Source organism: Aphelocoma coerulescens, chromosome 3 (genome assembly GCF_041296385.1).
Source record: "Aphelocoma coerulescens isolate FSJ_1873_10779 chromosome 3, UR_Acoe_1.0, whole genome shotgun sequence".
NCBI classification, from domain to species: Eukaryota; Metazoa; Chordata; class Aves; order Passeriformes; family Corvidae; genus Aphelocoma; species Aphelocoma coerulescens.
The window spans coordinates 121466040-121537473 of NC_091016.1; the positions used below are offsets into that span (position 1 = coordinate 121466040).

Sequence of the window (71434 nt, forward strand, 5' to 3'; positions counted from 1 at the left end):
GGAGAGCTGAGGGTGTGGATTCTGTCTTGGCTTCTCTGAAGTCAGCAGCCCTGTGTCAGTCTGCACTTGCTGAGGGTCTGTCCCATGGTGTTTCAGAACTGAGGCTCCACCAAAAACAACCCTTGAAGCTGTATTCAGTCTGCTCTTTGGGTCTATTCCTTTCCTTTCTGTTTCTCCCACAGGTAATAAATAGTTTAGGGAGCAAATCTTGAATTTCACTATAGCAAAATGAGTGTAACTGTAAACTCCTCAGTGTTTGTGAGCGCACTGATATTTATGTCTGTGTGTGTATTTCTTTCCCTTCTTTTTTTTTTTTTTTCTCTCTCCTTCCCATTTGTAGTTTGATCACTCATGGTTTTGGAACTCCTGCAATATGTGCTGCCCTAAGCACTTTCCAAACTGTTCTCAGTGAAATGCTGAACTACTTGGAAAAGCACACATCGCACAAAAACGGAGGAGCGGCGGAATCCGGCCAAGGACACGCCAACTCGGAGAAAGCCCCCCTGCGGAAAACTTCAGAGGCTGCTGTGAAAGAGGGCAAAACAGAAAAGACAGACTAGCTACATCAAACAGAATCTATTTCGAGAGAGTCTTGCTGCTGATATTTTTTTTAAATATATATATCATTGAGGGCAATTTATCTCCAGTGGACCAAATCCAAAAAAGAAAAAGGGGGGAAAAAAAGAGAAAAAAAGTAAAAAGAAAAAAAAAAAAGAAAGATTAAAACAGAGAGGAAGAGAGAGCGTGAGAGAGGAAAGTATTCAACCCTAAGAACAGCAGTGTACAGTAATTGTGTGATGAAATTGTCACTTTTTTAAAATTTATGTTGCTCTAAACTGCTTTTTTGTGCACGTAGTATTTGATTGTTCTGAATGATACACTAACACTGTTTTTTATAAGCACTTCTGGACTTGGCTGAGGTGGCACATGAAATTTGAAGCACTTTCTTCTCCGGCAGCAGAGTTAGGGTCAGTGCATCGGTTGTGGGACACGCGGTTCCAGCATCCTGACTTTGCTTGCATGCTGGATAGATTGAAAGAAGGGCTTCCTCTGGTCCATCGGAAATGCCTGATCTACTCACCTTTGGGAAAACAATATGGAAATCTGGCAAAAGAGGAATTCTTGGGTCATGGGACAAATGACCTGTTGTACATGGGAATGTACAATAAAGCTGCACTGGAATGAGGCCAGAACCTGTTGGGAATCTGTCCTGACCATTCAAGCAGCAGCCATGGTGTCTCTTGTGAAAGGAGCATGGCAGACTAAAACGAAAACAAACCTTGATAGTCTCAGTAAGAGCCCTGATCCCTCTGTGAACTTCAGTTTAAATGACAGCATGGGCTTCTGTCCTCTATTTTCTCAGCCCCTGGTCCCACAGCACCCTGCCATACCTGGGTCTCTGTTCAACATGATCAATGCAGGCAATTGGAGTCACCTTTTGTGTTGCCTTGATTTTATGATGCTTTCTTTCCTTCAACAGCTTGTTTCCACAGCTTTATTGTCTTTATAAATCCAGCTGAAGTGCAGAGGTCTAACAGAATCCACTCACCGGAAATAAAATAAAAACAAAATGACAAATAAGACAGATTGGCTTAGTCCACAGCAGCTGACTAGTAATAACCTTGCTAATGTACTTTTGAAATATTACTTTACCACCTACCACACATCCTCACACAGAGAACATGGGAGGCATAGTTTGAGCTCAAGCCTCTTTGAGTCAAGGGATTTTTCCAATCACATTCTAACTCTTTCTTCAACAAGACCTTTATTTAATTCCTTTTCTTGTTTCTCTGACATCACTTTATTGAGGAAGTTAAGAAGGAATGGTGTTACTGGGAGGGCTTGATGTTGTCCATCTAAACTCTCTTTAAGATCAGCAGAACCAGACCTTTTCTTCCAAGGGACAATTCAACTCTTTCTGTGGTAGGAACTAATATAGTTGTCCATGTGTAAATGTTTAGAGCCATTTGAGATGTTTTAGGTAAGACAGCCACAGAGTTTGAAACTTATGACATGAAACCTTTAGGAGAACTGGGCTCACCTGGAGGAGGAGCTGAAGGATCCCAGAGACAGCATTAGGTAACTGTGGGTGACAAAAGCTCTCACACAAATTTTAGCTTTCTGGAAGTTGTTAACACGTATTACACCTTGGATGACCAGTTTAGACTAAACCTAGGGACTGTAACAAATAGCTGAGGGTGTTTAGAGACAGATGCAAGGAATCAAACTGAATTAACAAGATCACCCTCACCTTTCAAATTACAGAAGGCAGTAGAGTGATGATGGTATGATGCTGTTCCTCTCAAGGTCAGTAAGGACATTGCCACCACCATGAGAAAGCACCCTAGAAAGTAAGGAGTCCCTGATTGTTTATTTAAAGAAACCTGGAAAAAAATCCTATGCTTTTGCCTAGATTTGTCCTTGCTCAGGGTAGGTGTATAACTCAGACACCTGCTTTAGTGCTGTCCAGGCACCATCCTGCACTGAGGGAAACAGGTGTATCTCCATGGGACTCCATCTCCTTAACACACCAAGATCAGATAAGTGCCTCAAAAAATTAAACTTTATTAAATGGATTTAATGAATTTATACAGGTACTTCTGGAGAAATGAAATGCTAAAATCAAATGAACAGTCCTCAGAGATGTCTTCAGCAGAAACATTGTGGAACTGTCCTAGAACATGAAATACTTGAGTGTGAAAGTAGGTAACCATGAAAGGAAACTCATTCTGATTTTTCTATTGCCCAAACTGAGGGAGAGGAAAGGGAAAAATCAGAAGTTTGACTGTGTCAGATGTGCAGATTTGCCACATCTGTAAAACATGTGCTTTAAAACAATTTAATTTGAACCCCAATTTCAAGATGTGGATAAATTTAAATTACATTTTGATGGGGTAAAAATATAAGAAAAAGGTTTTTAAAATCCTTTTCAGTTTTCTCCACTAAAATATCAACTTGGAAAAGGAGGAATTGTTGGGCAGATAAAACTGTGAAACTCATGTGAAACCAGCATTTTATTACCATCAAATTAAAATGTTTAATATTGGAAATAATATGTATATAGCCTTAAATGAAATATTTGCCTATTCAGGATATTGTCCAAAGTCCCAACAATAATTTATTTCAAGACCTGCGTCTTTTGCCGTTACACAATCACCAAGAGTGTCTGCTCTGCAGGCAACAAATTATTTTTGGCCTGGATTACCCTTTGATCTATTAATATTAATAAATCTGAGCAGACTTCAAGCTCCAGAACTTCCAGTTTTTGACTTAATGGCCCCTGTATATTTTTGTTAATGTTCAATACAGATCTGATTCAACCTGATTGAACTGCTGTATGTTCTTACCATTAAGAAGTTTTTTCTATTTCCACGCCAAACTTTCTGGTTTTTCCCTTAGCATATTAGCACATTTTAAAAGCAAAACTCTTTTTTAAATGTGGCTGCAAGTTTGTTGACGTTGACAGGCTCTGTTTTTTATTTTAAATTGCACTTAATAATTTTATTGAGTTAACAATAATCATCACTGCTCTTTCTGCTGAACTAGCTATCAAAGCAGTTTGCTGGCAAAATGCCTTTAGTTTTTGAAATTGGAACTTTCTGTGAGGTTTTGAGCAATGAATTCACGGACGTTCCTGTTAAAATCTCAGCCAAGGTTCTCATCCACTTACATTCCTGTGCTGTCCATGGGAACATGCCCATGTTCTCATGTTGTGCTTTTGGGTTTTTTATTATTTTCTTAGTTCTAGTCTCTGTGGAAACACTGTCATCTCAAAACACTTTCATGACCTAGATTAGCCTGAAGGAAGTTCATGATTTGAAGTTAGTGGGTGCTCAGTGGTGTCATATTCAAGTATATTTTTACCTCTTTGACTTGGAAATTTATGTGCTCAGAAAAAGAAAAAAAAAATCTTTCTTTAAGAGATTTTGAAGTGTTTATTCAATGTCAAAATCATCAAAAGAATAGAGAAAAGTCTCCAAAGTTTCATGGACAGAACAACGAGTCATTATGACTGTTGGACCCCAAAAATTGATTCATAACCCAAGTGCTGTCTGGGTAGCTGGACCCTGTTGTGCTTCAGCTCATTGCTCAGCTCTGTATGAGTTACACCTTTCCTACCACCAATCTCAAAACATTTTAAATAGGTCCCTGAACTTACTCCTTATCCTAAACTCTGGCACATTTGACTCACAAAGACCAGCTTCTGACTCTTGGATTTATTAGCAAGTCACTCATGGAACAAACACACTGACTAACTACAAATTTGTTTTTCTGGAGCAAGGTGTTACTCACTGTGAGTACAAACTTGTGCTGACTAAGCTCAGAAGGTGACTCTGGCAGAGTAGGAGCAACACTCTCACCTCTGCCCCGAGATTTGGTTCTCTGTTCACAGAGCCCTCCTTTAGCACCATTACATGACAGACATGTAGAAAAGGGGGAGTTTTATCACATGTTGAGAACTGGAACAGAGTTCATGTGGCCTGTTCAGGGGAGGGAATGACAGACAAGCAGTGATGACCCTGCCACCTACAACTGAAGACTGTCAAGAACTTTGTCCTTCATGCTGCCATCTTTAACCCTAACTCCTTCTAGGTGCCATTCTGTTGCCTTGGAGAACCTGCAGAAAGGGTGAATTTAGACCTTTCATTTGCTTCCTTTATAAAGATAAACTCCAACATTTGTTGGGAAAATACTTCAGCTCTCCAAATCAACATGGAATCTGCTCTTTGAAGCTTCTCTTTAACTTTTCCTAAATCCAGAAAAATCTGCTACAAAGCAGGCACAATGTATAGTCCTTCCAAATCCTGGACCTCTGTGTAAATATTTCCCCAGTTCATCTCTTCCTTTGGACGTGACTCAGTGGCATAGGCGCAGCTCACAATTTTGCAGCCAGGCTCAAGAAGGGCTGTTTATTGTCCTAAGAGCCAGTTTTAACTTTACAATCTCTAACCACTATTTTTTGTTTGTTTGTTTGTTTCCTAATACCAACAAGCAATTTTGGTCTTAGATGTCTTAGGTATCCAAAAGGGCTGCTGGTGAATTCCAAGGTCATTTGACTTTCATTTATCCTTTGGATAAATAGTTCTTTGTTTCTAAGGACAAGAAGAAACAGCATTTATAGAAGACACAAGCCTGCAACACGAGGAAGAATCAATAAATTATACAGGAACTGTATTTATAAAAGTATCCTTTGCCTCTGCCCTCATTACAGGTTGAACAAGAATTCACATACAGCTGAGTGGGGAATGAGGGAGGAAGATAAAGTTATTTTCCTTTACCAGGTGAAGGTCATTTGGAGAGGTCTGATCTTTTTTATTGCTATTCTTTACTTTTCTTTATTTTGTACAATTAATTCTGTTCTGTACAGCAGCTGTTGTGATTGTATTTAAATGTGAGTGCGCACTTGGTCACCAACAAACAATGTCCTATTTATTGCTTTGGAGTTTTGTTTTGGTTATTTTCCTTCCACTTAATTTAATTTTTAATTCAGTGGTGAAAAACATAATCTTTTATATTTCTATTTCCTATACAAGCTACCTGTTTTACATGAGTCTATGAAGATAATGACCACATTTGATCAAACATTTCACGGCAATAAAATCTATGTTGATTTAACCCTGATCTGTGTGGTGCTTCAAAATAATTTCCATTTCTGAATAAAGATTGTCAAACTTGACCAGGAACAAGGTCTATGACATTACAGGAACTGGAATTTTCATCCAACAGGTAAGACATGCAAAGCAGAGAAATGACAATAATATCATTCCCATATTACAGCAAGAAAATCAGTTTTTACAGAGATTAAATTTGGGATTTATCCCACTTAAATGTGGCTATGTTAAATAGTTATCTCATCTAGAATCTGGTAACCAGATTTAATGGTTGTGTGTAAAGAGAAAGATTTAATGGAAGGCAATTTGTATTGTCCTAAAACAGGAAATCAGACTGGTTGGGATGACTTATATTACATTAGTGGTAGATTAGATTAGGAAAAGTAACAGGAGTCCTCATGTCTACTGACTCATAATGGATACACCCTAGAAAACTTGCAAACCCTTGACATTAAATATTTAGGGGTCCTCAGAGGTGCCTTTCCCATAATTGCATGGAAAGATTGTGACAATGCTGGCAATCAAATCCTCATCTCCACAGTCTCAAACTAATTATTTAATCTTCTCCCTGAAAGTTTACAGCAGTTCTTTGCCAAATCCTGCTTCAGCCAAGGGCCTGGGCTAACCGCCACTGCTCCCACTGCAGATTTTGATTCCAATGTTGTGCCACAAATTTTGACTCTTCCTGGGCAGAAACAGTGAGAGTAAAAAAAAAAAAGTCTTTAGATGTAAGTGGTATTCTCTTTAAGGTATGACTTGAAGAAACTCTAACTCAGAGTTTTAGCTAAACTTTCCAAAACAAATGGATCCAAAAGCTTTCACTAAAAAAAAAAAAAAAAAAAAAAAAAAAAAAAAAAAGGAAAAAAAAGGTTTTTTAAAAGCAGTTTTCCAGACATACAGTTTCAAAACTGTTTGGGAACCTGATGACAACCCTTCATTCTGTGTTGTTTCAGTGCCTCTTGCAGAATTGACTTTCTGAGCAAGTCTAGACAACACACCAAGGGCAAAGCTGCAGTGGCAGAAACTTCAAGACTTCCAGGTAGAAAAGGAAATGGGTTGGGAGGAAGTTCCCACATATTTAAACTTATTTTATCCAACTATCACCTCTGTTACCTAACAAATGAACTCTCAGTAATTAATATTACCCCTGTAATCTTCTAGGAAATACAATTCCCCAGGTGTTACAGTGAATTCCTCTAATCAATTCTGTATGTGCTCTTCTCCAAGAGAGAAAAGCAGTTGGTATCCAAAATCAGAGGAAATGCAGCTGTAAAAAATTCACCTGTATTTTAAACACAGTCACATGAGAGGCTGCCTTTCCTATCTCTCTTCACTTTGGTGTGTTAATTTTTCCACTCACTCCATTAAAACCAAAAGAAAACAATTCCACCGAGATTTGCAGAGGTCCAGTGCCAAAATACAAGTCAATGTGCACAAGTAGCCTCTAAGTTGTAGGCAGCGCAGCATACAGTAAGATGAAAAGAGAAAAATAGTGATAGGAAAAAACAAATCCCGGCCAGATTTTATATGCAAACTGCATGCAAAGAGCTTGGGCAAATTTGCATTCAAAGTAAGTGACCAGGCAAAAAAATAGATCAAATCTGTAAAATACTGAGTGTCCTGAACTCCAGGAATTAGCAGAGTTGTTCAAGTATGTATGGTAATATTATTCTTTGTGCTCAACAGCAGAGCTCCCACTTGTTATAAAGGCTGGAAAGTACAGTTTAGTTTCTAGGCAGGCACCAAAAGCCTAATCTAACAAAATGTAACCCCTTAACTCCTATTCAGGTTCACCTTCCCATAAAAAGACACGAATAAGAAATTAATGGGAACTTCAAGCCTTAATGGAAAGGGCATTTTGCTCTGGGCAGAGTTTATGTTGTGGTATTTTTTAATGGAAAGATATTTGAATTAGTGATATATAAATGCAGCTCCTGAAGCAACTCAAAATGTCAAGATTTGGAGGCTGGCCCTGTCTACCCTGGCTTCCCACTGCTTCCCTAGAAGGATCAGGGTCTTACAGCTTCACTGCATCTGTCAATGCCTTGTGTATACTTTGGATTCTTAAGGAAACCTGAAATGGTGCTGAGCATCATCTCTCAGCAAGAATAAATGAATATTGCAGCATATTCATGTGCCGTCTACATGCACAGTAGTAACATTTTGGTTCAGAGGCCCCCAGGTAGGAACTGGGGTTGCTTAATCTGGAGAAAAGGAAGCTGAGGAAGACCTTTTTGGTCTCGACACTATCTGAAAGAAGGTTATGGTCAGGTGGGAGTCAGCGTCTTCTCGCAGGTAATAAGTGACAGGAAGAGAGGAAATGGCTTCCACTTGCACCAGGGGAGATTTAGATTAGATATTTAGAAAACTTTCATCACGGAAAGTGTTGTAAAGCATTGGAACAGGCTGCCCAGGGAAGTGGGGAAATAACATGTGGAAGTGGCACTTGAGGACATGGCTCAGAGTCGAACATGGCTGTGATGGTTGAACTTGATGATCTTAAAGCTCTTTTCCAACCTTAACGATTCAGTGACTCTGTGATCCAAAGCCTTAGACTCGGCATGTGATGGCAGGAGGATGGTCCCATTATTGCTATCACCCAGAGCTATCTAGTTTTCACATGTGGGCTTTTTTTTTTACTAATTAATGCATTTAACACAAATATTAATGAACCACTCTGGGCCATCATTATGGTCAGATAGATTAAGGTGTTATCAAAGCAAAAAGCCTTTGCCAATTAACACTCAATGTGAAGCCAGTAATAAAATTACACAGAAAATTAGGAATGGTCAGCAGTGAGAATGTTAGTGGAACTGGTTGCTCTGTGAATAAACTGCTGGAAGTATGCCAAGATATCATCTCCTTATTTGTCAGATTTGGATCTGGGAAATGAGTGGGAAAACTTTCCCTTGAAAATTGCCTATGATGTGAAAATAAAAATGAAAGATGAGATAACAGATAAAAATCTTGCACAATGAGCTAGGGACTGGTGTATGAGGAAAACAGGTTAAAAATTATGGGGTTTGAGTCACATTAAAAGTTTATGTTTCTCCCCCTTTATTCCTATCAATTAAAACAGAAACTATAAATGCTGTGTGACAAAACCACTTTTGAAGACTGCATCGGGGGAATGTGCTTGTGGTGGCACCAATTGTTTTGAGTAAATAAAAAATATTTCATGCCTGATTTACAGCCAAGTACACTGTGTCAGCAGAAGTTGTATTGTGGATCCACTCTTTCCATTTTGTAATGAAATTAAGAGAGGCACCACTGGCCTTTGCCTACTTTTCATTGCTACCATACAAATAATTTTGAGCTCCATTTATCTGCCTTTCACTGAACCCTTAACAAAAGCACAGTTTTGCACAGGTCTCCTATTTTAGACACAGAAGTCAGGTATCAATTTAGACTGGTTGGTTAGAGCAACTCCAGAAGCTAGAAGCAGCTTAGTTTGACTAAATACTTAATTTTTAAATAGAAAGGGGAAAAAAACAACCCACTAAACTCACCTTCAGTTAAAATTAAATGAGAGAAACTTCTAATAGCACTAGGTCAGCTCAGCACTGAATTGGTGTCATTAAAGAAAGAGTTGCAGCAACCTTACCTGTTGTCCATCCTGTCCTCCAGTTTTTCAGGTTCAATTCATCCACCAGATTGGACAGTGTTTCCAATTGCTGTCAGTTTGCTGGTGTTACAGCCTCTGCTCCAGATCCTACACTGTTATTTACCTGCTGAGCTGATTCAAGGTTGTTGTCTTGTGAAAAAAAAAAGGAATCAGAGCACCTCAAAAATGGTCGCTAATTAGACAAGCAAGGATGAGCATATGAAGAATATTCCTCATGGCAACTAACAGGCTCATAGAAAGACTGCACCAGTGGGAAACCAAGCAGTCACAGATGAAGTTGTGAATAATTTGGTTTATTAGTTGGTTGGTTTTTCTGTGGTTTTGGGCTTTTTCATTAGTGCTGCTAAACAGACTGATCTCTGGTCCTGAGACCAGCTCTCACAGCATGGCCACACCTGTATAATTAAACTTCAGCTGGAAACCAGACAGGGAATGGTCCCTAGACTGTGCTGTAAAGGTGTTTCCATCAGATAACCAAGGATGTAGTGAGTTCCCTGACGTGTGGTGTCTTCTACAAGACACAGAGGTAGCAAGACCAGATGATCTGCGTGCTCTTTTAGCTATTTCAATCAGCAAAACCAATATTTGGGGCAGTGAATATATTTCAGTCTTTATTTATTAGTACATTTCAGCTCTGTGCACATTTTTTTGTTAATTGCCTGCCAAAACTTAAGCTGCATCCTATTCATTACTCATTCAATTATGATAGAAAATGGATTTTGATTTTTCAGTCTCAGCTGCTGTTAGTAACTTCTGGGTAGCCTTTCTCAGGAGTCTGTAACCTCAGCTTTCATAAGCAGCTCCTTGGCACTCACCTGCTTCTTTTGAGTAGTTGATTATGTTTCACTACATAAAATATTCCTATCAGTCACTTCTGACACACAGATCATCTTGAACTTTGTGCAAAGTGCAGTAAAGACAGCCTGCCCTCAGGAAGGTCATTAAAAACATTCCATAAAATATCTGCACATAATTCAGATCAGACAAATGTGTCACGGCAACTATCAACAAGGACCATGTGGGGAGAGCACCAAAGATGAAGCCAAAGCCAGAAGAAGTAAAACACTCATTAGCTTTTAGAATAAGGTACATTTTTCATTTCATAATGTTGAAATAAGTGTGACAGAATTGTGATGTAGATCTCCTGCAACTCCTGTGTCACATCTGTCAGCACCACATTTCCTGGAGTCTTGTCAGGATCAGAGGAAACCTCAGTGAAGTGAGCACTCCCAGCCTCCAATGTGAAAGGCTGCATCAACTGTAGCTGCTGAATGACCCTAGGATCAAAGTAAAAGTCCCACCTTGTAGGCAAAATAAACAACTATATTATTCAAATGATAATGTGTGTCAATCAAGATGGTCTGCTTAAAATAATAATAATAATAATAATAATAATAATAATAATAATAATAATAATAATAATGGCAATCTGTTTATATTCAAAAATGCTAAAGCTTTTTTCTAATGCTAGCAGCACTCTAATAATTCTTGGGAAGACAAACAAAAGTCTGATTCACTGAATAATATTTAAAGATGATTATATAAAGTGTGTCTATTATTTACCATGGAGAACAATGGGCTTTCTTTTATCTCCTCTAAATACCAGTTCAAAGAGAACCTCCTAGTTTCCTTCTTTCACCTAGTTACAGAATACCCCAAAAGAGTGATAATTCCTTTTATTTTCCAATATCACACTACATCCTTGATTTCTGGTACTCAAGTACCTTGGGGCTATCTTAATGACCCTGTTCAGCCTTTACTTGAGTCAATAACAGAATCCCCATGGACTTCAATAGGGCCAGGATTAATTCCAGACAGCTCTGTTTATTAGCAATATTTTTCCCCTTATTCTATAGGGTTTCTTGTATTCCTCAAAAATATGAAGCCTGAAAAGCAATACAACACGGCTTTTCCCCTTCGAAGGAGGTGGTTGAATCCAGACTGCACAATAGGAAAGATCTCTGATGTGTCCTACCCCTTTTTCCCTATGCTTGGGAGACTGTGAGTTAATCCAAGAGAAAACTTTTCTGGGAGCTGTTCTAGCATTAGAAGAGTATGGGAGATTCCTAGAGATGGCAGAGAAATGCTAAAGCTGTTTAATATTTTACAATTCCTTCTCAACTCCCCAGAATTCCCATTCTCAAAAATGACAATGACAACACAACTGGATTCTCTTTAGCCCCTGAAACCCAGCTGGCTGTTCCCAAACATCTCCAGGCCTACTAAAAACCTGTCCTACAACCACAATGTGTCCACTACACAGCTGAACAGCACTCAGACTGCTTCTGGGAGGAATACACACAAGTCCATATATAATTACTGATCTGAAATCACTGTGTATTATCTGTATATTTTAGAAGTGTGCGTTATCCACACTGAGTTTTCACAAGGTTTTTTTTTCGCTGCATTTCAGTTTCTGCTCTGCAGAGAATGTCAGATCATTGGAAGCAGTTGTTCTGATTTCATACCCATCTTGAGGGAACAGCGTGGCACAAGGAGTGGAGATGTTTCAGGGTGTTTCAGGTGATTTTTGTTTTTTTTACATCTAACACAGGGTTTTTTTCTAGATTCCATCTGAAATAGGTTTGTGAAATTTCAAGAATGAGAATAAAGGGAGAGAAAGGATTTCAATAGCAAGGATCAGCCTGTGGTGGGTGGTTAGTCTGCGGTACAAGGGACAAAACAAATCCCCCGGTAAGACAGTCCCTAGTACCAGAGACTGCTGCCCCAGATTATGGCGATAAAAGAGGCTTCCCCCAGAATTCTTTGTGTTGCTCTGTTAATGTACCGCAGTCCTGCGTTCCTGGTTGGCCATTTGCCTCCCCGCCCCCTCGCTGCCTTATTGATCCATGCCCTAGAAAGTCCTGCACTCCAGGTTCCTCCCGTTGGCCCTTGCACCTCGCCGCTCCCCCAGAGCATCCCCATTGGCTCCCATTCCCTGGTCCTACCTTTGTACCACCCTCATGCCCTCAGATCATTGGTCTCTGGTGCTTGCCCCGCTCCCCTACTTAAACCTGGAGCCTGCATTGTCTTTGGTTGTCATCCCTGGACTCTTTCAGGGTGCGGTTGCAATAAACCTTCATCCTTGGAACTCAATATGGGGACCCGTCCTGCCCCTTTGCCGTCGGCCCATATTGCTGAAGCTATCCGTGTGTTTGTGGGTGCACCTGTGTGTGAGTGTGTGGTTGATCCTGCCGAACAGCTTTGCTAAGGAGACGCTTTTGGAAGGTGGCAGCACCCCACGCTACGGCACAGAAGCCACAGCAATATCAGGCCAGTGCAATAATGGTTTCAAACCAGAGCAGACGGTCCAGTAACTTCTCACAGCAATTACTAACTAGTGCCTTGAAAGAAAAAAACAAATGCTATGGATAAAGGCAAAGGAGTAACTTCATTTGTGGTTGCACAATACCTTAAAATATGACAGCTTGGGGAGCTTTTAAAGAAGTGATCAGCTGTTGGGAAGATAAATATTTTTTTCTTTTATATCTTGGTGAAGCATAGAAGCTAATTTGTTGCTAAAATTTTCAAAATATGAACAGAAAAATCCACTTAATTAGATACTTAACAGTCTGGCATCAGTTCTGTTCTCACTAATGAATTTTCTGAGAACTCAATTAATAAAAAAATTAAAGGAGGATAATGTAATTAACGCTAATCAATATGGGTTTATAGAAAATAAATGCTGTCAAATGAACTTGTTTTTCTTGCTTTTAATGACATGACAAATTTAATCAAGTTCTAGAGCACATTTAACTTGCAACCATAAGGGTGTTGAGTACAAGTATAACAATCCATCAAAATGCTAAATGCCATAAATGGATAGAAATCTATTTGATCCAGAAATGGATGAAGAAGAGAGAATAATGATCAAACATGTAAATTCCTAATAGAGTTTCAGGTTTCAGTTCCTGCCCTGCCTATAGTTTATATTCTCATTGATGAGAATAAATAATATCATTGATGATAATGTTTGTAATTTGACTGAGAGATTGCAGAAAAACTGGTTAAGGGGAAAAAGGTACCATTGGTTGATTGTTCAACAAGCTGGATGTCAGTAAACAACTTGCTAACAGATGAAAAATTAATTTGTGTATATAAGAAGAAAATAATTTTTTTTTTTCTGTGAGATGGTAGAGTCTGCTCTGGAAGGCAGCAGCTCTGAAAGGGAATTTTTGATTGTAGGGGATGGTCCACCAAGCATGAGCTTGAACTTGAGGGCAGAAGGCCAAGAGTGACTTGTGTCTGACTAAAAAAAGGATATAATCTACTTATTCGTAAAGGTCATGTTGCATCTGTCACAGGTATGAAGCAACAGCGCGTGGAATATGAAGCTTATTTCTGACACATCCCTTTCATAAAGCTGTTGGCAAACTGAATAAAGTGATGTGGCATCCCTGGTGTCACCAAAACATTGTCTGAGTCTTTACAGAAAATACCTGGGCTCCTGGTGGACACCCAGTTGGATGTGAGCCAGCAATGAGTCCTTCACAAAGGTGGTAAAATGGTGTCCTGGGCTGCACTGGGCGTGTTGGAAGCAGCTGGGAGAGGATCACTCCTCTCTACTCAACCCTGGTGAGCTCACACCCCTGTCCAGTTCAAGACTTCTCAGTGCCAGAGGGACGTGGACAGACTGCAGAGAGACCAACAAAGAACCCCTGAGATGAGTAAGATTCTGCAGCATCTCTCATGGGGGAAGGCTGAGAAAGCTGTGACAGTTTAGCCTTGAGAAGGCTCAAGGGGAATTTTATCCATGTATCTAAATCCCTGAAGAGAGGATGCAAAGAGAACAGAGCCAGCTCATGTCAGTGGTGACCAGTGAAAGGACCAGAAGTCACGTGCACCCACTGAAGCACAGGAGGTTCCTCTGAACAGCAGGAAACACTTTTTTACTGTGAAGATGGCCAAGCACTGGCACAGGTTGCCCACGAAGGTTGTGAACTTCCCTCCCTGGACCTATTAGAAGTCATGGTCCTGGGCACCAGGGCTGGGTGGCCCTGCTTGAGCAGGGGGGGTGGGCCAGATGATCCCCAGAGGTCCCTTCCAACTTCAACCATTCTGTGATTCTGTGAAGTGTAAGATAATCTATCATGTAATGAAAGACAAAACAAGCTGAAGTTATTCGTACAGGGAACTGCAAGAGTTAACAGATACACCCAATCAAAAGATTTTACTGGTCAAGGATTCAGCTTCAATAAAACCCCGCATGGAAAACAGATTTATATCTTTATCATATGTAGTGATTAAGAAAGGAACAATTTATTGAGTTAGGCAAAGATTTTATGTCCATGGCCTTAAAAAGTAAAGCCAAGACAGTGTTATTATTAGTGCTTCTGCAGGAGCACTGTGGCTCATCCAGCAGTTGTTCCATGCGGATTTTCTGGCCGGTGTTCTGCATGAGTTACATTAACTGAGCAATTGCAGCTTTTGTTCCACAAAGCTGTGATCATCCCACGGTCCCTGGACTATCTTGTGGCTATTTTCATGACTTGCACAAAATAGATTTGCTGCTCTACTTCAGACTAATTCCATATTCAGAGGATGCACAAATGGAAACCCCTAGGGAATGAGAGAAGCTGACCAAACAGCAGCACCCTTCATTTGTACAAGAGATTCTACACAGCATAAGGAATTTTGACATAATAGGGAACTTTGCTGAATGTTGTTCTTGCTGCTGCAACATTGATCTTCTTTTTTTTTTTTTTTATTTTTTGTCAGCCAGGCATCTTCCTAGTGCTCATACCTCTGGCACGTGATCAAGATCTTTTTGATTAATTGTGTTCAAGGCTAGGTTTGACAGGGCTTAGGGTAACCTGCTCTGGTGGAAGGTGTTCCTCCCCATGTCAGGGGGTTGGGACGAGTTGGTTTTTAAGGTCCCTCCCAGCCCAAACAATTCTGGGATTCTGTGAATGATGATCAACAAGGAACAAGGTAAGTCAAAATGGAGCTTCAGTAAAGAAACTGGTGTGGATAAGGTTATGAACATGGGGGCAATCCAAGTAGGACTGGGAAAGGGAAGCATTCTCCTAAATTCCAGTCCCCCTCTCCACGACACTGATTAATGTCCCTTCATTTGTACTCCATGTGCTTTTAAGAGTATTTTTGGTTTATGTTTTCACTGAAGTTTTACAGATTAATCATTAACTTAGAAACAACTCTAGTTAAAAGAGAGGCTTTATTAAAAAAAAAAAACAAACCAGAAACAAGACTGATCATTCAAGGAACTCTGACACTGCTCTTGTGATTCCAGCATGTGAGAAAACTCAGTTTAAAGCCCCTGGAAAAAAATTTGGCCCTGAAAAAACTTTTGATTACCTTGTCAGAGAAAAAATTGACCATGATGAACCTTAATAACAAAGACCAGTGTTGTCAAAATGGAGCAGCAATTTTGAGAGCCATTTATTTAAGGAGCACTGTCATTACATCTTTAGGAAAGTATTCTGAAACTCCATAAGTAAACCTGTTTGTCAAAGTGCAGATTTTAATATTTTTTGCATTGTAAGTTCTCTTCTGGTAGCCAAATCAAATCATTAGATGTTCATTTCAAAACTAGGAGTGGGAGGAAAGCTAAAATTTGAATTTTCAAATCTCTCATTTTGATAGTGGAGAACAAAATGTTTAATTTCAGAACTGTTAAAAACGATTCATTTGCACGTGCTCATTCTTATGCCTGTTAGGCAGGAAACATTGACTTTTATTGTGCTTCTGCATTTATAATATGAAAGCAATGATATACAATTACCTTAGGATTACAACTCTAAATTACATGTTTATTTTAATATTAATATCATGTTCTATCACTAGAATGAATAGTGCATGGAAAGCAGTCAGGATGCAGTTAACCTAAATCAAACAAGTTTGTGCCTAATTTTGTAGGCTATGTCTGAATTATTTGCCATGACTTAACTAGCACAGAGTAGTTTATATCCATATTACTAAACTTTAAGGGACTGAAGGGATTCTAAATCAAGGTGGGCATATCTCTTCAGAGTCCTGGGAATAAGGTCTGGTCTTTCCTGCCCCCCAAACTGTGCCTGGAAACTGCCTGAAATTTCTGATATGAGCCAAAACCATGTCAGGATCCTGTGAACTTCTGAGGAATAGGAAAAATGAGTAGCCAGAAATGTTCCTTGTCAGATATTTCTTTATAGGGAAGAGGAGGAGAGGAAGGGAAGGGAAGGGAAGGGAAGGGAAGGGAAGGGAAGGGAAGGGAAGGGAAGGGAAGGGAAGGGAAGGGAAGGGAAGGGAAGGGAAGGGAAGGGAAGGGAAGGGAAGGGAAGGGAAGGGAAGGGAAGGGAAGGGAAGGGAAGGGAAGGGAAGGGAAGGGAAGGGAAGGGAAGGGAAGGGAAGGGAAGGGAAGGGAAGGGAAGGGAAGGGAAGGGAAGGGAAGGGAAGGGAAGGGAAGGGAAGGGAAGGGAAGGGAAGGGAAGGGAAGGGAAGGGACCTACACCACAATTACTTGTGCTAAAGTCCCTGAAGGCCACAGTTCAGCACATGAACAAACTGGAGGGAGAATCCAGGGAATGGTGTAAGTCCAGATACATTATGAGCAATTTTGGGAGCCTGAAATGAATTTCCCCTATAGTTGCAGTTTGCTGACTTTGCTGTATCTTCTTTCATGTACCCAGAATTTTGTCTCTCCCAAAAGCATTGCCTGTGGTCATATTATCTGAGTGCCTACTGCTAGAAAGCAAGTTAAGAGAGTGGAGAAATTAAAAAGGAAAGAAGGGAGGGCAATAGTGGAGGGAAAAAAATTATATTCTCAAAACAGATAATGGGCCAGGTCTTAACTTTACTTCTCTCCCCTTAAAACTGATTAACTCTCTCCTGCCATGAAATTTAAATCGATAATTTGCTCTACTGCCTACATCCTAAAATGGAAAAAGTGTATTTCCTCACATAAGTGTAATTTAAATAATGCTTTTTGGCTAAATCACATGCAAACACTTTGTATCCACATAAGTATAGCTGAACTAAATTAAACTAATAAAAATAGAATCTCCTAACTTCCTGTCATTTTAAATATTCAGTAAAACTAAGACCTCCCTTTAATGAGTGAGATTTGCTTATTCTTGATTTTGTGGCTCCGTTTACATGTGTGTGGGGGGGTTGTTTGGGAATGGGAAAAATAGAGAAATAAAAAGGATATGCTTTATTCAGATGTACAAGCTGGTTTCAGTGCTGGTCCATATCCCAGCTGAGAAAAATGAAAGATAACCTCATATGACTGATTTCAAATTTTCAAGGAAACAAGTTCAGCAACTTTCCTGTGTGTTTTGCTTGGCTTCTAGGAGGAAGAAGGTTTAGAAAGGATTAGTTCACTTTCAAAAGGTGGATGTGGAGATGAAGGGTAACCATGCAGCAGTGACAGCAGCTCTTGAGACTTCCCAGCCTCCCCTTTATGCTCAAGGGATAAATCATCCAGTGGTAGATTGTGCATAAAATCTTCAACTTAATGCTGTGTCACCTAACTCCTGCTTTTCCTGTTAGTTATGGGATGTTGTGAATTTGGAATTCAGTATTCCTGTTTAAAGAGGTTTTGGTCCTAAGACAAGCAAACATAAGCCAAGAACATGGAGCAATCCAAGCTCATCTGGAGGGGCAGTACGACTTGAGCAAGGCTTTGTGCTCCCTGTCTTAGGGAGCCAAGCACTTCTGAAGTTCACTCAACCTAAGCTGAGTACCCACATCAAATCAAAATAAAGATTAAAGGATAGTGGAATGAGAAAAAAATGCCTGAAATGTTCTTCATTCTTAACCTGGGAGATCTGATTTTCATTCCAGCTCCAGAGGGTTTGGGGTCTGTAGAACCGTTCTGAAGAGGGGATGCCAAAGCTGCATCCCACCACACTGCCTCAAGGCCAGGGTCCTTATTGGCATCATGTGGGTGGATTTTTTGGTGGAAAAAATAAACAGGCAGTACAGAGGGATAAAACACACATTGCAAACACAATTAAACTTGGATACAAGAGTTCTCCTCAGTACAGTAACACAGCAAACACTTGGAGGGGCTCCATTTTATACAGAGCCCACAGGCTGTGTGAGGCTTGGTCTGGAAGAACCAGACTGGGAAAAACTGGACATGACCCAGCACTGTGAGGGTTCACAAGCTGGGATTCCTGCCATCAAAAATTGGTCACTAAGTGGGTACCAGAGAGAAGTGAGTGACATTTGAGCTCATTTCTTATCACAATTAGAGAAAATCAGTGTGCTCAGTTTTAGGCCCCTCACTTAAAGATGGTGCTGGATTGTTTCCAGAGAAGGGAAATTAAGCTGGTGAAGGACATAGAGAACCTGTCCTGTGAGGAATGACTGAGGGACCTGGGGGTGTTAAATGTACCAAACAGTTTGGACCTGTCCATAAGGGTTCAACACATGTGGCTGAGCTTTCCTGGCTTGCTAAAAGCTGTTCCTGGTACCTTCCTTGCTGCTGGGTTTGGTGATGCCACTCCTTGAAGAATGAGCATTGGTGGGTTCAGGAAAATGTAAAATGATGGGGACAGAATTTTTAGCAGGGCCTGTAATGACAGAGCAAGGGCTTTAAACTGAAAAAAAAGAAAATTCAGACTAGATATAAGGAAGGAGTTTTACAATGAGGATGGTGAAACTCTGGCACAGGTTACCCAGAGAGGTGGTGGATGCCTCATTTTGGGACACTTTCAAGGTCAGGTTGCACAGGGCTTTGAGCAACCTGATCTAGTTGAAGATGTCCCTGCTCATGGCAGGGGGTTTGACTAGATGCCCTTTAAAGTTGCTCTCCAACCCAAATTATTCTATGACCCTATAATTGTATGGTTCTAGGAAAAACCCTGGTTGTGTCTGGAGTTGTAGCAGGAAACATAGATTTACCAACAAGCATTATGGAAATCTGGATTTTTAAGATAAGAGTATTGGTATTATTCAAAATGAAAAGGTATAAAGTGCTCACCAAAGCAACGATTTTGTAAATCCATTAGTAAGCCAACAGTAAATTTTGAGATACTGGTAATGTGATTTTTTCCCCTGTGAATCAAAGCTTTATAATTAAAAGCAAGCTTTTTAATAAAAAATACTGATTTCTGAAATACTTGTGAGAACATATGGAAGAAAAATTTCGGGGAAAAAAGGGAGCTGGTTTGGAGGAAAAGGTACCGAACACATTTATGAAAACTGTATTTTGCCAGAACTCAAGAAATGTGCCTTTCCATGAGCTCAGCGAGCAGCAGAGGGCGCTGGGATAAATGAATTTATTTGAAACTCCAGCCAGCAATACGCATTTGCTGGGAGCAGTATGCTAAGGGAGATAGACTTTTATTTATAGAGATCCATGCTGGATTTAAAAGGCAGAGCAGGATTTAAAACCCATTTCTGAAACATGGCCTTGGTTAGGGGCAGGCAAAGTTTAAAAAAAACCCAAACAACAAACAATAGTTCTGGAAAAAGCATATGAAATAAAGGCAGCATAACTTATTGAATTAATTTTTTTTTTTTAACTTCTTAACAAAGTGGCCATCATCTTATTGCAGGTCCTCTCCCCTCAGGGCTATTACCAGCTATTTCTTCAGGATGATTTGAATATTCAACCTAGTTTGTATTTCCACTTTTCTACAGTGAGTAGTACTCACTGTATTGAACAGTGGGGTATAAAAGATTTATTCTGATTTTAAGGTAGAGGTTCAAGCACTGAGCGGCCCGTTACTTAAAAATCAGTGTAAATAAGAACCTACAACTTTATCCTGAAGGAGGAAAAATTCATATCAGCAGCATTTCTAACAGAGGGAATTTGGGTGTTTGTAACTCCCAGTTATGGACGTGGACCTCTTGGAGCAAACACAGAGGAGAACACGAAGATGCTCAGAGGGCCGGAGCAGACAGGCTGAGAGAATTGTTTGTTCAACCTGGAGAAGAAAAGGCTCTGGGGAGACCTTAAAGCCCCTTCCAGTGCCTAAAGGGGCTCCAAGAGAGCTGGAGAGGGACTTTGAACAAGGGCCTGGAGGCACAGGACAAGGGAGAATGGCTTTAAACTGAAAGAGAGGAGAATTAGATTAGATATTAGAAAGAAATTCTTCCCTGTGAGGGTGGGGAGGCCCTGGCACAGGTTGCCCAGAGAAGCTGTGGCTGCCCCATCCCTGGAAGTGTTGGAGGCCAGGTTGGACGGGGCTCGGAGCGACGTGGGACCGTGGAAGGTGTGGCTGGAACGGGACGATCTTTCAGCTCCCTTCCAAGCCGAGCCATTCCACGGCCCGGGGGCGGGGGCGGCCGCTTGGAAGGCGCTGCTGCGGGAAGCGAGTCCCCATCAGAGGGCGCCGCTGCCCCGCTCAAAGCGCTCCGGAGCTCCCGAATCCCGCGGGGCATCGCCCGCACCTCCAGCGCCATGGGCAGGGCTACACATAAAGGCATCCTTTAAAAAAAAGAAAGAAAAAAAAAATTATTAAATATTCCTTTGCCATCACAGCTGCCAGGCTGAGAGCTGCAGTGCCCGTGCCCAGCTCACGGCTGAAAAAAATCCTGGGATTTTCCTTGGAAGAGATTGGAAAAGCGCAACCGAAACTGCCGGCAAACGGCTGGATTTTCCCCTTTTGTTTATTTAGTTTTGAAAGTATAGGTTGTGATGGTCAGTTTTGAGTACGTGTGTCGCCTTTTGGACGCAGGGTTCATTGAGCATTTGAGGAATAAATCGGTGCAAGTGTTGCTGTGTGGAATTGCTGAATTAGACTGGAGGCAGCTGCGGGGGTGGGGGTGCAAAACAAAAAAATGCAAAGAACCTTAATTTTCTAAATGAACACTTGTTCGCTCATCATGTTTTGCAAATGCAAGAGAAATGTCATAATAGTGGGGTTTAAAAGTCAGAATTTACTGTCTATACCAGTATGTTAGCAAAGAGCCAGTGGACGTCAAGTAGAGTCTCCTTTTTTTCACTCCGCTCCTCTCCCCTCCCCCAGCACACAGAGCATATTTAATTCAGGGTGCCACGGAACTGTAAAGCATTAGCAGTCACGAAGCACATTCACCCTGCCCTGTGCCAGCCTTCACGACTCAAAGACTTCCACAAAAGTGATGGCAAACTGTCCCTTTATGAGCTTGGTATTTTTCTAAGAGGGTCATTCAGATCTATAGGTGCATAAGGGTGCCTGCATGGATATCTCCGCATATCCCCATGCAGACAGCTCACATCCTTTTTCCTTTTTCAGCATTTTTTACCCTATTGCCTCCGTTGAAATGATCAGTCCAACCCACTCAAAGATGTGCCCTTTTTCTCCTCCTCCTCAGTGCAGCGCTGGCTGTGCTGTGAAAAAAAAAAAAAAAAAACAAACTCCTATCTGCTTTAACAACTTCCAGCAAGACCGTTGTCCAGCTCCTGCTGTAATATCTGGTGCTGTTTGCCTCTTGCCTTTTGTGGGTTGAGGTTTCAGAAGAAGATGCACACTGTGAAATGGGGAGGGGTGGCGGGAAGAGGCTGAGGGGAAAAGGGATGAATTTATACTTTCTGCCTTAATTTGAGGCCAAAGCGAACAGAAAAAGCAAAGCCCACCCTTCCCACCAGCCAACCACACACCAGCAAATGTCTCCTGATGAAGTTCTCCTCGTTTCCGAGATTATCTATATATATAAGAGCATCTTTACCTGTAGGACCTTTGAAAGTACAAAGGACACTGTGCACTTTCCCATAGGATCCCGTGCAGAATAACAAAGATTTGTAGGAACCTTACAGGCAGAGCTTGAAATTTCCAGAGACAGGACCTTGAATTTAGAAACACCTTCTTTCTCTCTGTCTCTCTACCTCTGTGTCTCATTTTTTCCCCATTTTTCTCCCCTCCTGGTGCACCAGCCCACTGCAAAGCTCGATTGTTTCCTTTCAAAGGCAGAGATGGGCTCTGCTGCCTGCGTCGGCTCTTTGCCGTGCAACGTGTTAAAAAAATCGGACAATGCGAAGGAAGGTTTGCCTGGGGAAAAAAAAAAAAAAAATAAAGGTTAAAACTGGTCTAACTCCTCCTCTCCCCTTCCAAACCGAGGGCTACCCGGGAAATGCACAAATCCAACTCTGTTTTTAATTGTTTTCTGAAAGGAGTAAACGCTATTCAAATTTGTGCAGAGAAGGCTTTGCTAAACTCCTTTTTTTTTCCCCCTTTATTTTTTCCACATATAAAGTATTTCTAAGTTATAAAATATACAGTCCAAGCCTGAAGTCTAGGGCTTTCCAGTGGCAATCACTGATCTAAATTTACTCCTTTTAGATTTGCTTGAATGTGCTTTGATGAGACGCTGTTTTGGTGTTTAACTGCATATGAGTGGATAATTCTGGACATGTAAATAAAAGCATATTGCATGTGGGGAAAAGCATCATATCTCGTTGTAAATGATGAATCACTTAGTGCAGAGACGACTTATCCTTTATTTTATCATAGGGAGGATCGAAAAAATAGTCATTTCATTTCATCCATCTATCTATCTATCTATCTATCTATCTATCTATCCATGCATCCATCCATCTACTGAAATAACAGATATATGCACTGCATAATACGCATATTTAATCCCTCTGTATCAACATATGTATGTGTAAATGTATAACTAGATTCACAAATATGCATTTAAATGCACTCCTATATAAATTGACCAGGTTTGCATGCACATGTGCATATGTAACATGTAGTCTCCATGTGCCTGCATGTGGAAGAATATATTTGATTTACATATATAAATGTGGCAACTAATATGTCTATACATGGGAAAAAGTTGCCTGTTCGGAGCTATATGTGTGTATAGGTGCCTGTATGTATAAATCTGTGTACGTGCAGCTGCGTGTATGTATATATTTTGTATGCCTGCATATAAGTCTGTATATGTGTGTATATGTCTATATCTAGTCACATATATGTCTGTAGCTATATGTAACTATGTAACAGATAATGTTTTTTACTATCCGATTGAGGTAGGCTTCTGCAGCCTATTGTTTCAGACAACAGATATAAGTTGCGATGGAAGAGGAACGTCGGATTTGGTGTCTGTCCCCCATTTCCAATTATAGATGGATCATTACAGACAGAGAAGTACTGAGAATCCAGACATCTGCTCTTCACATGAATGCACTCACCTCCTAGAGAACAGCCTGCCATCATGCTCTGGAAACTGGTTGAAAATGTCAAGTATGAAGATATCTATGAGGTGAGTATATAATATGCATATGAGTAAGAGAGTATATGTATATTTAAATATACATCTAGCATATAGATACAGGCATGGCTATATAATACATATATAGTTCTACATATCCATCCAGGCAGAAATAGAGACATACACCAGCACACACCAATATAGAGACGGGAAACCGAGAGTAAATGCTTAAATGCTTATTTATTTGCATATTTGTATTCAGCATGCCAAGTCCTAAACTTTTTTTTTTTTAAGGAAAAGCTGTTTGATGCGATTTAAAACATCAAAGAAATGATCTGGGGATTGGAATGAGGCAACTTAAAGGCAAGAGTTTGATTGTTTAGACCTCCAATTAGATATAATTCGATTAAATATGGAGAGATGTTGAGGAAAATTTAAAGAAAAGAGAGAAAATAGAAGAGAAACACAATCCGGTATTAAGGGACTGGATGCATGTCTTTCTTTTATTTTTTATTTTGCAATTCCAAGCTCAGCTCAACCTGGATATGGATTTTTTTTTTTCTTGTTTTCACAATCGGATACGTCTTTTAAGACTTTTTATACCTCTACACCAGCAGATAAGATGTGCATGTGTACATATACTGGCATTAATTAAGCGGCACATACATTCTTGTGCGTGTGTGAGTTCACACACCCGAACCGATGCAGTCGAGGGCAGCTCCGCATAGTCCGCGGACACGAAAAGTTGTGAGCTTTATCCAGACCTTATTTTCGAGGTCAAAAAGCAAACCAAGGGGGGAGGAAAAAAAAATCACAGCTCAAATACTGCGAAACCTTTCTTAATTTTGTATGGTTCCCTGAGCCGGATCTTTCCCAAAAGGGCTCCGCGAATGTGTTCCTTGTAAGTTAAACCAGCGTGCGGGATTTGCTCAGAAACGGGGAAAAAAAAAAAAAAAAGGAAAGAAAGAAAGAAAAAGATGAGTGAGGAATGGTGCTCCACAAAATCGTATTTTATTTTTTTTTCTATTGTTTGTATTTTTTAATGGAGTGGGAGGCGTTTGCACGGCGATCATGGGGGGAGATTTTCAGAAGGGCGCAATCTGCCACCTCCAGCGCGGGAGCTGCTCCGTGGGCAGGCGGCCGGGCAGGGACCGGGGACCGGGAAGGGGCCGGGGACAAGGAAGGGACCGGGGACAGGACAGGGACCGGGGATGGACTGGGTGCTGAGCAGGGACCGAGCAGGGGCTGGGGATCGAGCCGGGAGCAGCGACAGGGCAAGGACCGGGGACTGAACAGGGGCCGGAAAAGGACTGGGCACTAAGCAGGGACTGGGAACCGGACAGGAGCCGGGGCGGGACCGGGCAGCCACGGGGCACCGGGCAAGGACAGGGCAGGGGCTGGGCAGGGACTGGGTAGAGGCTGAGAGGAGAGAGAGGACACCGAGCGAGGGGCTGGCTGCTGGGCAGGGAGCGGGGATCGGGCAGTGGACGTGTACTGGGACGGGGACGGGCAGGAGCCGGACAGGGGCTGGGGATCGGGAAGCGGCCGGAGCCCGCCGGGGAAGCGCCGTCGGGGCCGCCCCATCCCCAGCCCCGCCGCGCCGCCCGCAGCCCTCCCCTCCGGGAGCGCCTTGGCACTTACAGAGGGGAAACTCCCGGGAAAAGCGCAGAAAGAGACCCAGGCGAGGTACAGCTCCGGCTGCTCCCGGCCGGAGAAAGAACGGGATGGAGGGAAGCGGGGTGGGGACCCGCCGGCCGCACGGGAGATATGTCTCCACTCCCAAAAGCTGCCGTCAAGCTAATTATCATTGGCAAAAGCCGGCATCTGCAGAACGAGCAGAGAATGAGCACACACGTGTGCGTGTGTGCGTGTGTGTGTGTGTTTGTGTCCCCGCGTGTCCCCAGCCCGCTGAGCCCTCGCTGCCTCTCCCTCCCCATCTCCAGGCGCTGCCCGGCCATTGTCTCTGCCCGCAGCAGCAGGCGACAGAACATCTCCCCTCCCTGGCTGCCGAGGTCGGGGATGAGGGCTTTTTTTCCACCCTGCTTTTGATGGGGCGTTTTAAAGCTCTGTGGATTTACGGACACCCGCGTTTGTAGATTGCCGTGGGAGAGAAGAATTGGGGGAGCGGTTGGGTGGGATTTGGCTGCGGGCAGGGCACATCCTAACTTGGGGATGCGCTCCAGGGCATTTTGCAACGTGTAGCCTTACCAGGGAAAAAAAAAAGAAAAAAGAAAAAAAGGGGAAAAAAATGCTGTCTCTTTTTTAAAGAGCTGAAACCCTCTATATTTATGTTAAAAAATATTTCGGTCTCTTCTGTCCGATTTATAATTAACAACACGATGGTAGAGGCGTCAGCCACTTAAACTGAATCTGTTCTTAAAACAAAAGTGTGTGTGTGTGTGTGTGCGGGGGGGCAGCTCTGGGAAGTGTGAGTCTATTTAGGAAGGAACGTAAGTTGAACTTTAACAGAAATGGCAGACAGTCCAGTTGAACGGGTTCCTGCAACATCAAAAAGGTTTTATATCGCCCCTGGCTTTGCCTCAAAACTATAAATTTACTATCCTTTAAAATTCTCTCCATGCATTTCACATTTGGGTGGAAATCGTGAGATCTATGTACGTATTTTTTTTTTTTTTTTCATATCGGGCAGTAGAAACAGGATTCAGAAAAAAAAAAGAAAAAAGAAGTGGAGCCCAACTTAACGCAGATTCGAGTATTTATTTGGGTATTGAGAATAAATACGCTCTTTAACACGCGCCAGAAGGGCTTAATCTTCGCTGTAAATAGACATATATTACAGTGACTGCACATTTCTTCTTCCATTCTTTTAAAAATTACAAAAAAAAAAATTAGAAAAGCCTCTTTTTTCTTCATTATTTGCTTAAAAACCCCAACAACAAACTGCAAGAGCAAAAGCACCAAAGGCAATCAATTCCTCGTATTAGGAATGTATAATTAAATATATATTAAAACAAAAAGGAAATATGTTTTCTTCTTCTTCTTCTTCTTCTTCTTCTTCTTCTTCTTCTTCTTCTTCTTCTTCTTCTTCTTCTTCTCCTTCTTCTTTTTCTTTTTCTGAGCCTCTAGCGTTGCTTCATCTCACTTCCTTGCTTCAGCTCAGCAGTGTCTACTTTCCGCATCTTCCTCCGCTCGAGTTAATTGAAGTTCTGCCTCTTCCTCGCTAAACTTTTTCCCCCCTCTCCCTCTCCCCAAACTCTGCCTCTGCCAGCCCCCCTCGTCTGATTACATCTAGTAATTCTCCACTGAATGAACGTCATTTACAATAGTAGGGGAGCTCTCGAGCTGGCTGCCAGCTTCACGCTCCATTTGGTCCTGCATTCTCCCTTTAAAGTAGTCGTGTAATATTAATAGTCATGAATATCAATTATTATGAGGCGGTGTAGAGAAGGAAAGGGAGGAAGGGGTAGCGGAGCAGTCTGAGCCTAGCCTTGGGTTGAAGAGGATTGTATTTGGGAGCTCAAAGGCGAAAAAAAAAAAAAAAAAAACAAAAACCAACCAAAAAAAGACCAAAAAAAAGGAGGAAAAAAAATCCCCGAGAGGGAGGGGTAAATCATATATGTAGATAGAGGTTTCCAGGCTCGGTTTTGGGGGCATTGGTCTTTTTTTTTTTTTTTTTTTAACCTTTTTTTTTTTTGATGGATAGACTTCGAAATATCTCAAGCTGTTCTCCTGTGTCCAACACGTCCCTTTGCAGATCTCCTTGATATTTTTCCCTCCAATTATTAGTATTATCACCATTATTTTATTTTTAGCTATTACAAGACTTTTTTTATTTCCAGATGTTAGTCCACACCTATTCCGCCATGGTGAGTTTGGATCCATGTTGTACTAGAATTGCATGTTCTCTCTCTCTCTCTCGATCTGTTGTGTCTCTCTCTCCCTCTCTCTCTCTTTTTAAACGCCTTTGGCTTGGTAATTTAGCACAATAATTGGAGGAGGCTTGCAGCTGCTTCTCCCTTTTTGCATTGTGTGTTCCCGATTTGAGCTAGGGGAGTCTTGGGGGAAGAGCAGGGGGGAAAAAGAACTTTTTTTCCGTGTTGTTTTGTTGTTGGTTTTTTTTGTTTTTGTTTTTTTGTTTTTTTTAAAACCATGTGTGCCATTGCTTGTGGGGGTTTGAGCTACACTCTGTGGAATAGATATTTTTCTTGTTTACTTTAGCCTCACAGCTTCAGTGCGTTGGAGTTGGACAAAACTCCTCTCCCACCTTTTCTCTGAAGCCTCTATACACTTCCCCCACCCCCTATCCCCCCACACACCCCAAAGACTTTTCATTACAATTAACCCCCACCCCATTCTCTGGAATATAATATTGAAAAAGGAAACAAAAGACACTGGAAGTTGCTGCAGAAATCATAGCGGCTGGATTTGTTCAATACTGATGTTTCATTTTTATTTTATTTGAATTTTTAAAAAATTATTTTTAAGGGGTAGACTCCCTTTAAGCAAAGATTCCCTGTAAATTTTATTTTGGCTTTCTTTTTTTTTTTCCCTTTTTTTTTTTTTATTTTTTTTTTATTTTTCCCAAGTCCTTTTTCGCACAACTTCTCACCTCGGAGTCTTCCGAGGAGTGCAACTTTCTTTTTGGGCTTTTCCACGTGAAAATGGGTTGGTGATTTTGAGTTACAGGACTTCAGCAGAGGGAATAAAGAGAGGTTGGGAAAATTTAGGCAGGAGAAGGGGTGGGTTGTCTGCATAGAAGGGTGTTCTGGTGCTCTTAATTTATTATTTTTTTACCTTTGGTTTGATTTGAGGGGGCTGTGGATGGGGAATTATATTACTGGTCTGAAATTGCAGATCGTACATGTATTTGGAGCACCAGTCCTACATTTTTAATTATGATATTTAGCAATTCTCCCTCACACCCCCCGCCCCCTTCCCCCTTCTTGATTGTTTCTGGGAATAGACACGATGTGGGTGCTAAACACTGGAACACTTCTAATAATTGGTGGGGGAAGGGGGCACATCTGAATCCCACTTTCCAACTGTTTATAATTTATTTTACTTCGGGGTGGGTTTGTGCTCCTTTTACTTTTTTTTTTTTTAAAAAAAGGTCCTCTTTTTTTGTTGTTGTTTGTCTGTCATTCCGCTTGTAGGACCGGCATGATGGAGTGCCCAGCCACAGTTCCAGGCTGTCCCAGCTGGGATCCGTCTCGCAGGGACCCTACTCCAGCGCTCCTCCGCTCTCTCACACCCCATCCTCGGATTTCCAGCCGCCTTATTTCCCACCCCCCTATCAGCCTCTTCCTTACCACCAAAGCCAGGACCCTTACTCCCATGTCAATGACCCCTACTCCCTAAACCCCTTGCATCAGCCCCAGCAGCACCCCTGGGGACAGAGGCAGAGGCAAGAGGTGGGATCAGAAACCGGGTCACTGCTGCCACAGCCTCGGGCCGCCCTGCCGCAGCTCTCGGGACTGGACCCCAGGCGGGACTACCACTCAGTAAGGAGGCCAGATGTCCTCCTGCACTCAGCTCACCATGGCCTTGACTCCGGCATGGGGGACAGCCTTTCTCTGCACGGCATCGGACACCCGGGGATGGAGGAGGTCCAGGTAAGGCACCGCGTTTCTTTCTCCCGGGCAGTGCAGCTGGAGCCCCTGTCCCTGGGCTAGGAATGATCGCTGAGGGGTTTCCAGCAATATTTCTGTGGGTTGCCATTCTTTTTCCACACTGGCTTTGTAACTCTGGTACTCCCCCCCCCCCTCCCCCCTCCACCTCTATTTTTCTTTTTTTTTCTTTTTTAAATAAGAGATTTTATTTCCTTGCTGTCACGCACAGGCTCTGCTTTATAAACCCTCCCCTACATGGCAAAGCAGCAAAGTGCAGGGGGAAGGCAGACATGCTGCTCTAAATATTCCACGTGTTTCAAAAGCTGGCAGAGTTCAAGCTTGGCTTTTCAAATTCCAGTTATTTCCCATGCAATCTCAGCTTCCACTCCCCTCCACCCCCCTCTTTCCCCCGCCCCCCTCCCCCCCCCCCAACCAATTTCCTGCCGTTCAGAGATTTTGATGAAACTGTCGAATTACTACATTTTTCATCCGGGAGGGAGGGAAAATATAAACAAACCAAAAGCAATAACTGGTGATCAGGAACAAGTCCCGTGTCCGTCCCCCCACCCCCCCTTATTTGTTAAGTGTGCTTGGTAGGGTAGCCCTGATTTTAAATAGTTTCATTCCCTCTTTTGGATAACAAAGGAGTTTCGTCGGGCTCAAAGCACAGTATTTCCCAGCTTTCTTCCATCCCACGCGAAACTCATCATCACGTGTTATTTCCTAAAACCAGAAGGACCCTTAACAGCTTCGGTGCTGGGGTGGTTTGCACCTTGTTGGGGCAGGGCATGGCCAGCCCGTGTGAACCCTCGAGGCGGAGGCTGGAGCCTCCTGAGTCCAAGTCCTGCCTTAGGCTTTCCTAATCGGAATTTTGTGGGTTCCCCTCCATGCGGCTTCGGTTTTGGTTTGGTTTGGTTTTTTTCCACAAAATTTCTTTGTCATATATCATATCTGTACATGTATTTAGTCTTGGGCTAAATAAAGATATGGACTACTGGATGAAATAACGACTTCAAAGTTACAGAAAGGGGAAAGGAAAGGAGAAAAGAGGAGCTGGGAAGATAAAAAATAGCCGTGAAAAAGGATGCTGCTGAACATGAGAGGAATCAGCGGCAGGGAAGCGGAGGGGATGCATTGCTTTGGCTTGAGGCTTGTCTTAGGGCTGCACGGGAAAATCCCCGAGCTTTGCTGGGGCGAAGTGTTTTAGAAATAGAAAGGTTTTGCTGTTTGGATTTGCTCCCGCCTCCGAGCTCATTGACCGTCGGGTCGCTGGTTTCTGCGGGTTTCCAAGGTGGCTTTGAGACCTGGGGGCAGCCCCTGACCGCCACGGGCGCGATGCGCAGGTCTCGTCTCGCATTCCTGGCTCAGACTAAGTGGTTTGCAAGTCAAGGCGAGTTTTACCTCTGTGAATGCAGAGAGGGGATCGCTCTCCTCCTTTCTCTTTGCAGCCGATAGGCGTTAAGTACTGTTTGTGCTTGGATATTTACACTTTCCCCAAAGAAAAGCCGGTAATTGTTGTGCTTTTGTGAGAGAGTAAAACAGAGGAGAGAGAAGGGAAAGGAAAGAGATAAGAAAGAGAGAAGAAAAAGATGAAAGGCAGAAAGGACGAAAGGAGAGAGAAAAGGAAGAAAAGATAGAGAAGAGAGGGAAAGGAGGGGGAAGATAGGGAAAGAGAGAAAGACATAAAGAAAGAAGGGAAGAGAGAAAATAACAGGAAAGAAGGAGCTCAAATAAAGCAGCCGTCCATCCGTTTCCCAATAAAACATCCATTCTGCGGGAAGGGGACTGCACTCTCGGGAAGTGCCTCCCCCCGATGTTCCGAGAGCAGCGGGGCCACCCGTGGCCACCCGCGACCTGCTCGCCCGGGCTGGCCGGGCCAGGGTGGGTGCGATGGGATGGGGATAGGATGGGGCAGACGAAGCTGTGGACCAGCAGGGTTGGGGTTCTTGGCTTGGGGTGCTGAGACAGCAGGAAATTAAACAGGTCCTTTATTTCTGAAAGTTTGTTCCAGGTTGGGGGAGGAGGGGAAGAGGGAGAGGAGGGTATCCCAAGGAGAAACACGTGAAGGAAGAGGTGTCCAACTGCAAGTTAACACAGGCAGGAGGGAAAGCAGCCCAGAACTCGCTGCTGCCGCTCAGCATTTTCTATTCTCGTCCCCCCACTAGTGACAGATGAGGCTGGGCAGTTTTCCATCTTGATATTTAATATGGATTTATTCTAGATTCGAGGAACCTTTTCTAGCTACAGGGATTTTTATTTAGGCGACGTATACCCATTATCCACCATCGCTAGATTAAATTTCCAGGAAGGGTTTCAAATACTGGGTTTTTTCATTTTCTTTAGTAGTCCAAAAAGTTGAACGGATTTCGAGATATGTAGTTGGATAAAGATATTTCTCTTTGCTTTAGCATGTGCATGTCTGATCAAATATGTGCCATGAGAATGGGCTAGGCTGGGAAGGAGGCAGAGAAAGAGAGTGCGTGACAGAAAGAAACAGTGGTTATTTTATAAACACCAAATCTAGTCCATGTGTGAGCCATTGTCCAGGGGTAGAATTAAGTGATTGTAACACGATAGCGCTCTGTTATTGTAAACAGGACATACTGTATTGCTATTGCTGCCCCTCTCGAGAGGAATTTTCAATCTGCGATTTACAACCTTCAGACAGGGAACAGAGAACCCAAGACCTACTTATTGAACAAAAATTTGCGTCATCTAATAGGGGCTCTGAAAAAAAATCCACCATTGCAACCCCAGATATTTTTTCCCTCCACCGGCTGGGCAAAAGTATGGTTATAGTAAGGAGAGATTCGATTAAGGAAAAACGGAGGGAGAAATTCAGATTCTTTACACTCTTTGAAAGAAAGCAAAGAGCTCCGTTTTTAAGATTTTCACTCAGATGTATCCACAGGAGTCGAATAAGGTGGCTATAGATAGTGCCTAGGAAGCCTCATGCTATCAGGTTATTGGAGGAGGGAAGGGAGGGGAATCTTCCTCTCCAGATTTTCTAAGTATATCTGGAAGCTCATCACCTTTCCCCTCCCTGCACACACACCTCCGCTCCTCCTCCTCACTCACACTGCTGCTATGTGCTAGCTAGAGACACGGAAAGTTAAGTTGCACCAAAACACCCAAGTCTCTTATAAAGTAACCCCTGGTATCACTTTTAACTAAAGAAGTCTAGTAATTAAAAGTCTGAGTTGTTTTTCCACGTTTCCGCATGCAGTCCTAATTAAATCTTTACGATCCTCTCTGTGACTATTAACTGCCAGCATGCTGAGCGAATATCCTGTACAAAAACCCAGCAGGAGGGCGTAATTAGATAGAAAATCAGACAGGAGTCTTCTCATTAACTACAACAACTAACCCACGTTGCTGATGGAGCGAGCGGAGTGCACACACACACATAAAGGGTGTGCGCAACCATCGACTCCAGAGATAAGGTGAGGTAAGGAGGAAAGATGGGAAAAAAAAAATAAAAGAGAAGGTGATGTTTCACGTTTACCTCCGATTCTGTGCCATGGAGGTGCGCCACGCTGCGCTCCAGCAGGCTGCAGGGTTTGCTCATCATCCCTCGTTGAGAGCTGCTCAGGGAAAGGAGGGAAGACTTTGTAATTTTATTTTGTGCCCTTTAGGTATGTAGCCTATTGATTATGAGAGAGACACACAGCCATGCCCAAACACAGCACATAAGGCACCGCTCTGTGGGTGCGTGTGTGCGTTCGTTTGAGGGTGGATTCAAGGAAAATGAAAGGAAAGATCTCATAGAAAATATTGCTCCATCACATTTTGGGGAGATGTAATTTTCTCCTAAGTCTCGTTCCATCTGGAATGTCTCCGCTGAGCACAGAGACGGAGATAAGGGCCGGATCCGGATAAGCTCAGCCTTTCGCCGTAGCAAAGATAAAGTTAAAATAATGGTGAAGTAAATCATTGCTTTGTTGTAAAGGTGTTTTGCTTAACAAGGAGAAACGTGACAACTTCCCAGATATGCAATAACACTGAAAAACCCAAACCCTTTAGTAATAGTAATGGGAAAAATAAAATAATAAAGCCAAGAAACCCACAGGTCCCCCTTTTCCCCAGAATTTACCCTAAAATGGAACCTGTTGGAATTCTGCAATAAATTTTTCTTATGACACCTCTTCTCTTTCTGAGATGATTTTACAGTACCGAGTGCAGATTCAGCAGTAATTTTGGCTTGTTTGGGTTTTTTTTTTTGTATATACCACTTTCGTTTTGAGAAATGAAACCCAGCATTTGCTGTGTCCTCTGTGCCCGTCTTTGTTCTCTTCCCTGCTAAAGAAGTTAATGCCATAATAACAGGTGTGCTCCTCAGCGGGCTGAAAAGAGAGGGGGATAAGGGGGGAAAACAAGGCTTTGAAATCGGGAGACTTTTTTTCCTAGGCAATCAATTTGATGGTTCATACTTTTGATAATGTGTATCCCCGCTCCTCCCTCCCCGTCCCCACTAATTCAGGACATGGCAGCAACCTCGCGAGCTGTAAATCTCTTTCTGCTCATCCCCTATATGATGTGGGCGTTGCACTGCGCTCCGAAAGGCTCAGGCTTTAATTAAAAGTCCATAATGTAAACTATGATATATAAAAAGTAAATGGTCCTTGAATTATTAAAATGTAGCAGGGTTAAGCAAACAAACAAAAAAACAAAAAAGAAAAAGGAGGAGGGGGAGGAAAGGGGAGGGAGCATTTAAGTTGTCCTTAATCGTGTTCATTTATGTCATGCAATAGATCTTGCAGATGTTGCCAAATTGCCACATTTTCAAAGGAAGAAATATAAAGCTTTATGGAATGCAAAGAAGTCTATGTGATATCTATGTTTTATAAGATAACAAAACCAGTATTGCACCCCATATGCTCCACACCTCCTTTTGTTTTATTAGAAGACTATATAATTTGTAAGAATTTCATTTCCTTGTGGATTTGGGGAAATAATAATAACAATAATAATAATAATACAACAATAAAAAAATCCCTCCTCCCCTAGTGAATTAATACAAATAACAGGGACTCCAGTTTGGAATGACATGATTTATGTACGCGATTCTTTAATATCCAGTCAATTTGAATAGTGATGTTTTTATATCCACAGTCAGTTGAAGATGCCAATAACAGCGGTATGAACTTATTGGACCAGTCTGTCATTAAAAAAGGTATGGATTATTCCAACAAGCTAGACAAACTTTTACTGTGTAGCAATATCTTCATGATATATTTTGACTTTGGGGCAATGAATTTCTCCGGGAAGCAGGCACCCATGGCAGCAAGACGAATAGCTGATTGGATCAGCAGACAGAGTGAAGGGATAAGACATGCGAAAGGAAAAGTTTATATCCCCGCCTCCCCCGCCCTTCAAAGGGTTTAATTACACAAATGCTCTCTAATGGGGCACCCCGTGCTCCAGTGCAGTTTCCACAGCCCCCCTTCCCTCCCCTCCTCCCCCCGATAGTGTTCGATGGGGACCCCTTGGCTTTTAATGGGGAAAGAGGTTGATTCCCTTTGGGGCTTAAATACATTTCCCAGGCGAATCAAACGTGGAGAGGAGAGAAAGAGATGCCCATGGAAAGGCAGCCTCAGCCCCCTTCCCTGCTCCCTCCAAGATTCCCTCCTTCCCCCAAGATTCCCCCCTTCCCCATGCCCATTTTTTACATCTTTCTACATATGCGCCCATGATTTAGTGTAACTGCAGAATCACCCCATACTGTTAAAGCGAATGTGATATTAACAAATGTTTGCAGTCTCTTGTACAGCTGTAAGCAAAATAATTAACTAATTAAACTAATTAAATGTAATTACAATAACTCATTTTGGGCGTATTGCAGCTGCTTAATTTTTTTACATTTCTCTGACAGTCACTCAAAGATGCTTGGCGATTAGTGTTGTGTTATGCTGGTAGACATTAAACAGATCGCACGCTGCAAATGGAAGGAAAGCTATCTTTAATTATCTAAGGAGTTTCTACTTCTAGATTCAATTTTAAGTACCAGAGATGAGGCTTAAAAACGCTGTCCCTTATGCTTACTACCAACGGCACTTATCTCCAGGACCTTGTTATTTGTCAAATGCGCACAAATAGCTTAACAGCGACGATCTTCTAGGATGTAAAGCAAAATAACAGGGAGGGTGTTTATCTAAAATGTGTTGAAGGCAGCATGAGGTCCTTCCGTGTATTTATTGTTTGTTTTGTTGTTGGTTGTTTGGGTTTTTTTTTAATTTAAATCTCCATGCACGGTCTCTCTTTCACACACATGATCAAGGTCTGGTTATTTGAGCGAGCACAAATGAAAACTTGAAGACCATTTGACAGCACCATGTATGACTATCTGTTGAAACGTCAAAGGGTTTTGGTTTTTTTTTTAAGGAAGAGAAACTTACTTAACTTTAAAAAAAAAAAAAAAGGTTGTTTGTTTCTGCTGTATTGGTTCAGTTTGGATGTTTAGTGGGGTTTCTCCTCAGGGTCTGTAACCTGATGATTTCTTGTTGTATTTTTAGCTTTTTTTTTTTTTCTCACTCTCCTCCCCCTTCCCCACCCCCACTTGACACCTCATACACTCCCTCTTGGGTGTATTTGACTAATTACTTGATTTGTGGTCGAGAGGCTCCTTTCTAAGGTTGTTCCGTGCTGGTCTTTCGCAGAATACACAACCTAAAACCTAAAATATTATTTTCTTTTTTCTTTTCTTTTCTTTTTTTTTTTTTTTTCTTTTAAACACACGCAGGCTTCTGTCTCTCCATCCTTCAGCTGATGAGGACAGCAGAGACATTCCATGTGCGTGCTGGGTGGTGCAATTAGACAGCGAGTAGCACTAGAATGTGAATGCCAGTAATTATTACATATTAGGTATAGGTTTTTATATGTATTAGGCATATATTTAGGTGTGCTTTGTGTGTGTGGGCATTGAAATGGCCCCAGATGGAGCAGCTGCTGCCTAAAGAGACCCAGTCCCATCTAGGTGGGATTACTTGTGCCTATTTGCAGCCAGAAGAAGAGATACTCTGAGTTTACACATGATGAACAGGAGACACATGCTCTTTGGAAATAAGGTTACTAAAAAAGAGCCTGAGATGCATTTGCAACTGTTTAAAAGTCACTGTAGCAGCATTTTGTTCCTTAGAAGTAATGCTGAGATCCAAGAAAATTTCCAGCATAAAGGAATATTGTATTTTTTTCTTTTTTTCACAGTGAGTTTCCTGGGTGCAGAGGAAAATAAATGGGTAATAAATAGCAGGTCACATTTGTGGCAGTCAATATTTAATCAGGACAAGGGAAGGAGCAATGCAGAGAGCATTCAGTATCAATTTCGCTTTGTTCCCTGCAGTTTGTAGCTGTGAGGATGTGCTTTGAAACAAGAACAAGTTATTTAAACTCTGTGAGTCGTTCTTGCAGGCAGATGGCACAGACAGATAGACAGACACACGGGTATTGACTGATTTTTGTGCAGTGGAACACTCCTGGGCTACATATTTGGTAGGCAAGGGTTGCAGGGGGTCTGCTTCACCCAATCCTAGCTGAGTGCCTCAATTTCTTTAATTGCAAAGTAGTGGGAAAAGTATGATGGGGACTTGAAGCCTAAACTTAATTATATCACCCAGTCTCTGTCTGTTCCTTTATGGCCTTTGAGGCCTGCAGAGGGAATTATCTCTCTATGCAAAAGGTTTGCCAAAATATTAAGGAAATTATATAGGGATTCATACACGGCTATTGATTTATCTCACGTATCGATCCCGCACAACAGATTACATATACCCAGGCTCTTGTTATGTTTGCTATCTGAGCTTACTTGACATTTCTGAAGTAATTTAGTTAAGAGGAAATGAGTTGTTCCCAGTAGAGAGAGCAAACGAGTGGAGTGAAGGTAGCCAGCGTGATAAATGGCTCTTTCATTTGGAGATCTCCAGAGCTCGTTTAAGGCTAATTTTCTGTATTAGCCCCCTTTGAGCTATTAATGCAATAGGCAGGGACCGTGGCCCCTTGTCTCTTAGCTGCCCCATTAGAGAGAGCATTAAGCTACCAAGCCTGAACTCCACCGTAGTGGTGGTGGCGCTGAAATAATGAAAGGTGCTTTTTAAACTCTCCTAATCTAAACTGGCAGAGGGTGGTTAATACGATTTGAAGGGGGCTGGTCAATGAACAATCAATAAACTAATAATGAGAAGGATGCGGTACATTAACAGTCTAAAAATCCAACGAGACATTAAAAAATCATCTTTAACTCCCACTTCCATTAGGATTTGGGTGGTGGAAGTGGGAGGGAGGGAGCCAGATAAATCATCAAGATGATAATAATCACCAAGAGCATTAATATCAGATTTAACTCAGCTTTCAGAGCTTACTGGCTGCACGTTTCGAGGCCTTTCCCTCGATTTTTGCTGAAGTGAAGGGAAGGTTTTCCATGTGTCAGGAATAAAAGATTGGGTCCCCTTATCAAATGCTCATCTGAAATTTGCTTGGCACTCTCTATGGGCGAAAGAAGTTGTCTTCCTGCAAAACCTTATGTGGCCCGAGTCCCAAGTTAATTTTTGTGACTCTGGGGCACAGTCAGTGACCTTAAAATTATTCTGATGTTTTTATTTACTTTCAGCTGTTTCTGACGATCTCTGCACACTCACATCTGATTTAGCATCAAAGACCATTTTAACTTGGAAGACCTTCATTCATGGCCTTGCAAACACGCTCCGTTGTTCCTCCTATTTTAAGGAAACGCATGAAAGAAGGTCTCTTAACCTTTTGTTTTTAGCTGTTAATAATCCAGCACGAGTTTCCTCCCCACCCCTTGAAGCAGCTGATAAATAATTAACTGAAAGCCACTCCGGCCTCTGCTTTCCAGGTGATAGATCTGGGGCTCACGAGATGTTGCTTCAATGCCACTCAGTTTCGTGCTTATTCCTGAATTACCCGCTGAACCTAAGGATCCCCTTTAATTAAATGCAAAACAGTTTCGAGGGAATACATTCCACTTTGAAATTTAGTCCTGGCTTTCAGGGGACGGGGACTGCGGTGGAGGAGAGGGGCGGGAGGAGAGGAGGGGACGAGGGGGACAGAAGGAAATGGGAGATGAACACACAATTTTCGTATTTTTTCCTTAAAATTAAGATAAGATCCGGGTCTCTTTAGTTTCAGCGTCTAAGACGCTGCTCCCGGACGTTTTAGGCTTGGCTACAGAGTCAGAGCAAATCACCAGTTACAGCAAAGTCCTGTTGTTAGCATGGACAAAGAACTTTTTACTCATTTAAAGTCCAGTAGGCAGAGTAAAAAAAAAAAAAAATGAAAGTAGTTTGATAGTTTATTAGTAATTAACTTGTCCAGGACGTTTCTTAGTAAAAAATACAAGAAATAATCTTTCTGATTGATTATTTGACTGACTGTTCGACTACCATATTATTCAGCTGGGTTATTGCAATGATATTCATAGCTTAAACCCTTCTTAAGCAGCTGTTTGCAGGACATAAATCTATTATTTCTTTGGTTTTACTGTCGTTAAAACAGCTTTTTTCACCCCATTTCCACTTGTGCGTTCACATTTGTGCGCATTTTCACATGTTTTTGGTGAGTAACCCAACAGAAAACCACCACAAAAAAAAAAAAAAAAGAAAAAGAAAAAAAAAAAGAAAAAAAGGAGAAGCCTAAGACTTAATGTATGCACAGAAAATTGTAAACATGTAAAGAACTGAAAGCTTCACGCTGAGTTTCGCCATGCTCCATTTCCCCACCATTTCCTGCTGTCGTTTTAAAGCGATCTCACTCATCTAGAGATCCCGTTTGCAGGAACAGTATGCTTATAATTACTAACAAATCAAGCGGCTACTGTTGCTCTCCCGGTTTATTGATAAGCTGAAGAGAAATGGAAGGGGGAGAAATGACAAAGAGGCTGGAAGTAACCACAGGAGGAGAGGAAAAAAAAAAAAAAAAAAACAACCAAAAAAAAAAACCAAGAGGGAGGAAAAAGGGATAAAGAGGTGGAAAAGGAGAGGAAAGAAAAAGAGAGACAAAGGAGGTAAACAAAGAAGTATAAAGGAAGGGAGGAGGCAGAGATTTTGAAAGGGGGAATGATGTATTTGTGAGTGCTCACACACACGCAGCAAATAGAGTTTGGGAGTGAAAGAAAATCGAACAGCTTTTGCTGGGGATAACAAGAACTAAGTGGGATAAAGCGAGAGCAGGAGTGGCGGGGACGCCGTGTGGATACGTGTGTGTTATTCTGTGTCATTTCAGCAGTTGTGGCAGTCCCTAACCAACTGGGGAAGTTGATATCGGCTAAAAATATCCTCTGCATTCGGGTTTATTTACATACGCGCAGGGATTTGACACATGCAGCCGCACGCGCGGACGTGGAGATCTCCTCACCCACAAAAGCTCCACGTTCTGTTATCTCTGCTGATGTCTGGGCTGTGTCTGAAAAGCTCCAGCCATGATAAACATATAGATATGATATAGATAGAGATAATTCATTCCATGGCAAACACTTTTTTTGAGGCAGCATTAGGTAATTTACAGAAGATGTAGAGCCCAGATAGAGCAGATCTCTCTGAAGCTATGAAATTGCGATAGATATGCTTACACCGCCTGGCAAGCCTCTCAGATGGGTTCAGAGCTATCAGACTCCAGCTCATGGGTTTGTTCATGCCATTCTTTTCAGGGAAACACTGCTAGGAAGAGAAGCTGAGGAGCTCTCAGCATAGCAGGGAAGGGAGCCAGCCTGCTTCCCAAAAGCAATTTGCAAGGGTGAAGAAAAAAACCACCAAGCACGTGAAAATCCATAATTCAAAGGTTAACTAATGTAATGAGTGCTCCAAAAGGCCAAAGCGAACAGGGTGAGGTACATTTAAGCATTGCACGGGTCCTTCTCTCTTTAGTGAGTTTGGACTAAGATCAGATGTTCGTGGAATTGCTGCCTCTTGTTTAATTTCTCAGTTCACTGGACAGTGACCTGATAAACTGGTCACTAAATATAGCCACAGTGAAGGTGTACTCAAACTGCAGAGCCTGTGTGTTTGTCCCAAGAAAAAAATGCCAGTCATGAAAATCTGTCTGGTGGCACTGCTTTAATACAACTTTTTTTCTTCTTTTTTTATTTCTATTTTTTCTACTTGATGCTTCACTAAAACAGATCATTGTGCATGAAATAAGAGATATGTTTATGTATAACAAGGGGGAAAATATAAATACAATTTTTTGGTCTGCTGGAACTGCCTCTGATATACAAACAAGTCTTTTCCTATAGAATCAATGGCAAAAAAAATTCCTAATAACGGCAACGAAAGCAGGAGCAGGCCTCTAACTCTTTTATAACTGTTTCTGAGCCGCTCTCAAACTATTTGAAACCACCTTTATGAGCTGCATAAAGTGCCTAACTAAAAATAATAGAGAAATAGGAATCCATTTCACTTTCCGATTCCCTGAAGTCAAGCCACTCAAAATAATTTGTTTATACTGGAGACTATATACAAGGCATACGAAGCAATATGTATATCTAAAATCGACATGCCTTTTGGTTTTTAGCTGTTATAGAGCTTTTATTGTGGGGGTCTGGTCTGGCAGTAGGAAATGATCTGTAATAAAAACAGTGAAACACGTTTGTGTCTATTCCATGCACTGAGGTTATAAAATTGGCAATTGCCCAGTAGTTAGCACTTGGTAATATATTAGGATACCCGATCTTATTGTTTAGCAGCTCCAGACGACTTAAATATCCGCTCAACCCTAATGGTTTGATTCTCCAGATATGTTGCAAATAAACAGGGCTTTTATGACTTAACTGACATGTATTATAACTACCTAAATAGCTGGCATATGTGCATAATAGAACCTTATTATTTGCCGAATTGGTTTTGCAATTGATTGAGTGGAAACGGGAGATTGTGGAGCAGTATCTGCTCGAAGAGGGTGTGTAATCAATTAGTCTTCTCCTCTGAAACATGCCTGCTGGAAACTGCCAGGGCTCTCCCACCAGCAAAAGCCCCAATTTCAGTGTATATTTTCTATAAGGAAATGCGTGTTGCCGCGGATCCAAGAGGAAGCAGCAGTAGCAGCTGTCAGCTTTTATTAACTCTTGCATAAAACATACCTTAAGTATGGTTTGTTATCAATTACTTGCAGAAATGAAACAACTGGGAAAATGCAGTGAGGCTCCCTATAAATTAAAGTGATTGGGTGATTGATTAGAGCACCTGCTGTAAATCATAACAGTTACACACAATTATGAGAGAGCTATTTAAGTTCATTTGTAAACAAAATTCATGTCATGGGGGAATGGCTCTCAGTTTTAGTTCAACCAATTTTGTTGTTTATTTCTGAGTGTGTCTGGTTGCTATTATAGGAATTTGTTCATTATAATCCCCTTGGTTACTCTTAAAATAACCTCACTGGTTTCTCAGAGAAAGGAAATACTTCATTTTATCTTGGAGAGAACAACATGGTTTTATTTTGTTTAGTTTCACTTTATCATTCTCTTTTTACTTTTCCCTATAACTACTTTTAAATATATGTTGCAGTAACTAAATCAGTTTTATTTAGGGGCAGAAGAGTTCCTACTAATTCACGGACAGCACAATATGATCAGAGTGGAGAACAGCATGGTTAGACCAGATATTTTTTCCTGGTGTTCATTTTTTCTGAAGGAAAAGACTCATTTTATTTCATAAACCAGACTTAATAAAAACACAAAGCAATAACAGAGCTGTCTTCTCATTGCTGTATCCTCCAGCCTTGATACTCATTTAAGACAGCAACTCCCTTTGTGTAGTGAATTTATTCCTGGCTCAGCTTAGCAGTAATGGAAACATTAGCCAAAAAAAAGTAAATTTTCCTCTTTTTTTCCCCTCCAGAAAGGCGCTGTCCGTTGTACAAAAGGCATCGGGGGGCTCTGGGTGAGACACAGGCTCAAACCCGAAAGTTGCCAGGTGCTTGCCAATATGTATTTTATTTCCCAATGATCAAACCCTGCATAGAGGCTGTACTGTACCACCCTTCTCTCCATCCATCATTCATGGAGCAATTTCCTAGAGGTTGGGGGAGCAGCACCCTTTAGGTTGCTGGAGGTAGCCAGAGATTCAAAATTCCCTTTCATTTTGCTGTTCTGTGCATGTCAGAGAGACTGTGGTTATCCTGTTCTCCTTCCTGGCCTGATGGTTTCTCTCTCCCCTCCTCCCCTTTTCTTTCTCCAGTTCCGGTTCCTCCAAAATCTGTTACTTCTTTGATGATGAATAAAGATGGCTTCCTGGGTGGAATTTCAGTCAATACCGGAGAGGTGTTTTGCTCTGTACCTGGCCGCTTGTCTTTGCTTAGCTCAACTTCAAAGTATAAAGTAACTGTGGGAGAAGTTCAAAGACGTCTTTCCCCTCCAGAGTGTCTGAATGCGTCCCTCCTAGGAGGAGTACTTAGAAGGTAAGAGTCTGGGGCAAATGTGTGAATGTGTCTGGGCCTCCATGCATGCACCAGAAATCCTTGGTCAACAGTAAAGATGATTTCAAATATGCATCGGTCCTATTGTCAGAGCCTGTGCGTGTAATGCTGGTGATAAGGTGAAAATCTGCTGTGCTCAGACACTGGGATGAATGTATGGAGAGGAGACAAGGGTTTGGCCTTGTTTAGCCACAAATGAAGGAACTGAGACAGAAAGATTTTCCCCTTGTCCATGCACACACTTTCTGTCTTTTCTCCTCCTTAAACTTCTCTCTTAGAAAGTGGACATAATAAAATGCCATGGTGGGCGTGTTTCGGGATGAACTGGAAGTATTTCAGGACCTGATGTATTTCTAGGGATTTCCTAGATAAACCCACGAGGCTTCCTCTATATGGCAATAACAATCAGGCAATTATGGCAATTATGACACCTGGTGTCATACAAGGAGTTGGCAGAGATCTGATAGGCAAACTGTAAGGTATGCAGGTACCTGACTAAAGAAAAGCCACCAACAGGTAGCTCTGAAAGTCAGAAAAAATGCTTCACACAGAGAAGGTTGCTAGAGGAATTACTCACAGCTGGTTTTGAGGCCTTTGCTGCTTAACATCTGTGCGAATCACCACTAATGCCCTGGTGGATTTTGCTGAAGACCTCAAAATAGTTGGTGTTGTTGGCACTGAAGGAAGTGGGAAGCAAGGAATAACCTACAGGCCCGGTTGCCACTCCATCATAACAAGTGGGAGACTGTGCTTTTATGTAGAAGCAACAAGAATTTAAGCTCTGAGGCCATTAGTTGGAAAGGCTGCCAGGGAGAAAGGGCTTTTTCTTCCTGGCAGTGCCTGAGGGACTGTGAATTGTCAACACGACTTGTCTGTAAGAAAGGTGAGCTAAGGCTCTATCTCCAGTCACAACAGGGGAGAAGCCATGAGGCAACAGTATGAGGTACCAGCTCACCCACTCAGGCTGAGAGGGTACAAGATTCAATTTTCTGTGTGTGAGGTAGACTGGAATAAAAAGCATAACTTTTAGGCAGAGACAAATGCATACAAACTGAAAATGAATAAACTTCAGGTAATGTTTAAAAGTTGCTAACCGTAGAGGAGGAAATATCTTGGCGACTCCTGCAGCAGGAATTTGGATGCGTTGGTTATAAGGAGCTTTAAAATGAAGTTGGTGTTTGGAGTTCCCCTCTCCCCACCGCAAAAAAATTCTGTGATGACGTCAAGGGCTCTGGCTCCGTGTCTGGAGACGAGGGGTGAAGTTCTGCTACATGCGGTCAGTCACCCAAATGTACACGTGAGAATTCGGGTCTCCTAAAATAGCTGCTGTTCCACGTGAATGTCTGTAATCATTGTTCAGCTGCCAGGGACAGCAGCAGAGATCTTTACTTACAGATGCTAACCTGCCTGCTCCTTCTGTACAACTACAAATGGAGCAGGGAGAACATCTGAGAGATGCTCTGTAGAAAATAGAATTACCAAGGTAAAGAAACATTATTATTGAACTTCAGCAGATTTCTGGAGGTGGCCCAAGCCGTAATCATTGGCTGCTGCTGACTTCAGTTCCTATCTTGAATCTAAATTTTAAACAAGATTTTGGTTCAAAGCAGATGAAATATAGAAAGCTGCTCTCTTGCAGTTCTGCCATCCAGCCCTATTTACTTCGATATATAATAGTGGGAAGCTAGTGTGGCTTCTCTGTACTTTCTGGTTTCCTTTCTCTAAGTGTGACTGCTAATTCTTAAACAAATTTTAAGTAAGAATTAAGAGAGAATTGCGATTGACTCTGTTCTTAGGTGCCAAAACTCTCCCCGACTTCGCAGGTGGCAAGATTTCATCCCTGGGGGTTTACATATGTATGGGCGTTCGAACAATAGCTCTGAATTTCCCACGTATAGCTCACTCATCCTTTTATTGCCCTTATCAGTAACCTCCGACAGATATTCCAATCTTCCCCCAGGCGATCCATTCCCTCTTTATAACGCACCCTGCCTCAGGTGAGCTCTTCCTCTCAGAGTCGCCTCCTCGCACAGGAACACACTCACACGCACGAGAAGGTTTAAGAAATATTTCCATCCTTTTCAATTTATTCACAGGCGCACACACACTCCCTTCGAACTTTTCAGATTTATTCGTTTTTTTATCCCCTCGTCCCATTCTGGCTCTTTCCTGGTATAACAGAGGGTTTAATCCTCCTCTACCTTCCTATCCATCTCTTTACTCCGTCTTAATACAAGTTGGTGTCATAAGCATTTGCTCTCTAGATCAGAACCTTTCCATTAATTATTGCTGTTTGGCGTTATTTGATTTCCCTGGATTAAATCGGGAGAAAAATGGGTTCATCCCCGCTTCTACCCCTGGGAGAAATTAAGAAAATCTCAGCAAACCCGAGCAGAAATCCACACCCCCAGAGTCCTTAACGTCGAGTGAAAACCCTCCCAGGCTTCGCTGACTGCACAGACTAAACGTTTCTTCCAGGAACACTGCGGGGTTAATCACGATGTTAATTTCTTTGCAATTCTAGAGCCAAATCGAAAAACGGGGGGAGATCTTTGCGAGAAAGGCTAGAAAAAATCGGTTTGAATTTACCAGCCGGCAGGCGTAAGGCCGCAAATGTCACTTTACTCACCTCCCTGGTGGAAGGTAAGCCGAGGGTCGCAGCTCCCTTCACACCCCTGCCTGCTCTGAGCTCCTGTCTGACATTCACAAAACAAAACAAAACAAAACCTACCAAAAAACCCGACCAACTTTCGGGATCAGGTGGGAAAACCTTGCAGAAGTGAAAATCAGGGCGGGTTAGGAGGAACACCGGCACGGTTAAAGATTCCATTCCCAAAAACTGAAGTCATTGGCTGGAGGATCATTGATCCCTCCAGGTGGCAAGAGCGAGGGAGTGTGTCTGTGTGGATATAGGTGTATCCATTTGTGTGCATGTGTAATTCTGCAGGGCAGTCCCATTGCTCTTTGCTATTCGTTTCCACCCTGTGATCTTCGACTCTAGGTCTGCTCCATCCTCCCGCTAATTCGCTCCTCCCGAGCTGATTTATGGCCTCTACAAGATGCTCAGTGAGGAGAAATAATACAAAATTACTCTTTTTTTTTTTTTTTTTTTTTTTTTTTTTTTAATATGAAGCAGAGCAATTTAAGAGTAGCAGAGCTCGGTTTCCCTTTAGGTGGCTGGAGCTGAACAAAGAGAGCAGCTACTCCTGAGGAAGGAGAGAGGGGAGACTGAAGTTTCAAGTCATTTCAACTAATGTCATTTTGCTGGCCAGCGTGTTTCTTTGATTTGTTGTTACTGTATCGACAAGGAAAATTTAGAGCCACTAAAAAGTTTAGGGTTCTGTGCGTGTTTATGCTAAGTGAAGTTGGATTTCCTCCAAAAAAAACCTAACTGGAATAGTATGGATGCAATTATGAATTATATGTATCTGCATTACACATACACACTGAGAGGCGTATAAATAATCCACTTATCTCTTCTGTGTATAAAGCGAGCATAAATATTTGTGCTAGATATTAACTTTTCAACTCTTTTGATTGAGTCATGTGAGCGACAAGACCTTGCCGCTTGCAGAGTGAAGGAAGGCTCGCAAAAAGACGGGGGCTGAGGGGCAGGAGCTCCCCCTGGTACACGCACGTGTGTGATGCCGAGAGTGCAAGGCTCAGTGTAGGTTACAGCATAGGGTCTCGCTATAGGAGGTGTGAAGCATTCCGGGGGGCACAAGTGCCCTTGAGCGCCCTGTTAGTGCAGCTTCACCCCCGCGGTGTGTGTGGAACACCGTGCGCTCTGCGCTCAGCAGCACCAGCCCCTCCTCGAAACCGGCGAGAGGTTCAAAAGCCGCTGGGGTTGCGCAGTGATGCTAAAATCTGTGTCAAGTGCGCAGTAAGGTGTACATTCCCCTCCTCTCCCCTGATTCCCTTACAAATCAACAGTTTGCCTCCAGAGAGCTCCCTCCTTTCGGAAGAAGCTGCACCTGATGGAGTTTTGTCTCCCTATTTTTACCTCCTGCCAGCAGCCAGGCTTTAGCGTAGCTGCTCCTGTACTGCTCCTGTATCGCCAGGAACAGGAACGCTCCGGTCGGTCCCGGCCCGCGTTGCTCGAACGCTGCCTGGGAAGACCCTGCCCGGCTCGGGAACCCCCCCTCCAGGCTCTGCCGGGTGCTCTCGCCTCCATTAACCGGTTTGATGATTAGCGAGAAGCATTGGAAAGCAGGAGATGACGTTGGAAAGCAACTCCTGATGGTTAAAAATAACGTGGTCCTGGGGTTATTAGACGTACCTGCGTGTTGGAAACCTTCCCCCTCGTCCCTCGGGCGATGCTTTAAAGGGTTTAACGCTTTATTCTAGAGGGGTTGAGCTATAATCTGGTGGAATCCCTCTAGAGTCTGAGGGGTTTTTTTCCCCCTCCTTTTTTCCTCCTTTCCGCAGCTACTGTCTTCTTCTTGTGGCATGAAGTACATCAGTAGGAGTTGGATGACACAAACCTCTGTAGGCAAGAAACCTGAAACCAGGCAGGCAGGAAAAGTGAATTAGAATTAGAGTTAGAATAATAATGATTTTGTTCACATAAAAAGTTGCCGTTAGTTGTTATCTTTCCACCCGGCAGACGGGAGTTCTTGTTTCATGATGGTCAGTTAAAATGCAGATTGTTAAATTGCCATCGGGCTTAACGCAGTTGTCTCCATAATTTTACAGATGTGGCGATAACTGTGATAATGATGCAAGTGCCCCGTGTGTGGATAAAGTGTATCTCTAACGTCCCACAAAGAATCAACACTAATATTAACAATATATCCACATCTGTAAAATTTTGGGCAATGATCTGAGGTATTGAAAGAGGAACGATATCTCTGCTCTTAAGAGAAGTTTGGGTCTGTAGTGGGTCTTTAGTCTTTCAGGCTTTGACCAGTTTCCCCTCACATTTTTCTTTGGCCCAGTAAAGTTTTGTGTGTGTGTGTGGTGTGTGTGAACTCTTCCCTGCGTTCTGCACAAGCAGCTGACGGGCACAGACCGACACGAGTGCAGTGTAGCAAAGACAAATCTCATCAGCTCAAAATCTGTCCCATCGACTTCTGTCCCCAAAATAGTGCTGGTGGGGGGAAAACACACAACTGGAGCCTGTCCCTAAGGTGGAAGGGATGCTATGGAGCCTGTCCCGGAGGTGGAAGGGATGATAACGGATTTCCAAACGCTGCTCAAAGGAGCTGGTGTCTCCCAGGGGGGCGGTGGGCTCCTCCCGGTGTCCCGGCGGGTCGGAGCCAGCCCAGCCCGGGGCCGGCGGTGCCCGGAGGTGTTAATCCCCGTCTCGTTCCCTCCAGGTGAAGCCGTTCATTTAGCTCGGGATTTTGGGTACATCTGTGAAACGGAGTTCCCAGCCAAAGCTGTTTCTGAGTACCTGAACAGACAGCACACGGACCCCAGCGACCTCCACTCCAGGAAAAACATGCTGCTTGCCACAAAGTGAGTGCCAAGTTAACCAACCCCCTTCTGCCCTTCCAGGAGAAAACCCTCCTTCTCCTCAAACTCTTCCTCTGAGCCCGCTTGGAAGGCAGACGGAATTTCCAGGCTCTAAATTCCAACAGCCCCGCGGGGAGGAAGGATGCTCGAATTGCCCCAAGGAGCTCTGCATCCCTCTGCAGTGGGGTTCCTGCCAGCAGACCCTGCCCCTATAGAGGTTGTAGGCGATGCTCCCCTAGCTATAGAACATCACTTTCAAACCAATCCCAGTTAAACATTTTTTGTGGAAAGTGGACCAAAAAACCTGTATTTTCCTTCCACAGCGTGTCTGTCTGTCCCTCCTACTGCTCACACACACCTGTCTGTCTGCTACCAAATTGCAATGTCTTTCCCATACGATTTAATTTAAAAAATATATATGTTTTTAAAAAGGGAAAAAAAAAAAAAAGAAAAAAAAGAAAAGCCCACCACCATGCACTGCTAATGGTTCTCGATTTGGCCCCCCCAACCCGTCTCTCTCCCTTGGGACTTCCTCGGTGGGTGTTCTGTATGGTATGATTGACACCAGGCTGTGCCTTCCAGACTACTCACTGGGTGCTTCATGGTTTGCTCGGGTACTCGGCAGTGGGTGCTGAGTGTACACACACCTTCGTCTGTCAGGAAAAAAAAAGGGGGAAAAAAATAAAGAAAAGAAAGAAAAATCCCAGCCCAAACAGCTCTCATTTACTTCATGCTCTGGGACGTGGCTTGCCTCCGATGACAGCGTAATTTAAAGAAATATATGGAGGGTTGAAAAATCATTTGCTCAAATTTGTCCAGATGTTTTTTAGACGTGATTGGAATTTGATTGCCCTTTTCCGCAGGGTCAGAAGATATTAATGTCCCAGAACTTTAATTGCTCGCAGACCCTGCTTTGCTCTTTGAAGATGTAAAATGTTGGACTCATTACTGTTTGTTCTCCAAATTCAAAGTTTCCTCTCTTGCACTTTCTTAATGGATAATACACATAGAAGTAGACCTTTATCTTTCCCCACCCTCTGAAACCTTTAACCCACTGGGAATTTCAGAGAATTTCAGAGGATGAGAGCTGAATGTCTTTTTTAAAGGTTTCTTTTTTCCTTTTTTTTTTTTTTTAATTCTGGTCTTTTTTATCTCCACTCCCAGGGTAGGCACCTGTCTTAAAAAACTGGTTCCTTTGGGAACCCTTAAAGACTATTCCTGTGGGAGCTGCACCAGGCTCCAGGGTTTCTATGTTACCCAGGCACCTGTTGACTTGAATGCCTTTTAGACCAGAGTAATGCAAAAGAAAGTGATTGTGTGTGAATTCATTAGAAAAATCAAATCTGATTTTCAAAGGTGCAGGCAAACAACCAAGAGCCAGGTGTCAGCTCTGATGTGTTAATTGGGTTGTCACACCCCCAGAATAAAATGGGAAATGCTCGCTTTTTTCCTCATGCCATGAATAAGCCAGCCTGGAGTCCCAAAATCCTGATTTTTCTCAGTAAGGCGGCCCAGCCTGAGCAGACTCAGAGAAGCTCTGTTTTAGCCCTTCCCTGTACCAGGTCCCTGTGACACCCAGTAGTTCTTAGTGCATGGCTGTGCTTTCCTTTAGGCAGAGCATTGGTGGGAGCTGCTTTGAGCCGGGGTCAGGCCTCCAGGAGGATGGGTGCTTGGCAGATCCAGGGCACATCTATCTGCCTTTCAGCCTGGTTGTTTCTGAAGCCACTGAGCAGGGCTGAGCTTTCACAGTGATTCAGAAACATCCTTGTGACTGCTGGAGAGATTTTAATCTCCAGAACTGCTGCTATCCCCTGAAGAGCATCATTATGAGCAGGGAGATGTTGGCTCACCACGCCTGGTCCCCAAGAACTGCTGGGGAAAAAGATGGTGGCAGAGAGGTCCCATCCCATGTCTTGGGACCACTTTTGGCCTCAACCTGCCCCTTGGTTTCCACAGATAATTGTTGGATGAGCCTAACCACTCTTCTCTCCCTCTCTCCCTCTCTTTGCCTTTCTCTCTTCTGTGCAGGCAACTTTGTAAAGAATTTACAGATCTCTTGGCCCAGGACAGGACGCCCATTGGAAACAGCCGGCCCACCCCTATTTTGGAACCGGGCATTCAGAGCTGCTTGACTCACTTCAGCCTCATCACTCACGGCTTTGGGGCCCCTGCTATCTGCGCTGCCCTCACGGCCCTCCAAAACTACCTGACTGAAGCTCTCAAAGGCATGGACAAGATGTTCTTGAACAACAACACTGCTAACAGGCACACATCTGGCGAAGGACCAGGTAGTAAAACTGGAGACAAGGAAGAGAAACACAGAAAATGAGAGAGAGAGAGAGAGAAAGAGAGAGAGAGAGAGAGGAAAAAAATTAGAATGAAAGAAAGGAAAAGAAAAAACAGTTAAATAAATAAAAGGAGAAAAGAGAGAGATAATCTTTTAAAAAAAAAAAAAGGTCTTAATTTTAGCTTTAAAAGTACTGGATTTGGCTTTGGAAGAATTCTATTAGGTAGGACAAAATAATAATAATAATAAAATAAAAATAATAATAATAAAAGAAAGACAATAATTTAAGATCAGAGGAGCACAATGGCGCAAGACCAGTGGTTCAGAGTCTCTTGCCAGGAACATGTGAAGACAACCACCAGGATTTTTTTTTTTCCCACTTCTGTTCTTTCACATTTTTTAAATAATGATTGGGGGGGAGGGGAATATAATAATAATTAATAATAATAATAAAAGAAAGAAATGAATAACTTATTGGAAGAAATTGGAGAAACATTTTTGGTGTCAGTGCTTTGATTTCTTGAGCTGCACGGTCTGTCTTGCTATTATTTTTTTTTATTTTATTCTTTTGTTTTGTTTTGTTTTGAACAACGTCCTGTCTCCACCTAGGCTAAAATGATCTTCCAGAGTGTTCCTTTCTGAGCAACTCCATGGCCTCATTCCCCTCAGTTCTTCCCACGTCATCTCACCACCCTGGCTCTGTCTAGACTAGGAAAGGAGGAGAGCTCCCAGAGCCCTCACCAAGCCATCAACACCTGCTGCGTTCACGGCAGCGCCTTAACTTTAGGTGCCACCAGAAGGGACGTTCGGGGTCGCCGTGGCTCAGTTGAATTAGCCAAGTCTATTTTTTAAGAACTATTTTGTGTTTTTTCCTGGTCTAGACAGACTCTCTGTTTAGATTGCCAGCGTTTACAGGTGTGTCTGGGTGTGTGTGTGCCTCTGTGTGTGCATCTGTGTATGTGCACACCCGACTCCCTGGGGGGACGCGTGTATCCTATGTATGTTTGTGGATATATATGTATATATGTGGATATATACATATATATATAGAAAATATGTGTGCATAGCCACACATATTAATGCATGCAAACATACCTTTGTAATTTAGTAATTTTGTCTTTGATGGTAAAATGCCTTGACTATAATGGGTTGCAAAATTTTGGAAATAAGGTCTGGTAAAATGTCAGCGCTATCTGATTTTTTAATTTTCTGAGATCTCCTCTTTTTCTCTAGGGAGTTTTATATTCCTAACTATGCCAATGTTTCAGTCCTTAATTTCCTTGACTAGTGTGTGTGAGAGAGATCTTCCCCCATTTTTAAAAAACTGTTAACAACAACAAAAAATGAGTGATATGAGTATGTAATTCTTTCTCAGGAGTATGCACTATTTTATTTTCTTCTGTTTCCTAAAGCTTTGCCCGCTTGGCTTATGAGCTTCTTCAAAGAGGACTAGAGATCCCTACACAATATATCAGGTACAGAGAAAAAAAATCCACAATTCTGATATTCTGATACTTTTTTTTTTCTTTTTTTGCTTTTTTCAAATCAAAGCCAGTTGTTACCGAATTCTGTAGGTGTACTTCTTTAAAGAAGCTCAAAGGGAATAATTTGAACGAGATAAAAATATAAGTTGAAATCGAGGTGTACTGTTGAAAAGAAAATAAGAGCTGTGTTGAATGTTGCTGCACTTGCTTGGCACTAGGGTTTTGTACCCAGGGAGGAAAGAGTTGCCATGTGAGCTGGCTCCTTGTGATGGGAGTGGGGAGGGTTTGCCAGGGAATATCCTGATTTCTGAGCTCAGTCTGAGGAAATCTGTTTCTCTCAGAAAGCTTTTTTTTTTTTTAAATGTCATGTGACTCTTGCTTTAGAACAAGCCAGTGTGGTAAGGGGGGCAAAACTTCTTAACTCCAATGTTTTTCTTGGTGGTTTGGTGTCTGACAGGATGTCTTATGCATATGATTTGGGGTGGTGCGGGTGAATGGGAAGTCTTATTTCTTTCCTCTCTCTTTTTTTTTTACATACATTTCTCTGTCTTCTCTGGTAAAATAACGCTGAAGTGTAAGGATATGAATTTCTGTTTGGATCCTGCCATGTTGGGTAATTGCATGAGTTTCTCAGTGGGGTAGGGCTCGTGCACTAACACATCTTTTTGCTTATGTCAGAACTGGGTGTGGGTAAATCTCCTGGAGTCACTGGCAAAATTCCAGTGGGGTCAGGCTTCCCCCTAGGATCCCTGTGAAAGCTGCAGGACTCACTCCCACCATCCCGAGCAGGAACACCTGAACTCAAAACAAGAGAGAGAGAGAGGGAAGCCTTAGCCTTGCTTTGATTTTGAGATACCTTCCAAAGTGGATAGTGAGGGAGAAATAATTCAGCAATATTCCCAACATCCCTCAATGAAATGTTCTCAAAACAAAAGAGCAAACGATCCTCTTGTCACCCTTAGTGCCCTTGGCTCTCTGAGGCATGGTTACAGCTGAGGGACTGCTCTGCTTTTCAAATCTTCCTGCAGCCAGGTCTCAGCTCTTGTTCTCTACTTGTGATTTGCACACATGTGGCAATAGAAATCCAGGGATCGTCCAGCCCCAAGGAGCACTGATGCCTCCCGAGCTGCTCCTTGCTCATGTACCTTTGGTTCTTCTGGGGCAGAGTGCTGTGGGGGCTCTCCTGTGAGAAAATGGGGAAACTGAGGCAGACAGCCTTCTCCATGGGCTGTTGGGATGAGTCGGAGGCAGTCTCAGACCCTGGCATGTCCCTGCCAGTGAATTTGGTTATGGCAGGGATTGTCACATCCCTGTGGATGTCACCAGAGGAGGTGTGGTCAAATCATGGATCCCCCACCAGCAGGCTGGGGACCCCCTGATTGAAAAGCAACCTCCAGGCAGCCCCCAGTCCTCCAAATCTTACCCCTTGCCAACCACCCTAATGTTCATCAGGCCTCTGGGGAAGGACAATCCAGGATCCAGTGTAGGGCATGGCCCAGCAGTGATGCACGGGAAAGGGAAAGAAGGGATCTGGGGAGGAACAAATGGCCCCACCTGAAAGCACAGCTCCCTTCTCTGCCTGATAGGAATATCCTGGTTATTGGAGCAGAGCACCAAGTGTTGGATGTCACCTTGTTTGCCCCCTGCAAATAGGTTTTGTGAGGAGCCTGTGGGTCCAGCCCTCCAGCATCATCCAGCTCAGTGGGGCTTTTGGGTGTGGGGAGACCCCGAATTAGCCCTGTCTTCTGCCTCCCCAGCTGCACGTGCAGGGCCATGGGAAACTCTTCCCTGCCACCCCAGAGCTTCCAGCTGAAGGCTTTGGGGGCATGTTGGGAATGGCCTTTCCTTGTCTTGGGGGAAATGTAGGCGGTGCTCCTTTTAAATGCAGAGGACAGTATCCCACCACTGCTGTGTGTTAATGGGGAAAGGGAACCCTTAGAACTTCTTGTGGAAAGACCTACTCACACATGTGAGGGCCTGATCCTGCTACTGCTGAAGTCCCCCCTAGGCACAGGTTTGGTCACCTGGATCACGACCTAAACCTTGAGCAGGGGGAGGGAAGAGTTTCAGTCTGTCCCTTGTGCCTTCTGCCTGGAGGAGACAGACTGCAAATGCCAGGCTGTGCATTGCTGAGGCAAAATAAAGCCAAGTTCCCAATGATTGCAGTTCCCCCCACTTGCTCCCCAAAGTGTGGAGAAAAAGTTCACGAGGTTTATGATTTAATACAATCAGGCAGAAAACACAGGATAGGAGCACCTCTCTCTGTCCTTCCCCCTAGCCTAGTGTTGGTCCCAGAGGGAGTTGTCCATTTCTTGGCGGCTCCTATCAGTGCTGAGTACAGAGGTTCCCCCCAAACTAAACTCAACCTCATTCTGGAAGGTATTTTCCTGCTCCCCTCCACTTTCCCAGCCTGACTACTTATGTTGGCGGGGCACCTCAGACGTTTATCTGATAATTGAGTTATTAAAAGATTTGGTTTCCTCAGAATCATAAATCAATAAACAGGAGGATTAACAGCTTTGCTTTGTAACTCAAGGGAAAAGTTTGAGGAGAGACCGTGAAAAGTTTGTTTTCAAACCAAACAGGTGGGTTGCTGTAAATTTTATTTCATTCTTACTCTCACTTTTTTTTTTTTAATAACAATTCTTTATTTGCCGTTGGAAAGATCTTTATTTTCATATGCTCCCGGACTTTTTTTTTTTTTTGCTGGTTGTTATTCACACAAGATGTGATGGAAACAAGAAGCCAATTTTATGGGAATCCTTTTACAACCCGATGGTTTCTTTAAAATCGGGTCGTGTCTTGTCCCACCTAATAGAAATTCTCTGTGAGAAGCTGTTTAAAGTCCCTTTGCATCCCAGACCAATCTCTCCCCAAATCCCCAGATTTGCATTTGGGGCTGGGAGGGATGGGGGAAGGATGGTTTTAAGACCTTTAGCTGTGCCCAAAGGGCTTATTCCCTTCCCCTGCTCCTCTCTTTCTGACCGGTTTATCACACAGACCTGTCCGGCTCTGTTTTAATAAATTTCTCGGAGAATTTGGTGCTTGTTTCAGCTGCCGTAAGCATTTACCAGATCAATCCAGACAACCTCCCCCTCCCCTCCGGCTTCCCTGTGTGAGAGAGACCGTAGGCTTTTTACAAATAGTATATTTTCTTATACAAAGGGAAAAAAATAAAAGAAAACATCCCCAAACACACTGGCAAACGCCTGAACATTTCGAGAGAGACGAAACACTGTGTGCCAGCGAGAAATAAAGGCAAAAAAAAAAAAAAAAAAAAAAAAGGACCCAAACAAACGCAAAGCTCTGAAAAAGCGAATGAGAAACGGGAAAGATGAAAGAAAAAAATAATAAAAAATTCTCCTTTTATGCCCCAAACGATCCCTTTCACCTCCTCTTCTTGAAAAATCTGACCATGCAGTGAGAAATATCAGTTTATCGACTCTTCCTGAGAAGAAATGCGGAGAGGCATTCAGTATTGAGTTTGTATATATTTATTTATGCTTAATTTAACGGGAATGTGTAAATATGGCGAGCAAGTAGTTTTTGGGTTATTTATCTGTGACTCTATACCTCTGTGAATGGGTGGGGGAATTTAAAAATGAAAAGTATAAAAAAAACTAACAAAAAAGAAAGAAAAAATAAAACCAAAAAAAAAAAAAATTCCCGCTTGACTAGATAGTATCCTATCTGAATCTTTTCTGTTCTTTATAGACAAGCTGTTATGGTAATGGGTAGAAATTGGTTTCTTGTCCAGTGATGACCTGATTTACATAAATAATAAGAATAAGAATAAAAAAAAAAGAGGTTGTTGTGTTTTGTTGTATTTTCCTCTTCAGTTTTTTTGAATGTTGGTGCTGCTTCGATTCTGCAGACGGATTTACTTATAACGCCAAGAAGTCTTTATTTTCCCAATCTAGGCTTTGGGGAAATTCAGGACATGTCTCTACATAAAAAAAAAAAAAAAAAAGGCAAAAAAAAAGACAATAAATATTGCTTCTCAGAAATGTTGGTATTTTATTTCTGTCTGACTCAAAAGTGTCCATATTTTTTCCCACTCTTACCTCTTCATTCTAAGCAGACCTGTAATAAACCTCATGTCATGTTAACGTGAGCTTTTGTTTCATTTCGCTTTAACCAGCTGAATTCGGAGTAAATCTTTTTCTTTCTAAAGCATGAGCCGTTAAAAGAAAATTTTATGTAAACCTGCAACATCAGCAAACTTTTTTCCCCTCCCACTGCTGTGTTACTGTTACTGTACATTTCGCTTATGCTTACCTGGATGTGTGTAAATAGATGTGTATTTATATATACTCTTATATGGAGATCGGGAGTGATGTTCGTGTTCACAATGCGGGTTTATTTTCTACCTTTGGGTCAACACTTGCAGCACCAGCAATTAGCAAGAGGAAATATTCAAATGAAAACTTATTTCTCCCCCTTCCCCCTTCCCTTCACCTTCGTTCCCAAATCGGCTTTATTTAGGTTTGTAATCGCCGCAGAGCTGAGATCCGGATCCCCAGGGCGAACCCGGAGCCACTCCGGTGTGACTCGGGGTTTACCCTGCGGTTGGGGGAAGCAGGAGGAGGACCAGATGAGGGCCTCAGGATTTTTTAATTAATTGCTTTTTACTGGTATTATAGAAAACACCTTTCCCCCGTTTTTCTTTTTCTTTTTTTTTTTTTTTTTTTTTTTTTTTTTTTTTTTTTTTTTTTTTTTTTCCTGGAAAGGACTGTCAGTTTAACCCTCCGCACAGTCACCCTGAAAACAAACACACACGTGTGCTCGAACGGAGCCCTGAGGGTGGAAAACCGGTTTAAAACCTCGCTTTTACTGCGGTGAACTATTTCAGTTAAATACCCGGTTTGAAGGCTCGTCTGGGTTGGGGTTTATCTGTTGGTTTTTAGAGAGAGCGGTCAGTGGTTGGAGAGGGCAGGCAGAGAGGTGCAGGAGCCCTGACAGGCGGTGGATCGGTTTTTGCAACTTAATATTTCTCTCGGATGGGATGGGGGAATAGCAAAAAATAAATCCATCCCCACCTCCATCTCCCAAACTACCTCCCTTCTCCCTCTCCTTCCAGCTTGGACTACAGGAGCCGGCTCAGCTGATCGCCCATGGTGTCCAAAATAAATCATCATCTTCATCATAATAAAAAAACCAAAACCAAACAGCATTGCAAACGACGACCCCAAAGTGTGTTCTATGGGAAAGCTTTCGAGGCTCGGCTGCCTCGGCTTCAGCCAGGCTTGGACTCAGCCGTGACCTACTTTCTCTCCGTGGTGTGATGGCAAAAACGCCCGGAGCAAGTTTGTGGGGCCCGGGATGGAGGAGGCGGGTGGGTGGATGGGGGGGGGGGACAGGGACAGCAGCGCCCGGGGTCCGAGCAGGGGGAAAACAAGGTGGGGGAGCAGCGGAGCTGCGAGAAAGAGCAAAGGGAGTCCCCCTGCTTCCCCTTTCCTAATTTTTACCGGGACTTTGCAGGGCGGGGAGCGGGGACCCCCAAACGTCTCATCCTCTGTCCCTCTGATCCAGCTGTGTGCAGGTGTGGGGTTAAGGACGCCCGTGGGCTGGGAATAGCACTGGAGCTGATTCCCCAAAGCTAGGCTGCATGCCACGCTTTTTTAGTTTGTTTAGTTTGCTTTTGTTTTAATCGCACCAATGGTATTATTTTTAGTAGAGCACATGTTTTGCATGAAACCTTCCAAAACAGCCCTCGCCATTCCCAGCGGAGTCTGGGGGGAGGTTGTTTGGAGGGAGAGGGGGGATCAGGAAGTTTCTGTGTTGTTAAAGGACTGTGCAACAGTTATGTAAAAAGGGGATTAAAAAAAAAAAAAAAAAAACAACAAACCACAAAACAAACAAACAAACAAAAAAAACCAAAACAAAAACAAATGCACCGGGAAAAGCCTCTTGTAACTCAGCAGAAGCACCCGCTTGTGGAAATCGAGGGCTCCCTTTAAGACGGGACCCGATGAGACGAGGAAGGGCTCACCCCGAGTTTCCCAGGCTCCCGGCGACTGTGTCAAGGTGGTAAATTCAAAGCACATCTATGCATGCGTTTATAATAAAGTGCAGTTCGCTGCTTCGGGAGGCAGTGGTGCGTCCTGCCTCCCCCCGGGCCGGGGTCTCCTCCCGCTCCCCTCGCCGTGCAGCCAGCTCGGACACGGGAACACTGGGCTCTGGAAAAGTGCTGTCAGGAAAGCAGGAGTATTCCTGCTGATCTCCTCTTTTCCACTACATTTTCTCAGCGATCTTCAACAAGACAAGATCAGATCTTTCTTTCTTTCTTTCTTTCTTTCTTTCTTTCTTTCTTTCTTTCTTTCTTTCTTTCTTTCTTTCTTTCTTTCTTTCTTTCTTTCTTTCTTTCTTTCTTTCTTTCTTTCTTTCTTTCTTTCTTTCTTTCTTTCTTTCTTTCTTTCTTTCTTTCTTTCTTTCTTTCTTTCTTTCTCTCTCTCTCTCTCTCTCTCTCTCTTTCTTTCTCTCTTTCTCTCTTTCTCTCTTTCTCTCTTTCTCTCTTTCTCTCTTTCTCTCTTTCTCTCTTTCTCTCTTTCTCTCTTTCTCTCTTCTCTTTCTTTCTCTCTTTCTCTTTCTCTCTCTCTTTCTCTCTTTCTCTCTTTCTCTCTTTCTCTCTCTCTTTCTCTCTTTCTCTCTCTCTCTCTTTCTTTCTCACTCTTTCTCTCTTTGTCTTTTATCTCTCCTTTCTCTCTCTCTCTCTTTCTCTCTTTCTCTCTTTCTCGTCCTACCTACCTACCTACCTACCTACCTATGTCCTAGTCTTCCTCCTCGCACTTTCTCCAGCTAAGGATAAAACCAGGGAGTAGCCGCAGTAACCCCAGCAAAGGCAGCCGTACCCCAGCTCATCAGCACCTCCCCTCCCCACGGCGCTGGGTTCTCATCTGCTTTCCTAGCCATGACCAGCAGGGACCTTCCCTCCCTCCGCCTCTCCCGCCTTGTCCCATTCTCTTCCTATAAACTCCAGGTAGTTCTAGTTTCCATTACAAAACTTCAGCGTGATTTATATAGTTATAAACATCGGTGTTGTCTTTCATCCCTCTGGGGTGAACTCCTTTCTTTCCTTCCTCTGGCTTTTTTTTCCACCTTTCCCTCCCCACCTGCATGGTATGGCCCATATTTATACGAGACCTCATAAATAACATCTGGTGTCCCTATGATGGAACTAGTCAAATGTCTTAAATAATCCCCAGGACCAATATATTCACCGAATTCTTTCGTTTTCTCTGTCTGTCTCGTAAACAGGCATCCACACATATTTTTCCCCTGTAGCTGGAAGTGTGTCTGTGTCTGTGCACAGCTGTACCAGGACATTGTGTTACATTTCGTGTCACAACAGTGAGTTGGTTCCACTACTGGCCTTTAGGAGTTAAGGGAAAACCAAAAATGCTCCTTGTCTTTGCCTTCGGAATTTTACCGCTGCAGGACAGTCCAGCCGGTGCAAGGGGCCGGTCCTTCCCGGAGCTCTCCCCTCAGGGCTGGGCTCTGCTGCTTCCCGCACATCCCGGTGTCCCAGCGGAGGAAGGGCTGCCCCGATTACCCTTCCAGCAAAATCCCCCCTCTGCCTGTGAATGCTTCCTGGGGTAGGGAGGGATAAATCTCTGGGGCTTTACGAGTTAAGAGTGTCTCTATACTCTCTGCTTAATATGAAGAAGAAAAACCCCAGAATCTCACGCAATTACGAAATGACTGCAATTACTTTGGAGCTTCCTCCAAACAACATCAAAACTAAAAAAAAGTGTGTGTGTGTGTGTGTGTGTGTTTGCACATGTATTTCTCACCCGAGTTTTCAGAATCTTTTTACCCCCTCCGGCCCCGAATGGGGCAAATGTATATAAAAATTCCACAACCAAAATAACCCTCAAACCACCCAAATCTAACATTTGCAAGGTGTTTTTAATACAAACGCAAACACTGGACCTGCACGGTTCCCCAGCGTGGGGAAGTGCTGTGGCGGTAATTATTAGTCCTGTTAAGTACCCGGCGAAATTGTCTGCGTCTCCTGACAGCATGAGAGGAGGATGCTTCCTCAGGTCCAGAGGAACATTTCCTTTAAAACAGAAACCTTTGGTCCCTTCTGGGTGATAGACCAGTGCGTGCTGAGTTTTAATAGGAGCATTCTTTGCAATTGCAATTATATCCATGGTTTTACTAGTTTAAAACACCAACGTGAATGAAATGCGTGTGGGCATTTATTTTCCTTGTAAAAATGCGTCAAAGTACCAGGGAAGATATTTTGCCTCATGAAATCAGCACTAACAATAGTTTATCTCCGTGCACAAAGCATCACCTGGCAGTTTTGTTGCTCCTGTGAAACTCCCAGTAACTTAACCGAAAGCTGTAGTTTTCCCAAAAACCTGTGAGCAACGATGGGGATGAGATCAGCCCCGGTCACCAGTAAACTCCGCTTTATTCCAGTGCAGAGTGGAACCTCCTTTAGCTGGGAAAAAGGGAGCCTGTTTCCAGTTCTGTATGGAAAATCACAGTATAATAACTGGTAATGATGGGAAAAGGGTGGGGGGTGGTGGTGGAAGAACTGCAAATGGGGCTAGAAAACATTTTTTTGGGTAAATGGTTTTCACGGAAATAGTCTGGAGTAAAAAATGCATTTTAAATTGGCGAGCAGGAAGGAACGAAGCGAAATACTTGAAAACGAAAAGTTCTGGATTTTGATATGAAGGTGAGACGGTGAATGTGAGAGGTGGTTCTGCTCGAGAAATAAAGCAAACACCGGCTCTAACCTGCCCCAGAGACGCCGGTTCATCCCTACACTCGCACAACGCCGTTCCGTCAGATGAATGAACACTGAGAAAATGAAGGAGGCTCTCGTTAAAGCCCTCCAAACCTGCTTTCCCGGGACCTTGCCACCGCAGCCGGAGCCTGGAGGCTTTTCCTTGCGCCCGGCAGCTGAGGGAGGACGGGGGCGATGGCCGAGGCAGAGCAGGGACCTCCTTCTCCTTACGCTTCACAGGTTTCTCTAAACTTTAACTTAGGAGTGACGTGAGACAAGCGAAAGTAACTGAGCCCCGACCCGAAAAGTCGCATTTTGGAAAAAGATGGGTTTTCTACTCTCTTCTTTTACTTTTAGTATGTATATAGGGTTTTCCCTCACCCTCCTTGCTGTGGTTTAGTAACCATTAAAAAAAAAAAAAAAAGTGAGTTGGTTACAGAGAGTTTCCCTTCTGGATAAAAGGTGATAATTGTAGCGGTTTTCTCGCTGATGTGGAGCAATACCAGCACCCCAAATAAACATCCTGGGCTGGGGTACAGTTGAGGGTGTGGGAGCTTTTTCCCCTTCTCTAGCGGTAAAAATCGTGCCTGTGTGTTTGTGTACATACACGTGCTTGTGTTACTGACCCGCGGGAAATATTTCACAGCTACTTATTTCTCCCGATGCAGAAAATGAAGGGTACGGGGTTATTAAAATGAAGGATTCAGGGTTGTTTTCTCCTTTCCGCACTTGCTTTTCCCATCTCTCTGTTTCTGTGCCCCATCCCGTGCAGGCAGTGCCTTTCACAGGCTCTTTTATTCGCCCCAAACACCTGACACACAGCTCCGGGAGGCTCTTTCTGCAGTCTGAGCTCCAAGCCCCACCAGGAGGGGTGGCCCCGCTCTGAAACACACTCGGACAGGGCTGATGGAGGCGAGAATTGATAGTGATGGGGAACGGGGGAAGTTTGGGTTAACCCCAGTGATAGCCAGGGTCAAGGTAATCCTGACTACTGTATATTAGTAATAATAATAATTGTAATAATAATAATGCCAACACCGATATAATAATTAAAAAGTCGGGAGAAGAGGGAGGAAGACCTAAGAGGAAGCTTATTCAGCCTCATTGCGACCTCCTTCAACCCTGCTACCCTCTCCCCTTTCTAGAGGGGTCTGCACAACCCCAAAGCGGCCCCTTCTCCCCTCCATGCGGGGTGATAAGGAGATTGCCCTCCCCACTCTGCTTCCCAGACTTCCCCCCTTCACCTCGCCCCCTTCCCAACATCCTGTCAAGCAATAGGCTGTAAAATAGTTATCCAGCCCAGCACACAGGCAAGTGCCGTTTGAGAGTAATTTCTGCCCCGAGCACTTGGCCGGGGGCAAAGCAAGCGTGCTCTCTAACTGATCAACCTGGATATTTCATTATTCATTAATTTACTGTTTAACCAAATCCCACTCATTATCAGAGGCAACGCTTGGCAGAGCCCAGCGAACAGTAGCAGTTGGTGTCAGGCGTGGAGAATTGGCCCATTTGATCCTGGGCTGTTTTATTATTCAACACCACTGACTGAGAAAAAGGCCCATGAATAATAAAGAGCCAAAGCGTGTTTGAACTGAGAAGCATGACACAGCCTTACAAAACAGCAGTTAGGAAATTAAAGGCGAGGTGGCCCAGGCTTTGCATTTTTTATTCTCACTGTGGGCACAGGCATTGGGATTCCACTTTTTTGTTGCTCCTGTGTTTATTGTTGTCGCTGTTACTATTTTCCCACAAGCTGTTTGAGAGGTGTGAACCCAAAATGTGGATTGGGATCTTTTTCATTGCAAAGTTGCTCTCCCTGCTCTATCCTGATCATCATTTTGGTTTTAACAATGGCAAATATTGTGCTGTATGATTTTTCTCCCTTCCTTTACTCCATAGGAAATGAGACCACTACAAACATCGCGTCCGGATCATTTTGGGTGTAAATCCACAAAAACACTCTCAACAGAGGGTTAACTGAGCACTGGGATGCCAGTGGTGCCACAGAAACTCTACTGAGATCCCAATGAACTCTCATGGCTGGGTCTGGTCTTTCAGGATCAAGCCTCCAGAAAAATATTACTCTGAAGGCATTTCCCCTATTTTGATAAAAAATCAAAATAGGCAGTGATCGATCATCAGCTGAAAAGCAGAATACACCTCTTAGAGAGTGACTACATTTAAAAATGTTTTTCATGTTCCTAGCAAATGATTTAATTGCAATCCTTACTTTCACCATAAAGCTTTTCACTCTTCTGATCCCAGATCTTTGCCCTTTCTCTCTAATCTTTGCCTTAAGTATGGCAGAAGCTCACAGGTGTTATCTCAGTTACATCAGGGTCAAATTGGATTTTCCAAAATGCTTCCATTTTTGCAGGATTTGTAAGAGTAGTGACTGTGAAGTGGTGCCATTTAGCATGGCTTTTAAAAGAATGGTGGTTAAAATATGGGGTCCTGCAAAAGAATGAGGAGCAAACAACCAACCACAGCTTGAAAAAATGTTGACCAAAATATCTCTGACTTATAAAAGTCATACAAGAACATTGGAGCAAGATAATTCATTTGAAGCCACAATAATCACAGGAGTGAACCTGGAGAATTCAGAGCAGCCTTGCCTGAATCTCACCCTCCTCAAATGAGAGCGTTTTGCAAGGCATTTGGACAAAATATTATTTCTGTGTTGCCATTGTGATCTTTGTTGATCATAGTAATGCTATGGTGAAATACTTTCTAATTTTTCTATGTTGCATTATACTTCTGTTAGAAATGGCATCTTTAAAGTCATTAGGTTGTGGCATAAATTTGGCTTTTAATCTTTCCACGAGGAGATGGCAGGATGCATTAATATTTTCTAGACCACCTTCTGTTGACTTTGCCAAGAATTATGATAGGAGCAGTCATGCTATTTTAGTCCTCCCTGCATGGAATGATGGGCAGAACACACAGTAGTGGGCATGGAATGGGGGTGCCATCCCCATGATACTGACCCTGGTGTGTCCCCCCTCTGTGGTTTGCATCTCTTCAGACTTGGACAGTCCTGAAGATGTTTGGATGAGGAAAAGAGACTGTTCCCCCTGTTTGGGTCCCTCCCTATCTTCTCTCTCCTCTGCTCTCCTGCCCCTCTGAGACACAGAACTGGGATCTCTGATGGGTGGTAGATGCACAGAGAATGACAACCATGATGCCAAGTGCAGGTTATCTGCACATATTAGTTCTGGTTGGGATCAACAAAGGCCTCCTAAATGATTTAGAGTTACTTGATGCGGATCAATTGTTTATTTACTAAAAAAGTGGCCAATTCAACCCCACACCACATGTCTTGTTTTATTTGTGGCCTGGCTTCCTGCAAAGGCATTCTTGAACAGGCCATGTGTATCCTATTGTGGTGGCAGGCACTTATCCATAGACTCTGTCTTTTCCTGCAGGGGTTTGTTTAGGTTTTGTTTTTGTTATTTTTCTTTTTTTTTTATTCTTATTTTTCCTTTCCACCACCACCTGCCACTACTTCTAGGAGTGAATTCTGTTGGGATCTTGTCTTGATTAATAAAAACTCAGGTCCAAGTCTCTGTCAGGAATATACAATTGGAAATTTGGCTTCTTAGTCAGAGCTTTTTCTTATCTTCCTAAATCAAAACCTGCTTTAGAAATGATTTCAGATTCTCAGAGCTTCCTCTTAAGTCTGGTTCAGACTGACTGTGGGTTTTAAATACGGAAAAAAAAAAGTGATGTCTGTGCACGTGGGTGCACATGGGTTGGTATAGATGAGCCTTCTCTGTTTATGCCTCTAAAGTGTCTGTGCACAACATTTTTTCCTATCCTCTTTTCTTACTGATCTCTTATTAATATTCATGGCTGTGGTTAGTGTTCCTGGAATTGAATGCATCTGGTGAAACCAGTCCCATTGCCTCCCAGACTTCTCGCTAACATTTGTGTGGGTTTCACACGCCTCTGAGGTAGGTCTTGTCTTCATGAAGACATGATGGGCTTGAGGACGAGGTCACAGAAGCAAGGAATCATGGAATGCTTTGGGTTGGAAGCGGCCTTGAAGGTTATGTTGCTCCAACTCCCCTGCCATGGGCAGGGGACGTTCCACCAGACCACATTACTGGGAGCCCCATCCAACCTGGCCTTGGGCACCTCCAGGTCTGCGGTCTCTGAAACATTTTTGCTGATGTTGGGAGAAGAAGGATTTCACCTGCATATCACCAACTGCTCACGAAGGCCATGGAGCCATGAAGAGGGGATTATTTATATGGATTACCTCAGGTGCCTGCAGACTGCTTGGACAGTGAGTCACTGCAGAGGTGAGAGCTTGTCCGTGTGTCAGGGAACATTGGGAATTTGCTTTCATAACATAGCCATGGATGCAACAGGGGACTGAGGAGGTGATTATATTCCTCCATAAGAAACTCCATACTCTCTCCAGATGAAAGATACAGCCTGAATCTACAGTGCTGGAACTGCCTTTTGTTTCAAGTACACAGTATTTTGTGAAATGGGTGCCTTGATTTAAAGTCCTACCAGGAACTAAAACAGAAACCACCAGGGCATACATTCTTCAGGAGGTATGAAATAAGGATTCAAGGTGATTTTCTGAGAGGGCATGAGTCCACAGGAACAGCAAGTCTTTCTGTTCCTCAGCAAGAAGTGGGTGCCACTGAAAGGAAAACTAAAAAAAATAACAAACCACTCCACTGTCAGAATGAAAGAAGAAACCCGGTGTTTCCATGCGTGCACGAATGTGATGAGCAGATGTGCATCCCAGGGAGGGCTGGTGAGCATAAGTGGATGTGAATGCCATATAGGTGCAGAACTGCAGGTTTAATCACATGTGATGATAATTGACCGTGGGGGGAGGTGGGCAGCACTGGTGGTGTAGCTGAATAGGGCGTGTGAGGGTGTGATTGTAATTAAGTGTGGGTGTAACACTCCGGACATAACTGAATGTGAGTGCCAGGAGTTGGGCATGTAACCCAATGTGAAAGTGTCTGAGTGAGTACATGTTAGTGCAGGCAGGAGGGCATGATTGAAGCTGAAGGTCAGTGTGTGTGTGTGTGATGGGGCTGGTGTATGAGCATAGGACTCTCAGTGCCAGGAACAAGGGCTACAGAATTAGTGGATACAATTAGTGAACCCAATAGTGAACAGTGCTGGGCTAATCTACATTGGTTTCTTGCTCAAATAAAACACTGCAAGTATTTTTTTTCCCTGTTTGGGCTCCCAGCGCATAAATTTTTTTAATGTATAGATTGACTTGTAAGGTTACTGCAGGAAAATTTGCATAAACAAGGAATTTCCAACAATTTTTTGTGTCAGAGGCATTTGAAAATACCCTTTTTTGTGTGCAACGTGTTTCTAAGAGCTGCATTAATCCAATCAAGGCAAAGAGCTAACACATCATAAACTATATGTAAAATCAAAACTAATTAGCACAGCTTGATTTTCATGTATCAAACACATACAGTCAACAGCTCATAGACCTGAGACTGAGATGCCTCCAAGAAATTATTTGGAATGTTAATTCAAATAATGACTAAACTGTAACCTTGAAGACCATGTGTGAATCAAAAAAGAAGGTGCATTAATTCAATCCTTTTTTTCCCCTCCAAACTAGTTGTGCAGCTTCAGTTGTTTGTGTGCCAGAATGATTTAAAGTGATGCTACCAGCAACACACTCATTGCCTTTTACCAATATATGAAAGTTTCCCGTTATTTTCACCTTCCTTTTAACAGCTTCTCATTGAGACAGGCACACACTTCTCTTCACGTGCCTTAGGGCTTCTTGACACTTCAGAATTTACCAGAATAGCTGTTCCAGAATTCTGGAATAAAACTGGCTTCATGGGGGCTTTAATTAAGCAACTCCTTGGGAACCATTATCCAGAAATAGTAAATTTCCAGGAGTAGAAAACCTTTAGAGAAACAATGTGGTTGAGTGAGAGACATGGCATGGGAATAAGGAAAAAATGCCGTATTTTCTCAGCTCCACTGGAGCAGCCACTTTAGCCCTCATTTTTAATGTTCATAAATAGGGATAGAGAACCATATTCTGGTTGTCTGCTAAGGACTGAAGTTAATCTCACTCGATTTTACTTGACTATAGGGAGACAGCTGTAGAAATTGCAAAGGTTCCCTCTACATGGGTAGAGAGAACTTCCAGTGGGTGCCTTGTATCACCCTGACCTGAGTACCTAGATTGGCTGGATGAACATAATTTCTACAACTTTGTTTCTCAGTGCACTTTACAGACACCTAGAGGACCCAAAGAAGATGCTATGAATAGCATAAATGCTTAGTGATGCTCTCAATGGACTAAGAGGTCACACCTAAAAAGTTGCTAAATTAGGCAGAGATAAGTGGCAAAAAGATGATTTTTGCTTCTTAGTTTGTGCTGAGAAGAACTTTGTGGTCTTCAGACATACGGAATTGCACTTCCCAGCAGTCTCATTGCTACTGTGGAGTTTCCTCCTTCCTTTCTGTGCTTTCTCGTGCAAGTGAATTTAACTTTCTTGACCTAGGAGGATTCAGCTTTTGAGGCCTAATTGGTAAGACATGAGCTCGAGTTTCACAGTAGCTTTGGAGTCACACTTTATTCTGACACCATTGCAAGTGCTTGGTGTTGCTCTGCTCCCACAGGAGGAACACAGTGTCTACCAGCAGCAGAGGGTTTTTGGATGTGGTCTCCACATTTAACACTTACCACTGTTTGTAATACAAAGACAGGTATAGGGGGCAAAGTATCCATCCAAAGGGAGATCAGACTCCCCCGTGTTTCCTCACTCTTGGTTTCACAGTCACTTAATTGCAGCGTGAGGAGGTGAGATGCTTTTTTTCCTAAAGTAACCTGGTGGTTTAAGGGGCTTTGCTGGGAGACAGGGGCCTCAAATCTTTCAAGTGGAGCAGTCCACTAACCTTAAATCTCCTTTTTCTGGGAGATTCAGGTACACTTTGAATAGAAGTGGTTATGCACTGGAAGTGACACCATCTCTCATCTTTTAGGAGAGACAATAGTCTCTCCTAAACCCATTTCCCCTTGTCCTGTTACTATCTGCCCATGTGAAAAGTCTCTTTCCCTCTTTGATAAGCCCAGTTCAAGTACTGGAAGGCCACAATGAGGTCATCCTGAAGCTTTCCCTTCTCCAGGCTGAACAACCCCAACTCTCCCAGCCTGTCTCCATGGAAGTGCTCCAGCCCTTTGATAGTTCTCTGATTTGAGATTAACTTTCTTCTCTGTTGTAGAGGTGAGCTCTTGGATTATGTTCCCAGCCTTCTCTGAGGTATGAGAGTCTGAGGGCATGGATTTGGGTCTGAGCTGTGGGCTTTGAGTCACTGAGTGTGGTGTCTGCTTCAACACCCATCTGTCACTGCCGAAGCCTTTGGTGACATCAGTGGCCAGAGATTGGGGCCTTCAAGTGTAAATTTTAAGGAATGAATCAGTGCACACTCCCATAAAGGTTCCTGTTGGAAATAACTTGATTAAAAATAACACACTTAGCAGAGGTGTTTCAGCTCCAGCCAGACCTCATTAACAGAATCACTCTTGATGTTCTCCTTGGCAAGCCTGGCGTTAGGTCTGCTTCGAACTTGTTTATGAGGTTGTTTGAGGTTTGTGCAGCACACAAGATCTCCAGTTGGAAAAGTGTCACTGCATGAGGCTGTAATCCTTGCTGTGGTCAACGTGTTGAGAGTTTTATATTTCCTGACCGCAGGATCTTTCCATAAAGTGAAGGTGGGGAGGGAGATTATTGTGATTAACCAGCTGGTTTATTAAAACTTCTGGAAGCCATGGTGAAGCTTTAATGAGATTATTGTGTCCATAAACTGCAAAGTTTCTTCTGCTCTTTCTTATTATGGGGAAAAGAGAGGAACCGGCCAGGCCTTTCTCAGGCCATGTGAAACGTTATTAGAGACCATAACTCTGGGTGTGAATGGTGGCAGTGAGAGAGGGAGAGGCTTTCCTGATGCACTCACCAGCTGAAAATTTGTGAGGTGATTTTTCCCTTGCCCATGGTCTCTGGAGGTGTAAAGTGCAGCAGGAGCTTCTGGCAGCCACACCAGAAACAGGGACAGGAGTCCCTCCTTCTCTCAAGTCTCCCTGGTTAACCTGCAGGCTGAAATGTGAGCAAGTTTTCCATGAGCTGGCCGTGATCCGTGGTTTGAAACCATATATTGCATTTATAGACCCTGTTGTGACAGGGTCCTGAAGCACCTGTGTGCAACAGTTTGTGTGTGACTTCAGCCTGATCTCTCTGTGTCCCCAGTCAGAGGCACACCAGGCTCCCTTTTCATCTTGTGGGATCGGTGGAACAGCAGTTTTCATATGACAACAACAACATTTAGCATTTGTATAGAACAACTTTTTGGCTTGCTTTTCAACATCAACTCACTCATTGCTCTGCCAGGTAGCAGAATAACAAGATGCAGCACACAAGGAAGAGTTGAAGTGTGACCTGGATTTGAGGAAGAGCACCAGTAAGGTCAGCTGTAAGAATTTCTTGGCCTTTCTCTCTGGATTCCTCCTTCTTTCTCCTAACTCGAAATGAAATGTGAAAAAAATAGAGGCTGTTCTAGTAATTTCCTAATCTTCTCACTGTTTGCTAATTATATTACTCTGGATCTTAATTTCCTCATTTTCATTGTTCTTCCTTCTTTTTTTTAAACCACTTCATTTTTTATTTGCTTTCACATTCTATTTTTTTTTTTAAAAGCAGGGTGGCATTTAGCCAACTGTCATTTTGCTTGAAGATGTGGAAAGAACATCAGAAAAACTTCACAAGAAAGATGAAAAATATGCCAGGTTTTGTCCATTCTGGTGAGCCTTTCTGGACTTCAGAAAAAGAAGAAAGAAAAGATTCAAACAGTGGGAAACTCAAATATTTGTAACATAAGGAGTTATAAGTCCATCCTCCATAGCAGACAGCTTGGAGCTATCAGACCCCACTTCCTTGGCATCTGGCCCAAATGGCACAATCAAGTCATATCAGTATCCATATGGGGCAGATTATTCTTCATTTGGGTGACTTTGATGCAAAAATAGACAATATCACACCTTCTGGTGTCAGGCTGCAGCAAACAGTGCTTCCATATCCACCTCTTTGTAACTGCACCAGTAAATGTATTTTTTTGGAACAAATCAGGAGGGGAAGTAGTGAGACCCTTCAGTAGATACCCTCTGTACATCCCAAGGTGCTACAGGTCCTAGGAGCCATGCTAATAATTTTAAAGCCCTGATTAAAGATTTCTAAAAGAAGCTAGTGTGTGGTCTCTTTTATAATGAGTGCAATAAAAATTACTGGACCCAATTTATCCTTAACAAATGCTGGGCCGAAGGAGAATCCTATTTTTTAGTTGTTACTGTAGCAAATATTTACATAATTTTTTTTTAGGCATTGGCTCAATAATTTCTGTTTATGTGTAACATAAATGAAGGGGAAAGGATGTTGTTAAATGAATAAGCCATATAAATACAGGCATTATAAAGACACAGGGTTGGCTATTAAAGCACTCAGGAAAGTAGTTATGAAGTCTGATTCAGCTTTCATTTCAATCAGGAGCAAAATTGTAATTGATTCAGTAGAAAGAAGGCCTGGCCTTAATTTCTTTGGTGCTGTCCACTGTAAAGCAATTGATTCACATTTTTGCCCTTTTGATGCAAGAGAATATTCCTTAAATTTTCATAGCAAAGCACCTACTCCTGCCATTTGAGATAGGTTACAACCAGTGTGACACAGGATCTCCTTCAAGGATTGATTTTATTAACCCTGCATAAATAACTTTCCTGGTAGTACATATATGGGAAGAAAAGGAAATTTTGGCAGTAACCAAGTCAAATTGTGATGATAACCACACAGGGCCAATTTTTGAGTAGGCAGAAGCACCATCAGTGTAGGCAGGGCTGGAAACACCCACAAGTGGACTTCCTACAGTCAGTGAAAGGTGATGGGCAGGAGCATTTTATCCTCTCTGCTTTGACATATTTGTTCTGGACATGATCTTCAACATATTCACCCATTTCAGGAATAAACCTGCTTAGTCCTACACGGTGCAGTATCCAAGAAACTGCAGACTTTCCCTACCTCTTATCCAGCTACATCCAGAGATCCAGCTTATTTCAAGGGGACTGGGACATAAGTGATTGACTGCCAGCAGTGGTGACACGGCACTTCTTCTACATCAGGGATCTCATATAGAAAGAGTTGATAATTTGGATCGTTCCTTCCAGCTGGCCTCGAGCTGACACAGAAGGGAAAATCTGCTTGTCCTTTGACACTGAATCTCCATGCAAAGCTGGGATCCACATACTTGCATGCAAGTAATTTAGGAATACATAGTCGTGGCATCATAGGATGGTTTGGGTTGGAAGAGACCTTAAAATCATCCAATTCCAGTCCTCTACCATGGGCAGGGACACCTTCCACTATCCCAGATTGCTCCAAGCCCTGTCCAACCTGGCCTTCAACACTTCCAGGGATGGGACAGCCACAGCTTCTCTGGGTAACCTGTGCCAGGGCCTCCCCACCCTCACAGCAGAGAATTTCTCCCTGATATTTAAACTAACTCTGCTGGCAATGGGAGGCCATTCCCCCTTTCCCTGTCACTCCATACCCTTGTTCAAAGTCCCTCTCCAGCTCTTTTGGAGCCCCTCCAGGCACTGAAAGGTGCTATAAGTTCTCCCCAGAGACCTTATAAGTGGTCTACAAGAAGTTTGCACTGGAGCTGTTTGTGTGGCCCAGAGAATAGGAAACATCCTGTGCTTGTGGCAGCTCTGCTTGTAACCTGCTGTAGACACAGCCATGCTTTGAGACTCTGTTCCTTATTCCTGAGCCTGGGAAGTGGTGAGGGGACCTTTTAGACTGTATGAGATAATCCCTTACACTTTTGTTTGGCCAAAAGGCTGGTGATCACAGGGAGCCCTGTGATTGTTGTACTCAGGGACAGGGTCTGATCTTAAGGCAAGGAAAAAGATACTCAAATTTTTACTTGCAAAAAATATCCTGAGTTGGAAGGGACTCACAAGGCTTATCAAGTCCAGCTCATAAGGTTTGCTTATTTAGAGAGCTACCACAGGACATATCTAGTTAATAAAAGGCAAATATATCATGAAGATGGAAAAGTTCTGCCCCATCCTCTCCACACCATG

General features: G+C 42.9%; 2 protein-coding genes across 5 annotated transcripts in view; both read left to right on the top strand.

The window, feature by feature from the left end:
* Window positions 1–560, top strand: part of TFAP2D (transcription factor AP-2 delta) — a 45128-nt gene extending 44568 nt beyond the window's left edge. The window contains exon 8 of the mRNA XM_069008653.1: window positions 341–560. Coding sequence (XP_068864754.1) covers window positions 341–560 — 220 coding nt within the window. The remainder of the gene's footprint in view (window positions 1–340) is intronic.
* Window positions 561–23286: 22726 nt separating this feature from the next.
* TFAP2B (transcription factor AP-2 beta) lies at window positions 23287–55985 on the top strand. Of its 4 annotated transcripts, XM_069011796.1 has the most exons (9): window positions 24793–25017; window positions 27132–27158; window positions 28446–28904; window positions 34014–34074; window positions 41747–41821; window positions 42086–42305; window positions 44848–44966; window positions 47642–47783; window positions 49809–55985. In XM_069011796.1, exons 2-9 carry the CDS (start codon window positions 27132–27134, stop codon window positions 50107–50109), a joined length of 1404 nt encoding a protein of 467 aa, XP_068867897.1. In that variant the 5' UTR covers window positions 24793–25017; the 3' UTR covers window positions 50110–55985. The 4 variants fall into 4 exon arrangements, with proteins under 4 accessions (XP_068867894.1, XP_068867895.1, XP_068867897.1 ...); XM_069011793.1 differs by lacking the exons at window positions 24793–25017; window positions 27132–27158 and adding an exon at window positions 23287–23382; XM_069011794.1 differs by lacking the exons at window positions 24793–25017; window positions 27132–27158; window positions 41747–41821 and adding an exon at window positions 23287–23382.
* The last annotated feature ends 15449 nt before the right edge of the window (window positions 55986–71434 follow it).

Bases quoted from the DNA above. Each gene is read 5' to 3' on its own strand.
- TFAP2B (XM_069011793.1), top strand. From the start codon at position 23,302: ATGCACTCACCTCCTAGAGAACAGCCTGCCATCATGCTCTGGAAACTG. The intron at 41,822-42,085 runs GTGCTTGCCAAT...TTCTTTCTCCAG, and splicing joins TCAAACCCGAAAGTTGCCAG to TTCCGGTTCCTCCAAAATCT. The intron at 44,967-47,641 runs GTAAGCCGAGGG...CGTTCCCTCCAG, and splicing joins ACTCACCTCCCTGGTGGAAG to GTGAAGCCGTTCATTTAGCT.